This window comes from Bos mutus, chromosome 3 (assembly GCF_027580195.1).
Source record: "Bos mutus isolate GX-2022 chromosome 3, NWIPB_WYAK_1.1, whole genome shotgun sequence".
Classification (NCBI taxonomy): domain Eukaryota; kingdom Metazoa; phylum Chordata; class Mammalia; order Artiodactyla; family Bovidae; genus Bos; species Bos mutus.
The window spans coordinates 15295390-15367478 of record NC_091619.1 but is presented as its reverse complement, the minus strand read 5'-3'; the positions used below and the strand labels follow the sequence as shown (position 1 = coordinate 15367478).

The 72089-nt window shown below is 45.2% G+C and overlaps 1 protein-coding gene across 1 annotated transcript; it reads right to left on the bottom strand.

Moving 5' to 3' along the window:
* Positions 1 to 29202: 29202 nt before the first annotated feature.
* On the bottom strand, positions 29203 to 33077 carry CRNN (cornulin). Its single transcript, XM_070363413.1, is given in 4 exon segments — positions 29203 to 29761; positions 29763 to 30625; positions 31162 to 31825; positions 32940 to 33077. Coding segments are annotated over 4 exon segments (1968 nt in total). The 3' UTR covers positions 29203 to 29458.
* Positions 33078 to 72089: the final 39012 nt, after the last annotated feature.

Here is a 72089-nt window from a genome sequence, read left to right as displayed (position 1 = left end):
CAATTAAAATAAATAAATTAATTTAAAAAAGAAAATACTAAAAAAAATAAAATAAAAAGGAGGATTTAGAGGAGTCTAGAAAGAAATACCGAGTCCTATTCTAATATGCTAGTAGTGCATGGGACAAAATGTCTTTCAGTTCAGTTCAGTTCAGTTCATTCACTCAGTCGTGTCTGACTCTTTGCAACCCCATGAATCGCAGCACGCCAGGCCTCCCTGTTCATCACCAACTCCCGGAGTTCACATCCATCGAGTCAGTGATGCCATCCAGCCATCTCATCCTCTGTCATCCCCTTCTCCTCCTGCCCACAATCCCTCCCAGCATCAGCATCTTTTCCAATGAGTCAACTCTTCGCATGAGGTGGTCAAAGTACTGAAGTTTCAGCTTTAGCATCATTCCTTCCAAAGAAATACCAGGGCTGATCTCTTTCAGAATGGACTGGTTGGATCTCCTTGCAGTCCAAGGGACTCTCAAGAGTCTTCTCCAACACCACAGTTCGATAGCATCAATTCTTCGGCGCTCAGCTTTCTTCACAGTCCAACTCTCACATCCATACATGACCACAGGAAAAACCATAGCCTTGACTACATGGGCCTTCTTTATCCCCAGTGATATATGTAGGCAGAGAAAGTTGATTAGAAATGGAAGTGGGGAGATACAGACAATTAATAAATGAATAAATATATGACAGATGGTGATAAGTACTGTGGAGAAGATAAAGGAGGATTGGGAGTTGAGGGTGTGGGGTGCATTTTATATATGGTGTTGAGAGAAGGCCAAACTGAAAAGTGACATTTGTACAAAGGCGAGAAGGTAGTGAGGTCTCAAGGTCCCTGTGCTCCCAGGGAAAAAGTTTTCTAGGGAGAAATATAAGGGTAAACGTCCTGTAGTAGGAGCTGTTTGGTGCATTTAAGGGAGAGCAAGAAAGTGTGGCTGGAGTAAAGTGAGCAAGGGAGAGAGGGATAGATGAGATTAGAAATGTGGTGGAGGCAAGATCTTATGCCATGAAACAGTTGCTGAATAGGAAAGTTTGGGTGTAAGCTAGGCCAAGCTGTAAGCGTGACCAGGCACAAATAAAAAAGCTATTTGGTGGTTGTCAGAGGGGAGTAGAGTGGGATTGGGTAAAATGGGCGAAGGAGATCAAGAGGTATAAACTTCCGGTTATCAAATAAGTAAGTCATGGGGTATATGGTAGAGCATGGTGGCTATAGTCAATACGATTGTATTCAAACTTGAAAGATGCTAAGAAAGTAAATCTTAATAATTCTCATCTCAAGAAATAATAAATTTTGTAATGTGGTATAGTGTCAGATGGTAACTAGACTTATCATTTCATGATATATACAAATCATTATGTTGTACACCTGAAGCTAGTATAATGTGTTAATTACACTTCAGAAATACATATATTTCATAGTATGTATTGTATATCAGGTGGAAGGAAAATAGAGAGTATGCCTGGCAAACTTAGGTGAACATATCTTTATTTGCCCTGTATTTATGGTAAAATAGATGGAATGGTACCAAGAGAACAACTAGGAATAGGAATCAGATTTTAGTGCAGAGCCAGTAAATATATTGTTCAGTTCAGTTTAGTCGCTCAGTCATGTACGACTCTTTGCGACCCCATGAATCGCAGCACTCCAGGCCTCCCTGTCCATCACCAACTCCCGGAGTTCACTCAGGCTCACGTCCATCGAGTCAGTGATGCCATCCAGCCATCTCATCCTCTGTCGTCCCCTTCTCCTCCTGCCCCCAATCCCTCCCAGTATCAGTCTTTTCCAATGAGTCAACTCTTCGCATGAGGTGGCCAAAGTACTGGAGTTTCAGCTTTAGCATCATTCCTTCCAAAGAAATCCCAGGGCTGATCTCCTTCAGAATGGACTGGTTGGATCTCCTTGCAGTCCAAGATATTGTTACCATATGCTTATTATGTGCCAGGAATATATTGAGCACTTTAACTGCAGTATTTCTTTAATCCTTACTATTATTAGCCCTGTTTTATAGGTGAGTTATGGAGAGCTTAAGCAACTTTCTCAAAGTTAAACCAGGATTTAACTCAGGCAGTCTGGCTTCCTAGGTGGCACAGTGGTGAAGAATCCTCCTGCCAATGTAGGAGACACAAGAGACGCAGGTTTGATCCCTGGGTCAGGATAATCCCCCTGGAGGAGGAAATGGTAACCTGATCCAGTATTCTTGCAGGGAAAATCCCATGGACAGATGAATCTGGCTGGCTGTTGTCCACGGGGCAGCAAAGAGTTGGACACACCTGAGGGTGAGCATAAATGAATGAACAAAGTCTACACTATGGATTACAAAAGCAGGCAGCCTCTGTATTTGAAATAAGAGAAAGACAACTGGCTGTCAAAGAGGATTAAAAAACCAAGCTTCCTCATGCCTTGAATAAATTAGGCCCTCATTGTGTTTAAACTCTGTTACATCCTAGTAATTAGCTAAACCCTATATATTCAGTTGGCTTTGGAGCCTGCACTACCTGAGGCATGATATTTCCAAGAACCATCTTGTTCTCTAAACAACTAGCTGGGTATAATCATGATGAATCACTACTTAGGAAGATGTTGAAGAGGATCCAGTGTCAGCCCCACAATGTGCGCAAATCCCATACCCATGGCCTGGTTCTTTATTGATGAGACGGCCAAGAACGCATGGCTTTTTTCTAAGATGACAGCATCCAATTATGCAAGAGTATTGTGGAAGTAATGGCACCCAAGAAGAAGTCTACTGTCAAAAATGCAGGAAGCATGTTAGGTTGACAGGTGCCAAGAATCCACAGGAATTGTGTCGGCAGTGTGCCCAGCTTTTTCCAGATGATATTGCCAAGGCAGAGTTGAGTGGTAGTAGCAGTGTTAGTCGCTCAGTCGTGTCTGACTCTTTGCGACCCCAAGGACTGTAGCCTGCCAGGCTCCTCTGTCTATGGGATTCTCCAGGCAAGAACACTGGAGTGGGTTGCCATTCCCTTCTCCAGAGGATCTTCCTAACCCAGAAATTGAACCTGGGTCTCCTTCTTTAACATCTAAGCTACAGGAAAGTCCCTTGAGCTGAGTGGAGGTTGGAATAATTAGATTTGGGTTCTTTTTTCCTTTCAAATAAAGGTCAGGACACTTGTGTCAGTACTAGACCTGGTATACCCATCTTGTTTTGATTAGGAAAAGGGAGCCAATATGAGTAATATGGGAATAAGAGGTTTAATGTAGGAATCAGAGATTATGCGAATGTGGGAGGAACTGAGAAAGTGAAGGTCTCCAGAGGACTCGAGAAAAAGACATGTGTGGGGAAGTTCTAGAAACTGGCCACCTTTACCTCCTTGGAATAAGGGCTTCCTCTTTGCTCCTACCATCCATATTTCACACACGTTTCTTTCCTTGAAAATGAAAGTGAAGTCGCTCAGTCATGTCCGACTCTTTGAGACCCCATGGACTGTAGCCTACCACGCTCCTCTGTCCATGGGATTTTCCAGGCAAGAGTACTGGAGTGGTGTGCCATTTCCTTCTCCAGAGGATCTTCCCAACCCAGAGATCGAACCTGGGTCTCCTGACTTGTACCAGATGCTTTATCGTCTGAGCCACGAGCAAATTCTTTCATTGACAAACTGTAATTTCAAATTATATAGGAAGGAGTTCTGGGAAATGTAGTTCTCAGACTTGAAAAGGCATGGTGTTGGAGATGGTGTGAAGTTTGTAGCAGACAATGTGGCGAACCTGGGATAAAATCTCTAAGAATGCATGAATCAAGTGATGGAGAGAGGAAACATACGAACTGCTTTCACCAAAATCCTCTACTTTTGGCCTTCATCCTTATACTACACATCCTGCTCAGAATCCTTATTTTGGACCAACAAACACATGATTGTCCCAGCATTCACAGTCTTAACAAAGGGTGAGAAACTTGCAGGATCAAGCTAATTAAGGAAGCTTCTCACCAATGCTAAGATTTCAGTGTCTTCACAGTGTTACCACATTTTGTTGTGATCCACACAGTCAAAGGCTTTGGCATAGTCATTAAAGCAGAAGTAGATGTTTTTCTGGAACTCTCTTGCTTTTTTGATGATTCAGAAAATGCTGGCAATTTGATCTCTGGCTCCTCTGCCTTTTCTAAATCCAGCTTGAACATCTGGAATTTCACAGTTCATGTACTGTTAAAGCCTGGCTTGGAAAATGTTGAGCATTACTTTGCTAGTGTGTGGGATGAGTACAATTGTGTGGTTGTTTGAATATTCTTTGGCATTGCCTTTCTTTGGAATTGGAATGAAAACTGACCTTTTCCAGTCCTGTGGCCACTGCTGAGTTTTCCAGATTTGCTGGCATGTTGAGTGCAGCACTTTCACAGCATCATCTTTTAAGATTTGAAATATCTCAACTGAAATTCCATCACCTCCACTAGCTTTGTTTGTAGTGATGCTTCCTAAGGCCCACTTGACTTCACATTCCAGGATGTCTGGCTCTAGGTGAGTGATCACACCATTGTGATTATCTGGGTCATGAAGATCATTTCTGTATAGTTCTTTTGTGTATTCTTGCCACCTCTTCTTAGTATCTTCTACTTCTTTTAGGTCCATACCATTTATATCCTTTATTGTGCCCATCTTTGAATTAAATGTTCCCTTGGTATCTCTAATTTTCTTGAAGAGATTGCTAGTCTTTCCCATTCTGTTGTTTTCCTCTATTTCTTTGCATTGATCTCTGAGGAAGGCTTTCTTATCTCTCCTTGCTATTCTTTGGAACTCTGCATTCAAATGGGTATATCTTTCCCTTTCCCCTTTGCCTTTAGCTTCTTTTCTTTTCTCAGCTATTTGTAAGGCCTCCTCAGACAACCATTTTGCCTTTTTGCATTTCTTTTTCTTCGGGATGGTCTTGATCCCTGTCTCCTGTACAATGTCACAAACCTCTGTCCATTGTTCTTCAGGCACTCTGTCTATCAGATCTAATCCCTCAAATCTATTTGTCAAACTTTGGAAAATTCTTAAAGAGATGGGAATACCAGACCATTTGACCTGCCTCCTGAGAAACCTGTATGCAGGTCAAGAAGCAACAGTTAGAACTGGACATGGAACAACAGACTGGTTTGAAATTGGGAAAGGAGTACATCAAGGCTGTATATTTTCACCCTGCTTATTTAATTTCTATGCAGAGTACAACATGAGAAATGCTGGGCTGGAGGAAGCCCAAGGTGGAATCAAGATTGCCAGGAGAAATATTAATAACCTCAGATATGCAAATGGCATGACCCTTATGGCAGAAAGTGAAGAAGAATTAAAGAGCCTCTTGATGAAAGTGGAAGAGGAGAGTGAAAAGTTGGCTTAAAACTCCACACTCAGAAAACTAAGATCATGGCATCTGGTCCCATCACTTCATGGCAAATAGTTGGGGAAACAATAGAAACAGTGACAGATTTTATTTTGGGGGGCTCCAAAATCATTGCAGATGGTGAAATTAAATTCATGGCTGCAATGAAATTAAAAGACTGTTGCTCCTTGGAAGAAAAACTGTTACCAACCTAGACAGCCTATTAAAAAGCAGAGACATTACTTTGCCAACAAAGGTCCATCTAGTCAAGGCTATGGTTTTTCCGGTAGTCATGTATGCATGTGAGAGTTGGGCTATAAAGAAAGATGAGCACTGAAGACTTGATGCTTTTGAACTATGGTGTTGGAGAAGACTCTTGAGAGTCCCTTGAACTGCAAGGAGATCCATCCCGTCCATCCTAAATGAAAATTTTCCTGAATATTCATTGGAAGGACTGATGCTGAAGCTGAAACTCCAATCCGTTGGCCACCTGATACGAAGAACTGACTTATTGGAGAAGAACCTGATGCTGGGAAAGATTGAAGGCAGGAGGAGAAGGGGACGACAGAGGATGAGATGGTTGGATGGCATCACTGACGCAATGGACATGAGTTTGAGCAAGCTCCAGGAGTTAGTGATGGACAGGGAAGCCTGGTGTGCTGCAGCCCATGGGGTCACAAACAGTCAGACATGACTGAGTGACTAAACTGAAGTTGCTGTAATAAAATAGCTAAATATTTAATAGCTTAATGAGCAATTAGTTTATTATTCTATAAGTAAACAACCTAAGGTTAGGGTTCTAAGATCAGGAGACATCTCTGATACACACAGGGTTCTAGGCTAATTGTTGCTCTGTCATCTTCAACCTGTGACTTCCTAGGTCATTCTAGTAATTACCATTCCAATTAGTAGAAGAAGGAAAAGGCAGATATCCAAGGACAAGAATTGCTTCTTAAGCAAATGAGAAAGAAGTTCCGTATTTACTCCTGGCCCAGCCTCATCCTAGATAATATTTATGTGGAAAAAAGGAGAAAATGGAATCCAGTAGACAGTTAACGATCTAATCCACAAATGGAAACACTTACTAAATGGACTTCACAATTGACCCCAATTTCAATTTTCTCTTCTTTCTATAATCCTTGTGCATCACAATCTACCCCATTGCCTGTACTAGAAACACAAGAATCATCCTAAAGTTCAGTCTTTCTTACTTCCCAAAGTGAGAACATTCCCATATGTGGGGAGAGAGAAAATCAGCCAAGATGGCATGTTCAGACTCTCTCGCACCACGTTTTGTGAATAATTATATAACAGCTGAGATCCTTTATAGCACTGTGTGCATCATGAGGTACTTGCTTGGTCATGGCTTACTTTGTGCAGTAGGGATGTACGAGCTCCTCCCCAAAAAGTGGTGGTGTTACTTCTGTGTCTCGGCTGTGTCTGTTGCGTCAGCCATGAGAGGAGAGAATACAGCGTGTTCTGCTGCTGTGACTGCTGCACCAGCCAGGAGAGAATAAACGCATCTGCGGCTCCTTGAGTTTTCTTCTAGCTTCCCTGCCTGCCCCTTGTCTACCGTGCGTTCAAGGAACAGTGTGCACAGTGAGATACAGCGAGACAATTGACATCATAAACAGGATCAGCAGTACACCATCAAAAAAGAAATCTGACCAAATGCTGCCAATTCTAGTGTCTGCATACTTCCTTGAACCTTGTCCCTGGATTTCTGAAATGGCTTCCCAAGTGATCTCTACTCTTGCCACCATCTAAATAATCTACTGCCCAACCTCCAGCCTGAACTTTCTAGAATATGAACTGAATCATAGGACTTTCAAATCCTTCAGTAGGTACTCAATACTGTTTAGATAAAATCCAGACTTAGCATGGATTAGGAAGCCCTTCATGAGTAGGTACTCAATAAATATTTAAGAATGGATACTGATTTGGCTCTTGCCTACCTCTCTGGTCTTGTCAGCTGCTACTCCCCCACATCTACCTGTGTGCAAACATATGGAAGTTCTCAGGGGTCTCTGTATCCGCCATGTCATTTCCTGGCCCCTGCATTCACAAGAGCTGCTCCATCTGCCTTCAGTGTCCTTCCTATATTCTCTTTCTCGCATAAGGCTCAATTAATTCAAGTTTTATTAGTTCAAATATGCCTTGTCTCCTGAAAACTGTGTATATACAGTATAGCACTTGTCATACGTGCTTTAAATCAGTCTTTGTGTGTATGATTCAACAAATTTATTAAGTGTTTATGATATGCCAGGCATAATCCCTGATGCCCTTATAGAGCATTAGTCAGTTCAGTTCAATCACTCAGTCATGTCCGATTCTTTGCGACCCCATGAATCGCAGCACGCCAGGCCTCCCTGTCCATCACCATCTCCTGGAGTTCACTCAAACTCACGTCCATTGAGTCGGTAATGCCATCCAGCCATCTCATCCTCTGTCATCCCCTTCTCCTCCTGCCCCCAATCCCTCCCAGCATCAGGGTCTTTTCCAATGAGTCAACTCTTCACATGAGGTGGCCAAAGTATTGGAGTTTCAGCTTCAACATCAGTCCTTCCAATGAACACCCAGAACTGATCTCCTTTAGGATGGACTGGTTGGATCTCCTTGCAGTCCAAGGGACTCTCAAGAATCTTCTCCAACACCACAGTTCAAAAGCATCAATTCTTCGGCACTCAGCTTTCTTCACAGTCCAACTCTCACATCCATACATGACCACTGGAAAAACCATAGCCTTGACCAGATGGACCTTTGTTGGCAAACTAATGTCTCTGCTTTTCAATATGCTTTCTAGGTTGGTCATAACTTTTCTTCCAAGGAGTAAGCATCTTTTAATTTTATGGCTGCAGTCACCATCTGCAGTGATTTTGGAGCCCCCAAAATAAAGTCTTCCCTGTTTCCACTGTTTCCCCATCTATTTCCCATGAAGTGGTGGGACCAGATGCCATGATCTTCATTTTCTGAATGCTGAGCTTTAAGCCAACTTTTTCATTCTCCTCTTTTACTTTCATCTAGAGGCTTTTGAGTTCCTCTTCACTTTCTGCCATAAGGGTGGTGTCATCTGCATATCTGAGGTTATTGATATTTCTCCCGGCAATCTTGATTCCAGCTTGTGCTTCTTCTAGCCCAGCATTTCTCATGATGTACTCTGCATATAAGTTAAATAAGCAGGGTGACAATATACAGCCTTGACATACTCCTTTTCCTATTTGGAACCAGTCTGTTGTTCCATGTCTAGTTCTACCTGTTGCTTCCTGACCTGCATATAGGTTTCTCAAAAGGCAGGTCATTAGGAGCCAGTATAATATGGAAACTTAATTAGATTGGGGTCAGGGGCCAAAGAAAACTTCTCTAAAGAAGTTACATTTAAGCAGAAACCTAGACTATAAATTTGGTATTTTTGCTGTCATCACTTTCTTATCTCCCATTTACTTCTTAACCCACTGTTTTAATCCCTGCCCTAGGGATTCAAGTATGTATTTTTCCCTTTACCTCAGATGACCTGCTCTGCTGGTTGTAAAGTCCTTCGCATTATGTTTAAGATTCAGTTTCAGCCATTCCCTTCTGTGAAAACTTTCCTGACTCTCCCAGGCAAAATTAGTTCCTTCTTCCCCATTTTAAATCTGTCTCTGTACACTCATCATCTAGTATGACCTACATTCATCATCCCCATGACCTCCTAGAGATGAGAATCTATCCTATACGTTTTGCATCATACTCCTTCCTGTTCTGTTCCCTTAGATCCTTTGGGATGTCATGTGTGATCTAAAAATCCCTGAGTCCTTCAAACATTCTCTTATGACATGGTTCATACTCCTAATGATTTCCTGTTTAAATACATTTCAGCTTACCAATATCTATCCTAAAATGTGTCACCCTTAGCTGAATTCAACTCCAAAGATGTGATCTAGCTGCATAAGATAGAGGAAGCCTTTTGCCTCCCTTATTCTGAAGCTAGACATCTAAGACATCCTAAGATTATATTGATTTGGGGGACAATTATATAACAATATGGAATCACTGAGTTGACTGTTCAAGAGTGACTCCTGCTAAACCAATTCAGTCTTATCCTACAGTTGTGCTGCTACCTTATTAGACTCAAAGAAAGAATTTTACATTTGCCCCCTTTAAACTTCTTGTTTTATTCAGCATCAATACAACCTGCTAATATATATATATATATATATATATATACATATATATATATACACACACACATACATATATCTGTACATATATGCATATATACATGTATACATGTATATATGTACATATGTATGTGTGAGTGAGTGAGTGAATGAAGTCGCTCAGTCGTGTCCGACTCTTTGCGACCCCATGGACTGTAGCCTACCAGGCTCCTCCGTCCGTGGGATTCTCCAGGCAAAAATACTGGAGTGGGTTGCCATTTCCTTCTCCAGGAGATCTCCCCAACCCAGGAATCAAACCTGGGTCTCCCGCATTGCAGGAAGATGCTTTATCGTCTGAGCCACCAGGGAAGTCAGAATATATGTGTGTGTGTGTGTGTGTGTGTGTATATGTGTGTATATATATATATATATATATATATATGAAAACCATTTCTGACTTGAAGATGTTTATTAACCATCCCAGCTTTCTGTCATCTGTAAATTTGAGTCATCAGTTTTAGAAATCAACATTCTAATGATTAATAAAAATGTTAAATAGAATAAGATGTGGATAGAATGTTGGCATGATACTTTACATTTTCTTAATAAATATTTTATTTCATTAGTCATCACCTTTAGTTTTAGTAAAATATAATCATCCAATATATTCAAGATTCCTCTAACTTTTCATACGAATAATATAAAAGATCTTGCCCTGTTGAAGTTCAATGACATACATTTTCAGCATAATAGAATAATAATGATATACATTTAAATTAAGAATGCAAATACCTTTATGGAGCTAAAATGGAATGAACAATCAACATGGCTTTTATGCAGAGAAGCACCAAGGGAGTAGCACCAGGACTTTTAGTAGACAAAGTTGGAAGTAGAGAAACTGGGAAAAACAGGCAGCAATATGGGACCATCAGAAGACATTTCAAACTGAGACTTACAGAACATCATAGGAACAAATTAAAAGAAGAGACTCAAACAGTTATATTATACATCTTCCTTACTTGGCATTTTATTAACCTTACGAAAGAAACATTAAAGCCTTAACTGAAGACTCACAGCCAGAGGTGGATCTGTCAATTTAACCCAGATCTCTCTGGCTCTAGAAGACTAGAAGATTTTTTTTTTTTTTACTATACTAGACGGCTCAGTTTAAGGAGGCGGTTTTAGGGGAATCTAGAAGGCTAATTACAAGTCAATCCTAAAGGAAATCAATCCTGAATATTCATTGGAAGCCCTGCTGCTAAAGCTGAAGCTCCAATAATTTGGCCACCTGATGCAAAAAGCCGATTCATTGGAATAGACCCTGATGCTGGGAAAGATTGAGGGCAGGAGGAGAAGCGGTCAACAGAGAATGAGATGGTTGGATCCATTGCTGACTCAATGATATGAGTTTGAGCAAACTCGGGTAGATGGTGATGGACAGGGAAGCCTGGTGTGCTGTAGTCTGTGGGGTTGCAGTCACACATGACCTAGCGACTAAACACATGGAAGGCTAATATGGGCTTCCCTGGTGGCTGAGATGGTAAAGCGTCTGCCTGCAATATGGGACACCTGAGTTTGATCACTGGGTCAGGAAGATCCCTTAAACAAGGAACTGGCAACCCATTCCAGTGTTCTTGCCTGAAAAATCCCATAGACGGAGGAGCCTGGTAGGCTCTAGTCCATGGGGTTGCAAAGAGTTGGGCATGACTGAGTGACTTCACTCGCTTGCGGGTTCACAGGAGTGGATTCTAGACTCAGAGTGAAGAGGCTTTTCTTCGATAAATAAGAAAGCTAAGCCTAAAATAATGTTAACTTAACCTTTTAAGCACAAGTCAACCTGGAAATAGCAAAGAGAGGCTGAGTCACATTCTAGGTCCAAGACTAAAAGAATGATCCTTCCAGCCAGGGGAAAAGCCCAAATAATAAACTGGTGACTGGAGTTGAGGCTTGGGCTTGAAACAGATGGATCTTCACACTAATTTAAGGATGATGAGAAAGCAGACGGTACCGGCACCAGACCTGAAAGCATATTCGGTAGACAGTTCCTGGGGACCAAGCTGCCTGCGGAAGTGATTGATGTTATTGTTCAGTCACTAAGTCATGTTTGACTCTGTGACCGCATGGACTGCAGCATACCAGGCTTCCCTGTCCTTCACTATCTCCCAGAGTTTTCTCAAACTCATGTCCACTGAGTCAGTGATGCTATCTAACCATCTCATCCTCTGTTGTCCCATTTTCCTCCCTCCTTCAATCTTTCCCAGCATCAGGATCTTTCCCAATGAGTCTTTGCTCTTCGCATCAGGTGGCCAAAGTTTTGGAGCTTCAGCTTTAGTATCAGTCATTCCAATGAATATTCAAGATTGGTTTCCTTTAGGATTGACTGGTCTGAACTCCTTGCAGTCCAAGGGACTCTCAAGAATTTTCTCCAGCACCACAATTCCAAAGCATCAATTCTTGGCGCTTAGCCTTCTTTATGGTCCAACTCTTACATCCATATGTGATTACTGGAAAACCCATAGCTTTGATTACATGGACCTTTGTTGGCAAAGTGATGTCTCTGCTTTTTAATACACAGTCTAGGTGATTACTAGGTAGATATACTTATTGTCACTCATTTATGGATGAGGGAACTGAGGGCCAGATACATTAAGCAACTTGCCCAAGCTTACATATCCAGTGTGTGGCAGAAGTGGGATGTGAGCCCAGGTTGTCTGGCTTCAGAGCTAACTCTGTCTACTGGCTGCATTGCCTCTTTGGATGGTACCTCCTCTATGAAGCCCTCTCAGTCTCCCCATCTGAGTTCCCAGAGAGCCAAGTTATATTTTCACGAGTATTCACATGGATACTTTAATTACCTGTACCTTTAATTACCTTGCATTTTTTCTCTCTCTCTCTCTTTTTTTATTTGTACAGATGTGAGCTCCTCATGAACAGAACTGAGGCCTTGTATTCCCTCTACATCAGCACAGGTGCCTGAAACTCAGTGACATTCACTGGAGGCTTGCTAGATAAATGTCTTATAAGACGAGATTATTTGTTTAAGCAGTAGTCATCAACTCTAGCTCACTTAGGCAGAATAGCATTTCATAGGAAGGCTATCTACAGGTTTATAGACTCAACTGGAGGGTAAAGAACTATGCTAAGAAAATAGGCAGAAAACTAATGGAGTGAAGCAGCAGAGATTTGTTCAGGATTTGACTGTGTGGGAAAAGGATGAATTATTACAGGCAAGGTACTCAGAACATTATTAGTCATGTTGTAAGAGACTGGCAATGTTTGCTGTTATCATGCATGTTGGGTCTTGAGTATTTCATTCTCCGGCTGGAGGAAGAAGGACCAGCATATAACAAATCCTCTGCCTAACAGGGTGTGGTGTGTTAGGGAATTTCTGGAAGCTTGATGTAGCCAAGCAGTAAAAGATGCCAAGAGGGCAGAGCAGGGGTAAAGCAAAAGCTGAGTCTGTAAAGGAAGACAGAAAGCAGAGCAGATAGCGCCTTGTGACTATGTATAAGAATAACGTCCTCGTTTGGAATTTGTTCTACAGGCAAACCAGAACCAACGGTGGCTTTTAAATAGGGCAATTGAAGTGCTCAGCACACACACAGGGTCTGTTTATGAGTTGCCTGAGGCCCATTTAATCGCATATGAATGAGTTTCCCTGCTAGGGATAGAAGGGCAAGCAGGACTGGAAGACTTCTGACCTTGACTCCTGGACTCCTGAACACTGGTGAAAATCGCTTAAGAACTTACATATAAATCTTGACCACATCTTGATAGTGAAGCATGTGAAGCCATGACTGCTCAGGTGACCCTAAGAGTCTGGAGGACTTCATCAGGGAATTGTCCTGGGGCCAGCAAATCCTGAGCTGGCTTTGAGGGAGGGGTCTTGGTTTGCCTCATCTTAGCTATGAAGGAGGGAGCTTCTCTGGTGGTTCAGACAATAAAGAATCTGCCTGCAATTCAGGAGACCTGGGTCCTATTCCTGGGTCAGGAAGATACCCTGGAGAGGAGAATGGCAACCCACGCCAGTATTCTTGCCTGGAGAATTCCATGGACAGAGGAGCCTGGTGGGCTACATACAGTCCATAAATCACAGAGTCAGATATGACTGAGTGATTGACACTTTTCACTTTCTTCCTCAATGAAGGAAGGCAGAGCCAGAGACAGGTCTACCTGGCCTATGGTCACATTGCAGAATTCCATAGCTGACTCGACTGTGGCCCTTCTCCCGCTGTATTGTGCTGCTGCCACAGGCAGCCTCGACAGGACTCTTGGCTGCAAGTCAGGTGGAATAGTTCCCAGCATAGCTTCTGGGGCCACTGGGAGGAATCCCTCAAGAAACAGCCATAAATTCATCTACAAGATTCAAAGAGAACCTCGTAAATGCTCTCCAGCAGTGTCTGTGTGTGGGTGAGAGACTCTTTACGAGCTCTGCAAGCCTGAAACCACCTTGTAAAGGCAGAGCGCAGGGCTGAGAGGAAGCACTCCTGGGGTGGAGCGCACACGCATCTACCTGCAGGGCCGCCTCCTCCTCGGCCAAAGCTGAGAGCCTATTTAAGGAAACTCAAGTGGATTTAAAGGAACACAATTATTTTTCCCTGAAAAAAGTAATATGTGTTCATGATGGAAAAATTGCAAAATGCAGAAAAATACAAAGAAGAAAGTAAAAATCTCATAATTTCACAATTCAGAATTCACTGCTGACATTTGACTTGTAGCTGTTTAGTATTTCATTTACACATGCAATCTGTATGTATTGCTGCTGCTGCTGCTGCTGCTGCTGCTAAGTCGCTTCAGTTGTGTCCAACTCTGTGCGACCCCAGAGACGGCAGCCCACCAGGCTCCCCCGTCCCTGGCATTCTCCAGCCAAGAACACTGGAGTGGGTTGCCATTTCCTCCTCCAACGCATCAAAGTAAAAAGTGGAAGTGAAGTTGCTCAGTCATGTCCGACTCTTCGTGACCCCACAGACTGCAGCCCACCAGGCTCCTCCATCCATGGTATTTTCCAGGCAAGAGTACTGGAGTGGGGTGCCATTGCCTTCTCTGTATGTATTGGTATTGTATAAATGTATATGTGTTTGTGTATACATATATATATATATATATATATATATATATTTTTATTACAGTAAATTAAATACAATTTACCATTTTATTACTTTTAAGTGTTCAGTTCTATGGCATTAAGTACATTTGCACTGTTATGCAATTCTCTCCACTATCTCCAGAAAATTTTCACCTTCCCAAATTGAAACTCTGTACCCACGGAACACTAACTCCCCAATTACTCCCTCTCCCATCCCTGGCACCCACCATTTTATTTTCTGTCTCAAAGCCTGACTACTTTAGGTACCACATGTAAGTGGAATCATGCACTATTTGTCTTTTTGTGACTGACCTTTTACACCTACCATCATGCCCTAAAGATTCTTTCATGTTGTCGCGTGTGTCAGAGTTTCATTCATTTGCTTGAATGGAATGTCATTATATTTCACTGTGTGTGTACAGACCACATTGCGTTTATCTATTTGTCCACTGATAGACACTTGAGCTAATTCCACCTTTTGACTATTGTGAATAATGTGGCTGTGAGCATGAGTTTACAAACATGTTTTGAGTCCCTGCTTTCATTCTTTTTGGGTGTATACCCAGAAGTGAAATTGCTGGATCATATAGTAATACTGAGCTTCCCTGGTGGCTCAGATGGTAAAGAATTTGCCTGCAATGCAGAAGACCCGGGTTCGATCCCTGGGTCAGGAAGATCCCCTGGAGAAGGGAATGGCAACCCACTCCAGTATTCTTGCCTGGAGAATCCCATGGACAGAGGAGCCTGGTGGGCTATAGTCCATAGGGTTGCAAAGAGTTGGACACAACTGAGCAACTAATACTTTCACTTTCACAGTAATACTATGTTTTATATATTTTAAAAATTGATAATATACTCACAATTTTATATCAAATTGTGAGCATTTTCAATGTCATTATAAACTCCTTTAAAACCTAGTTTTTAATGACAACCTAATATTTATTGGAGAAGGTAATGGCACCCCACTCCAGTACTCTTGCCTGGAAAACCCCATGGATGGAGGAGCCTGGTGGGCTGCAGTCCATGGGGTCGTGAGAGTCAGACACAACTGAGCGACTTCACTTTCACTTTTCACTTTCATGCATTGGAAAAGGAAATGGCAACTCACTCCAGTGTTCTTGTCTGGAGAATCCCAGGGACGAGGGAGCCTGGTGGGCTGCTGTCTATGGGGTCACACAGAGTCGGACACGACTGAAGTGACTTAGCAGCAGCAGCAGTATTTATTATCTTGGCATCCTAATCTTAGATATTTTTATTATTTCTAATTTTTCACTAGTACAATACTATAACAAACATCCTATACACAAATATTTGAATATATCTGATTATTTCCTTAACATGATAAACTCTTAGAGGTAAAAGCATTGTCAAAAGATAACATTTTTAAAGCTTTTGATGTATATTTATACATTTTTCCTGTAAAATTTTCTCCAATTTTATACACTTCAGTGATGTTTTACCCACTTTACTCTAACATTTATTAAAAATAATTCATTCTTTTTGCAATCTGACCCACCACCAACAACACATTTCTGGTCCTGGCTTCTTAAGAACCTTATCAGGCTAAGGTTGTGGGTATACAAATTAGAAAGGAGACTTTGGAAGTATTATTATAATTATCATTATTAGAGAAGAAGAAGAGAAACTGGCAGTTTATTGTATGAAAAAAAGAGAGGAAGATTGGTGAAGCGGTAGGGCTAAGTGCAGATAGGTAGGGAGAGGGGAGAGCCCAGGGCACTGATGTGTGTTAAGCATCTGTGCATGCTTTACATATGGTATTACTCTGTCAACAGCTCTATAAGTTATAAGCTATGGTTTTTCCAGTAGTCATGTACTAATGTGAGAGCTGGACCATAAAGAAGGCTGAGAGTCAAAGAACTGATGCTTTCGAATTGTGGTGCTGGAGAAGACTCTTTTTTTTAAATATAAATTTATTTATTTTAATTGGAGGTTAATTACTTTACAATATTGTGTTGGTTTTGCCGTACATCAACATGAATCCACCACATGTATACACGTGTTCCCCATCCTGAACCCCTGTCCCTTCTCCCTCCCTGTACCATCCCTCTGGGTTGTCCCAGTGCTATCATATATGAAACAAATCGCCAGTCCAGGTTTGATGCATGATGCTGGAGAAGACTCTTGAGAGTCCCTTGGACTGCAAGGAGATCATGCCAGTCAATCCTAAAGGAAATCAACCCTGAATATTCATTGGAAGGACTGCTGCTGAAGCTGAAGCTCCAATACTTTGGCCACCTGATGAGAAGAGCTGATTCACTGGAAAAAACCCTAGTGCTGGGAAAGATTGAGGGCAAAAGGAGAAGTGGGTGGCAGAGGATGAGATGGTTAGATAGTATCACTGACTCAATGGACATGAGTTTGAGCAAGCTCAGGGAGATAGTGAAGGACAGGGAAGCTTGGCATGCTGCAGTCCATGGGGTTGCAAAGTATCATACACTACTTAGCAACTGAACAAGGATGACAAGGAACATATGATGACCTTTATTTTCCAGTGAGGAAACTGAAGCTCGGAAAGAGCCGTGGTTATAAACTTACATAGATGGTAGGTGGCAGAGCCAATTCAGCTAACACAGATACTCTGACCCCCAGGACTGGCACTGATCTCTTTCTTCACTATGATGCTCTCAGGAGAAAACCAGAGCCTTATGATATAGGACCAAGAAGATGTGTGCAAGGTCAAAAGGAAAAAGCTTGGTACAGACAAATTTTGTTGTTAGTTCCTAGATCCAGGGATAGGTATGGGCTGTAATTCTGTGTAAGGGGATGAAAGTTGCCTCCATGTGGTAGATGGTCAAACTCCCCTGCAAAAGTGTGTGGATTTAGCCCTTGTGGCATGCCATGGAACTAAGTAATCTGATTGACTCAACAGATCTCACAAAACACAGCGGAGCCACCTGCAGGCCCCACGTCTTCCTAGATGAGGTCCTTATGGAAATGTGTGTAGCAGAGTCATCAGTAGCTTATCCTGATGGCAAAACTCAAACGGGGAGGCAGATGGCCAAAACCAGCTAAGTGAGAAAGATCAGGTTATGGGTAGAAAATCAAATCTGTGGTTAACCTCAGATTTCTGCATTGCTGCCTAAGTGGGGATAAATTATACCCTATGTTATGTTAAGGTGTGACTTAATCTTTCATTGTTTGTGGGTGTAATTAAGTTTTCCAACACCCTTTCATAAGACAAACACTTCAACAATACATATGGTCACTGATCTTATCATAAAATAGACGCTCTAATTAGAGCAGTGAGTTCCTGGCTAGTGTGTCATGGAAAACTGAAGTGGATTTTAGTCCTCTGTTTTATTAGGATTACTATGTGTTTGTTGTGAATGGTAGGTAGTGGAAAAAATCCTCGATGAAATGCCAGAGTGTTTTTGGTGGAGAGGGTGTTACAGTTATTGTGAGTAGAGTTACAAAACATCTTTCTTTGCACTGGAGAATAAGTGCAGATAACCATTTTCAAGACTGACAGTGGTCATAATGGAGCCACCTGGAATCATACCAAAGCTAAGATTAGTTTGGGGGGCCTATAGGCAGACAACATGGGCATTTGCTCTCTGAGTGCAGATTCTTTGGTTGTTTCAATATACTTTCCATTCAGTTCAGTTCAGTTCAGTTCAGTTGCTCAGTCATGTCCGACTCTTTACTTTCCATTACATCTATTAATTTCATTTAAGTTCCTTGACAAAGAGACTAGGTCTGGTTCCTTTTATAAAATGCCAAGCATAAAATTGTTGTTGTTGTTGTTCAGACGCTCATTTGTGTCCAACTCTTTGCGACCTCCATGGACAGGAGCACACCAGGCTTCCCAGTGCTTCATTGTCTACCAGAGTTTGCTCAAAAATGATAGTCCATTGAGTCGATGATGCCATCTGACCGTCTGATCCTCGGTTGCCCTCTTTCCCTCCTGCCTTCAATCTTTCCCAGCATCAGGGTCTTTTCTAATGAGGCAGCTCTTCACATCAGATTGCCAAGGTATTGGAGCTTCAGCTTCAGCATCAGTCCTTTCAGTGAATATTCAGGGTTGATTTCCTTTAGGATTGACTGGTTTGATCTCCTTGTACTCCAAGGGACTTTCAAGAGTCTTCTCCAACACCACAGTTTAAAAGCATCAATTCTTTGGTGCTCAGCTTTCTTTATGGCCCAACTCTCACATCCATACATGACCACTGGAAAAACCATAGCCTTGACTAGACGGACCTTTGTCAGCAGAGTGATGTACCTGCTTTTTAATATGCTGTCTAGGTTGTTCATAACTTTTCTTCCAAAGAGCAAGCGTCTTTTAATTTTATGCCTGCAGTCACCATCTGCAGTGATTTTAGAGCCCAAGAAAATAAAGTCTATCACTGTTTCCATTGTTTCCCCATCTATTTGCCATGAAGAAGTGATAGGACCAGATGCTGTGATCTTAGTTTTTGAATGTTGAGTTTTAAGCCAGCTTTTTCACTCTTCTCTTTCACTTTCATCAAGAGGCTCTTTAGTTCCTCTTCGTTTTCTGCTGTAAGGGTGGTGTCATCTGCATATCTGAGGTTATTGATACTTCTCCCAGCAATCTTGATTCCAGCTTGAGCTTCATTCAGCCTGGCATTTCACATAATGAATAAAGTTGGTATTTGGTAAATGCATAGTAATATACAAATAAGCATGCAGCATAGCCTTGCATTTTTATTATTTGTGATTATTTATATTTGAGATTAGGATTAAAAGACTACAGTCCATGGGGTGCCAAAGAGTTGGACACAACTCAGCAACTGAATACCAGCAAATTATAAAACAAGGTAGATTTCAGCCTGTGTATGGGAATTTTCCTCTGTGGATGGTAACTTTCCCTTGGAAGAAAAAAGTAGAACCCAAATGATGAGTATATGAGGATAGGTAATGAAATGTCTCATGAAACGAGATGGATTTTTCTGGTCAGTGTAGCCCAGCTTGTTCTAGTTTGCTAAATATACCTCTCAAATTTAGACGGAAAAGTTGGGGCCCTGATAGGTGACTCTGGTTTCCCCAACCACACACACCCTCTGTTCTGCTTCCTGAATCTTGTGAAAAAATAAGCCAATTAGAGATCCACTCCCTACCCTCTTCTTAGGTCACAGCCTAGTAATCCTGAGAGGGAGATCGATGGTGGTAAGAAAACGATTTTACCTGGTGAACAGAACAGGGGTTTGAGAGAGAAGGGAGGAGGGCTGCTGTTGCATGGGTACATTTAGAATAATTCTCTGACATTCAGCCCTGATCCTCAGATTTTCTTTGATATGCAAATCTCCACAATTGTGACATGGTCAAGATCAGCTGCTAAAAGCCTTAATTATCCTTATAAGAAAGAAAGCCCAACCTGTGAGAAGCCTCTATATCGGATCAAGGTCAAGCCAATTAGGACCATTTGTAACTTATCCTCCTTCTTCAAACATCCCTTGCTTTATAAATAGCTAGAAGCTATTCTGCAATCATTTACCTTTGTATAATGTATATAAGCATATACATATAGTTTTCATAAGATTACCATTTTATATGTTTTACATAGAGATACATAACTTACAAATATAATTTACATAGTCATCTGCACATGTAATAATAGATGTACATTTTCATATAGATATTTATCTGGCAATTTGCATTAAGAGGAGGGTATGGAAGGAATTTATTGTTGGTTTTTTTTGTATTCATCTCTTTGCTTGCTTATTTTATGATTTCTCTATGATAAATATCAAATTTTCTCAGTTTAAAAAAGGATTTCGGGAATTCCCTGGCAATCCAGTGGTTAGGACTACACAACTTTCACTGCCAAGGGTCTGGGTTCAATCCCTGACTGGGGAACTAAGATCCCAGAAGCTGCACGTCACCCAACCCCGGCCAAAAAAAAAAAAAGATTTGTTTTTCTTTATTTAAGATATTTCCTTGGAGAAATATCTTAAATACTCCAGTATTCTTGTCTGGGAAATCCCATGGACAGAGGAGCCTGGTGGGCTATAGTCCATGGAGTTGCAAAGAGTCGGACATGACCTAGCAACTAAACAACAACATTTAGGATACTTAAACACATGCACTGAGTTCCCACCTGCTCAGTACAGGGTGACCCAAAGTCCAAGTAGAACCTGGGGTCTGGAACAGCAACAGGCTATCTCATTACCACAAAAGGTTTTACATTTTAATTTTTCTGAGAGAGTTCAGTTCAGTTCAGTTCAGTCGCTCAGTTGTGTCCGACTCTTTGCGACCCCATGAATTGCAGCACGCCAGGCCTCCCTGTCCATCACCAACTCCCGGAGTTCACCCAAACTCATCGAGTCCGTGATGCCATCCAGCCATCTCATCCTCTGTCGTCCCCTTCTCCTCCTGCCCCCAATCCCTCCCAGCATCAGAGTCTGAGAGAGTAGAGGCTTCCAATGGCATCATTACTATATTGGCTCCCAGGAATCCAACAAGCATTCCTATTAGAGCTGACTTCATTTTATCTCTGGTGATGTCATTTGTTTTTCAGAGAATCCTTAGATAAACTAGAACAATTATTCTTCCACATTTCACCCAGAGCCATGAGCCTCAAAACTGCCTCAGCTGCTGTGGTAGCACCAGTGAATGGGAGTCTCTTCCCCTAGAGATCCATTTAGTGCTGTAAGAGGAAGGCTCAGGAGCCCCTCTCAGCCTTGATGGGTAGAAGGCCATACATACTGCCTTGAGAGATTAGCTGTGTCTGTGTCTGGACAGGCCCCAGTCCAGCTCCTCAGACCCTCCACAATCACTGGCCTTGTGGATTTCAAAGTTTCTCACCATTCAGGCTGGAGAAGGCAATGGCAACCCACTCCAGTACTCTTGCCTGGAAAATCCCATGGACGGAGGAGCCTGGTAGGCTGCCGTCTATGGGGTTGCAGAGAGTCAGACACAACTGAAGGGACTTAGCAGCAGCAGCATCACCATTCAGGCAACAATAGAGGCAAAACCATTTGGCTTTTTTTTCCCTTAGTTTTTTCTCTTTGTTAAATGGAAATACATAAGGATAGAATTGTGCCCACTCCATCCCAAACCTTGACCACTTTTTGCAAATGGGTAGAAAGGAATCACCGTTTATTGCCTGTAGTTCACATATAACTGGGGAGCACTCAGGACACTCCACACAGAGTTAAGGGGCCTACATCAGCTCTGGGATGACTCTAGAGTGGTCCTGTGAGTGGCTAAGACAAGGGTGAGCCACAGCCATGGTCTGAAGGGCCCTGGGAGAAGTGCATAGACTGCTGTCTTCTGCTTTGAGGCAGGAGAGACAAGGGGTGTATACCTCACTGCCCCTCCGCATGGACTGTTCCAGGTGTTAATTTCTCACGTGAGATAATCAGGTCCCCATAAGGCCATCCCTGCCCAGTGGAGCTACAGGCCTGACAAGAGGTCTAGCTCCACAGATGAAGCAGGGCCTGTCCCATACCAGGTGCGAGGAGCCCATCTGTCAGTGGGAGCAGCTCTGTGAAGGACACCTCCCAAAAAACAAACACATAAACAAAAACAAACATGCCCACTGTCAGTTCTGCAGCTCAGAGCAGCCTGGGGTGAGTCACTGCTGAGATTTCAGGGTCACTTCCTCCAGAGGCTGCTGTGCCTGATGCCACGCTACTGAGCCTGTCCTGGTTTCTGATACCATGTTCCATTCCAGCATAAACCAATTTGTTGCAGCAGTTCCTTTCAGTTCAGTTCAGTTGCTCAGTCGTGTCCGACTCTTTGCAACCCCATGAATCACAGCACACCAGGCCTCCCTGTCTATCACCAACTCCTGGAGTTCACTCAGACTCACGGCCATAGAGTCAGTGATGCCATCCAGCCATCTCCTCCTCTGTCGTCCCCTTTCCTTTAGAGGCATAATTCCTCTCCACCACCAGGGGGCAGCAGCGAGGTACACCTACTCCTAGTGAACCAAAGGTCAGTTCAGTTCAGTCGCTCAGTCGTGTCCGACTCTTTGGGACCCCATGAATTGCAGCACGACAGGCCTCCCTGTCCATCACCAACTCCCAGAGTTCACTCAGACTCACGTCCATCGAGTCACTGATGACATCCAGCCATCTCATCCTCTGTCGTCCCCTTCTCCTCCTGCCCCCAATCCCTCCCAGCATCAGAGTCTTTTCCAATGAGTCAACTCTTCGCATGAGTTGGCCAAAGTATTGGAGTTTCAGAACCAAAGGTACCTGATGGGAAAAGTTTGTGGGGCTTTTGCAGTGGGGCTTTAGCCCCGAGTATTCCCGAGGATGGGGCCACTTTTCATGCTACAAACCATGGATCTGGGGGCTTATGAGCTTTGCAAAGGCCAACAAGATGTTTGAGTAAAAAATAAATAGATGCCATTCTATATACAGGGGCTTCCCAAGTGGCTCAATAGGTAAAGAATCATCTGCCAATTCAGGAGAAACAAGAGACACGGGTTTGATCTCTAATTCAGGAAGATCCCCTGGAGAAGGAAACGGCAACACACTGCAGTATTCTTGCCTGGAAAATTCCATGGACATTCCTGGTGGGCTATAGTCCATGGGGTCATAAAGAGTCTGACATGACTGAGCACAGCACAGCATTCAAAATTTAAAAAATATGCTTACATATATATGTATATATATATATATGTGTGTGTGTGTGTGTATATATATATATATATATAATGGAACATTACTCACCATTAATGAGAATGAAATAATGCCATTTGCCACAACATCCATGGACCTAGAGACTGTCATGCTGAGTGAAGTAAGTCAGACAGAGAAGGAGAAATATTGTATGACATCCCTTAGCAAATGCCCTGGTTCAAAGGGGTTAGGGCACACACACAGGTTCCCAGGTTATGACTCTGAGAGGAGAGCCTGCTTGTGTGGCAGACTCACAGCTGCCAAGCCCAGAGCCTAGGACTGACCTTCATGATTTTGGTTCATTGATTTACAACAAGAAACATGAATGTTGAGTTCATGAACTCTGTTGAAAGAACACTAGTCACTCACGTCCCTGGACAGTGCTTTCGCCCACAGGGACCCATATCATGAACGGTCACAGAAGCAGAGAAGGAGAGTTCATTTCCTGATGTGGAGGTTAATGGCATCCAATCAGCCATTCACCTGATGGATTTCACAGATACATAGACCTTGCCAATGGGAGGTGGTCTTCTTGCCTAGACACAGACTGCTTATATGGATTCTGCCTCATTGACTCTATAACTCCTCTTTTCTGTATTTGGCTGAATAAACCCCCACCATCTTCTGAAAGGTGAGTGCCTTAAATTAAAGTTGAGTCAGATTCTGTTGACTTGGATTCAATTCTTTCTTTTTAAGGTTCACCATGAATATGTCTCTGATTTGATCCATTCCAATGGTTAACATTTATAAGAAATCTATATTCATTTATACCTAAAACTTGGAGGAAGGGGGACTTTCACGGTAGCTTCCAGATCCATCCAGCAAGGCACAGGGAGGACTAGAGGGGACAGGCTGCCAGGTTTCACCTCTCCATGTCTCATGGTTGCTTGACTTCTCTTTCAGAACCACTTAAGCTTTCATATGTCCCTGGACTGTCCCAGGGCAGCTCCCTTCCTCCTCCTGGAAGCTCCCTGAGAACAGAGATCCTGAGGGCAGCATCTATCCCAAGGTGTCAGTGGGCTCCATGCTTTCATGGCCAGAATCTCCTTTTGGGGCTGGAAGGGCCACTCTGGAAGAACATCCTCCCAACCCCTTTGGGTAGATCCTCACACACTCCCATGCCCTTTTTTCTCTGTGAGGTATGATCAGTGACTGAGTTTATACACAAAAAGTCTGAGTTTAGTTTTACTGTTGCCATTTTCTAATTTCTAACTGGGACTTTGACAGCACTAAAGAAAATCCATTTTCTTATTAGATAAGACTTGATTATAGTTGCCTTTCCATATTCACAAGTCTGCATAGAGATTATACAAACTTTAATGTATTATTTTTTTTAACAGAAAATTATTGAATGCTACTATCTGTCAAGATCTGTTTCAGAGAAACAGCAAGAACAAAACGGGCAGATTTATTAATGATGAATTTTGTCAAATTCTCTCCAATGAGGCTGTATCATTTCTCACTCTCATCAGAAAAATGTGGGGGGTACCTCTTCTTTACACCTTCATCAGCAAAGTCTATTCTCAGGAAGTCTTCTCAAGTCTATTGTCTTTTAGAGTTTTGCCAAACTGATGTTGAGAAGTGGTATCTAGATGGAGTTTTGTGTTTCTCTTAGTACAAAAACTAAGATCATGGCATCAGGTCCCATCACTTCATGGCAAATAGATGGGGAAACAATGGAAGCAGTGACAGACTTTATTATCTTGGGCTCCAAAATCACTGCAGTGGTGACTTCAGCTATGAAATTAAAAAGCACTTGCTCCTTGGAAGAAAAGCTATGACCAACCTAGATAGCATATTAAAAAGCAAATACATTACTTTGTCCACAAAGGTCTGTTTAGTCAAAGCTATGGTTTTTCCAGTAGTCATGTATGGATGTGAGAGTTGGACTATAAAGAAAGCTGAGCGCCAAAGAATTGATGCTTTTGAACTGTGGTGTTGGAGAAGACTCTTGAGAGTCCCTTGGACTGCAAGAAGATCAAACTAGTCAGTCCTAAAGGAAATCAATCCTGAAAATTCATTGGAAGGACTGATGCTGAAACTGAAGTTCCAATCCTTTGGCCACCTAATGTGAAAAGCTGACTCCTTAGAAAAGACCCCGATAATGGGAAAGATTGAAGACAGGAGGAGAAGGGGATGACAGAGGATGAGATGGTTGGATGGCATCACTGACTCAATGGACATGAGTTTGAGTAAGCTCTGGGAGTTGGTGATGGACAGAAAAGCCTGGAGTATTGCAGTCCATGGGGTTGCAAAGTTGGATACAACTGAGTGACTGAACTGACTGATTTTTCATACATATTCTCCTTCCTCTGTTTTTGTTAGTTGTATTATATTTATATTTAGAGGACATAATGTAAAATGTTATTCTGTCAGCTTTTCCTCCCTTTTTAGTCTTCAGTTCGGTTCAGTTGCTCAGTCGTGTATGACTCCTTGCAACCCCATGAGTCGCAGCACGCCAGGCCTCCCTGTCCATCATCAACTCCCAGAGTTCACTCAGACTCACATCCATCGAGTCAGTGATGCCATCCAGCCATCTCATTCTCTGTCATTCCCTCTTCATCCTGCCCCCAATCCAGCCCAGCATCAGAGTCTTTTCCAGTGAGTCAACTCTTCACATGAGGTGGCCAAAGTACTGGAGTTTCAGCTTTAGCATCATTCCTTCCAAAGAACACCCAGGGCTGATCTCCTTTAGAATGGACTGGTTGGATCTCCTTGCAGTCCAAGGGACTCTCAAGAGTCTTCTCCAACACCACAGTTCAAAAGCATCAATTCTTCGGTGCTCAGCTTTCTTCATAGTCCAACTCTCACATCCATACATGACCACTGGAAAAACCATAGCCTTGACTGGATGGACCTTTGTTGGCAAAGTAATATTTCTGCTTTTCAATATGCTATCTAGGTTGGTCATAACTTTCCTTCCAAGGAGCAAGCATCTTTTAATTTTGTGGCTGCAGTCACCATCTGCAGTGATTTTGGAGCCCCCCAAAATAAAGTCTGCCCTGTTTCCACTGTTTCCCCATCTATTTCCCATGAAGTGGGATGCCATGATCTTCATTTTCTGAATGTTGAACTTTAAGCCAAGTTTTTCACTCTCCTCTTTCACTTTCATCAAGAGGCTTTTTAGTTCCTTTTCATTTTCTGCCATAAGGATGGTGTCACCTGCATATCTGAGGTTACTGATATTTCTGCTGGCAATCTTGATTCCAGCTTGTGCTTCTTCCAGCCCATCGTTTCTCATGATGTACCCTGCATATAAGTTAAATAAGCAGGGTGACGATATACAGCCTTGACATACTCCTTTTCCTATTTGGAACCAGTCTGTTGTTCCATGTCCAGTTCTGTTGCCTCCTGTTGCCTCATGTCCATTGAGTCAGTGATGCCACCCAACCATCTCATCCTCTGTCATCCCCTTCTCCTCCTGCCTTCAATCTTTCCCAGCATCAGGGTCTTTTCAAATGAGTCAGCTCTTTGAATCAGGTGGCCAAATTATTGGAGTTTTAGCTTCAACATTAGTCCTTCCAATGAACACTCAGGACTGATCTCCTTTAGGATGGACTGATTGGATCTCCTTGCAGTCCAAGGGACTCTCAAGAGTCTTCTCCAACACCACGGTTCAAAAGCATCAATTCTTCAGCACTCAGCTTTCTTTATAGTAGGGACAGATACAAAATCACTTTGTCCTCAGAAGAGCAGCCTGACCTTTTACACATGCTTCCTCCTTACTCTTCCGGCTCTAGTTCTGAGTTTTTGTTTTGGGTTTTAGTTTTCTATTGCTCTGTAACAAATTACCAGAAACTTAATGGCTTAAAACAATTTAAAAAGTTATTCCCTTGCATCCTTGGAAAACAGAAGTTTAAAATCAAGGTGCTGGAAAGGCAACTAGAGGCGCTAGGGAATTCTATTTCCTTACATTTTTTAGCTTCTGGAAGTCACCTGAATTCCTTGGCTTATGATACATCACTACAACTCCAATCCTTTTACTGATTTTGGTCCTCTTGCCTCACCTTTATGAGGACCTTTGTGATTACACAGGGCCCACCTGGATAACCCACTCCAGTACTCTTGCCTGGCAAATCCCATGGACAGAGGAGCCTGGTAGGCTGCAGTCCATGGGGTCGCTAGGAGTCGGACACAACTGAGCGACTTCACTTTCATTTTTCACTTTCATGTATTGGAGAAGGAAATGGCAACCCACTCCAGTGTTCTTGCCTGAAGAATCCCAGGGACAGGGGAGCCTGGTGGGCTGCCGTCTCTGGGGTCACACACAGTTGGACACAACTGAAGCGACTTAGCAGCAACAGCAGCACCTGGATAATCCAGAACAATATCCTCATCTCAAGACTCTTAATTCAATCACATCTACTAAATCCCATTTGCTATATAAGGTAATATATTCACAGATTCCTTGGATCAGGACATGGACATTTTGGGAGATTATTATTCAGCCTAACACATTTTGTTTGCTCCTGGGAGATTTCCCTTTTTCCCCGTAACCTAACAATGTAATGAAAAAAATGTGTTTTATGCAGAATCTACTTGCTTTCTTGTGGGAGGCCCTTCAGAGTATCTAGTCTGCCACTCTATCAGAAGCCAAATTTCCCTTAAGAAGTTCCTAAACACTTTGCATAGGCTCTGCTCCAAACTTTGGGACTCAGCATCTCTAGGGTTAGGTTTATAAACCTGTATTTTAAAACCTACTTCCAAGGCGATTCTCACAATAAACCAGAATGGAGAGGTTCTACCCCATAACCTGTTCATATCCAATGAGTGAGACATCATGAACGATCAGAGCTGACATGGGTGAGAGAGTGGGAAAGGGGAGCCCAGGCTCTTGGCTCAGTTCCTGGGAACATTATGCCTTTTCCTTCCTTTACACAGTCCCTGGAGGCCTTCCATTTATTGATACCCTTAGGTCAGCCTTCCTTTATGACCTTACAAGGTAAACAGAGACTTTGCCCTGTAGAATTAGAGATTGTGAGATTATCTTTTAGAGACTGAGATTACCTTTGCCTACCTAAGTCCTGCTTGTCCTTTAAGAGCATTTACCAAAAAAAGCCTCTTCTGATTGCAACTTTCCTGATCCATTTCTGCCAAATATAAAAGTATGGTATCTCTTCTCTTTGACTCTGACAACCCTTGAAATCTTTTTTTTAAAGGTATAGTTGATTTACAATATTGTGTTAGTTTCAGATGTATGACAAAGTGATTTAGTTATATATTTTGTAAATGTATATATTGTCTTTTTTCAATGATTTTCTATTATAGTTTATTATAAGATATTGAAAATATTCTCTGTGCTATACAGTAAAACCTTGTTACTTAAATCTATTTTATTTATGGTATTATGCATCTGTATTCCATTCTCCCTTCCCCTTTGATAACTGTAAGCTTGTTTTCTATGTCTCGGAGTCTGTTTCTGTCTTATAAATAAGTTCACTTGTACTGTTTTTTAGATTTTACAAATAAATGATATCATATATTTTTCTTTGTCTGACTTACCTCACTTAGTATGATAATCTCTAGGTCCACTCATGTTGTTGCAAATGGCATTATTTCACTCTTTTTTATGACTAAGTAGTATTCCATTGTGTATTTATGTGACACATCTTCTTTATCCATTCATCTGTTGATGGACATATACACTGCTTCCATGACCTGGCTATTATACAGAGTGCTGCTATGAACATTGTAGTGCTTGTATCTTTTCAAAGTAGAGCTTTCGTCTTTTCCAGGATACATGCCCAGGAGTGGAATTGCTGGATTATATGGTAAATCTATTTTTAGTTTTTTAAAGGAATCTCCATACTCTTTTCCATAGTGGCTGCATAACTTGTGGAATCTTGCACAGTGTTTTCTCAACCAGATATTCTACAAGGGTAGGGACCACGTCCAGTTTATCACCAAAGTCCTGTCATCAAGGCTCTGTAGTCTTTAGCCCATCACGTTAATAGTGATTGAATGGAACATGAAGCCCAGTTGCTTAGGAAGCTTTTATTGATGTGTTAGGATAGACGAGGCAATGGACAGACAGCAGAATCTATAAAAGTAACTGAAACCCCCCACAAGCTAAGGAAAACGTGGCACAAAGGGATGAGTTGTTGCATGTCTTCTTGCCCCTGCTCAGCAAAGGAGGTAAGAGAGAAAAATTAAGGATAGCAATCACCTTGCAGAAATGGCCTCACTGAGAAAGAGCTAAGAGCGAAGTACCACCATGAAGAGCTAATGTTCAGGGACTTGCTAACCGGACTGGCCAGGGCACAGCAAGCCAACTGCCCTCTGCTCTTCTCTGTGCTGGGCACTGGAGTCCAGGGCTGGGGCACTCATGGCTTGCTGCTTTTGAAGTAGGAATACAGTCCCCTGGCTGTGAGTCCTCGCTTCCCATCTGGCGGGGCTGCCTCCCGGCCTTGTGCTGAAGGGACACTAGCGTGTAGGCTGCCCTGGTCCTGCCTTCGGATCACTGTCTCCCTCGTGTGGTCATCAACCCACTCCTGATGAACCACAGTGGGATCTCTTTCTCCCTGGCCTCCTGTCGCACTGGACAGTGGGTGAGTACTGCTTCTGTCCTGCCTGCCCATCACAGTGCTTGCCCCAGTCTGGGCCTGCCCTCCCAGCACTGTCTCTCCCTGCCTCGCAGTTGCTCACCTGTGTCTGTCTTTGACTACTGCCTGACTGCCTCTGGGGCTGGCCCTGTTCTCCTGCCCCGGTGTGCCTTGTAATCTGGCCCCTGTCCTGTTCCATGGCCTGGGGGGCACCTCCCTGTGTCTGAATGTGTCCTCCTGTCACAACCTGCCTTGTTTGATACCTGTCTTGACTGTGAGTCTCAGTCCCTCTGGTGGACTCCTGTGGTTGCGTGCTGACACTTCCTGTCTGATGGCTCCTGTCCTGCTCCGTGGTATGAATGTGTGTCTGGGTTTGTGGCCTTGTCTCTGCCTGAATGTGTCCTCCTGTCACCACTTGGCTTGTCTGGTTCCTGTCTTGACTGTGGGTCTCAGTCCCTCTGGTGGACTCCCGTGGCTGGGTGCTGGTGCTTCCAGTCTGCTGGCTCCTATTTTGTTCCACTGTCTGGGTTTGTGACCTTGTCTGTGTCTGAATGTGTCCTCCTGTCACCACTTGGCTTGTCTGCCTCCCACCCTGACTGTGGGCCTCAGTCCCTCTGGTGGACTCCTGTGGCTGGGTGCTGGTGCTTCCTGTCTGATGGCTCCTGTCCTGCTCCAAGGTATGAGTGTGTATCTGGGTTTGTGACCTTGTCTCTGCCTGAATATGTCCTCCTGTCACCACTTGGCTTGTCTGTCTCCCATCTTGACTGTGGGCCTCAGTCCCTCTGGTGGACTCCCGTGGCTGGGTGCTGGCGCTTCCTGTCTGATGACTCCTGTCCTGCTCCGTGGTATGAGTGTGTGTCTGGGTTTGTGACCTTGTCTCTGCCTGAATGTGTCCTCCTGTCACCACTTGGCTTGTCTGTCTCCTGTCTTGACTGTGGGCCTCAGTCCCTCTGGTGGACTCCCGTGGCTGGGTGCTGGCACTTCCTGTCTGATGACTCCTGTCCTGCTCCGTGGTATGAGCGTGTATCTGGGTTTTTGGCCTTGTCTCTGCCTGAACGTGTCCTCCTGTCACCACTTGGCTTGTCTGACTGTGGGCCTCAGTCCCTTGACTCCCGTGGCCTGCTGTCCCTGTCTGATGGCTCTGTCCTGCTCCGTGGTATGCTGGGTTTGTGGCCTTGTCTCTGTCTGATGACTCCTGTCCTGCTCCGTCTGACTGTGGGCCTGTCCCTCTGGTGGACTCCCGTGGCTGGGTTTGTGACCTGTGATCTCTGCCTGCTCCGTGGTATGAGTGTGTCTCTGGGTTTGTGGCCTTGTCTCTGCCTGAACGTGTCCTCCTGTCACCACTTGGCTTGTCTGACTGTGGGCCTCAGTCCCTCTGGTGGACTCCCGTGGCTGGGTGCTGGTGCTTCCTGTCTGATGGCTCCTGTCCTGCTCCGTGGTATGAGTGTGTATCTGGGTTTGTGGCCTTGTCTCTGCTGTCTGACTGTGGGTCTCAGTCCCTCTGGTGGACTCCTGTGGCTGGGTGCTGGCGCTTCCTGTCTGATGGCTCCTGTCCTGCTCCACTGCCTGAGTGGCACTTGTCTGGGTCTGAGTTATGGTTCCAGTGATGGTCTCACTTGTCTGGTGGGCTCTGTCCTGGTTGCTGGCCTGCAGCTGTCTCTCTGTCCCCCTCTCTCTGGTCTGAGAACTCTTGTCTTCTTGCATTCTCTGGGCCTGCTCCACGTGGCCCCTTGCTTGTGTAGACTGGCTCACTCCCTCCTGTCTCTGGGACTCAGACTGCCTGTCTTGGTGACTGACCTGAGCAGAGCTGATGTCCTGACCCTGGGTCTGAGGCCCAGGCCCTCCTGGCCCCCTGGAAGCCTGCTCACTCTGTGGGTCGCTGCTCCCTGCCGGGCCTTGTCTGTTCCCAGCCCTTCCCACTGCAGTGCTGCTTCTCTGTCCTGCCCCTGGCTCTTGGGTGGCTGCAGGGGCACCACGGCCAGACTCCTGAGATCCACATGCTCCCTCAGGACCCTCACTCAGTGTCTCGAAACAGGCCTGGGCGACTTTGAACACTAAGACCAAGAATTCCTTGAATTCCACTGTCCCTGTGTCATCTTCGTCCAGCAGGCGCAGGACTTCATCCACAGTGGCCGGATCATGGGGTTTCTGTGGAGAAGATGAGGCTACGTCAGTACCCCTCCTTTGAGGAGGACAAGGTCAGGCCAGTCAGCTAAGCTTCCAGGCATCCGACCTCTGGGCCTAAGGGCCCAACTGCTTGGCACCCCAACACTGCACACACACACGCACACACACACACACACACACACACACACACACCCTGCTACCACAGAAGCACTAACATAAAATCACTGTCATTGAGTCCAGCTCCCTCAAGGGCAGGAAGCATGCTTTGTGTTGTATCCTGTGTGTTGGGCCCAGTTTCCGGTCTACAGGAGAACTGGATAAAGATGTCATGAAGAATGGCTAAATGACTGAGCTTGTAGATTCTTCAGGCTGCCCTCAGGCCCTGGACCCTGGCATGGAGGTGTTTTTTTTCTCCAGCGAGCACACCACCAAGAAAAGCTCAGCAGGAAGATGGCCCTGTGGGAATTCTGTGAGGTCCTCACTGAGGAGCTCAGGTGTTTTCCCAAGTTGGGGCACCTGGTGGGTTGCCCTCAGTGTGCAGAAGCAGCACCCTGCTGTGCCCACACCTTCCTGCCCCCAGGACTTTCACCATCCCGGTTGCTTTAGCTGTACACCAAAGGCAGGGAGAGTGAGGGAAGTGCATCAGGGCTCTGGGGCTGTCTTGCAGGAAGGGGCTCCCAGAGTCTCCCCTAGCTGCTACACCTCACTTCTGATGCCACCTCTCAGCTAATGTATTGGAGCAACTGCTTCCAGCCAAGCACAAAGCCGTACTTCTTGTGAATGCTCGTTACTGATGATCACACTTCCGGTAGACGTAGACGTGGCCGCCATATCAGATTTAAGAAGCAGCAGAAAGTAACGATTGCCATTTCTAGAATAGTCAAAGGCTCCGTTCCTTTCTGAGCTGTCCCTTTAGTGTCCTCTTACTCTGTCTCCAAATTAGAATTAATTGAAGTCAAGATATTTCTTTAAGGACCAGGCCCGTGACCATCCCTGCTCCCTCTCCTGCTCTTTCTCTGCTGCGCAGCCTCCATTAGGACTGGCGGGCCTGGGTGTAGCGGCTTAGAATCCCAAGCAAATATGGCCATTCTCTCTTCCCTCCTGCTCCCCACACCCCGACCCGTGCGTCTCTTACCACGATGACATCAGCGAACTCTTTCTCCAGGAGCCTTTTGAGCTCCCCTCTTTCCAGCACTGCGCAATCGCCCTCCATCCTGGCATAGCGCCTGAAGGCTTCGATAATCCCATTAATGTTTCGAAGTAACTGCGGCATCTTTGAGTCCTGCTGAGGAAAGAGGAAAAGCCCCAGCTTGGGGGATCCATAATCAACCTAGCTGTTTCCTAGAGAGCACTTTTGCTTCTAAGTCCTTTCTTTGCCTATTCAGCTCTGCTTTGGGCCCCTCTGCTGTGTCTTCCTTGGTATTGCCTACGTAACGCGTTTTACCAACGGGAAGGAGGAGCAGGTGTGGTTGCAGGCAGGGTCTAGATGCGGCCCCACCGCCTCCCTGTCAGGTGAACTGGGGTGGGCTGCTTTGCCTCTCCATGCCTCAGTTTACTCACTGCGAAATGAAGGCAGTATTATTATTTATTTTATACAATTATTGTGAAGATTTAAAGAGATTTTTCATATAAAACACTTGGCAGATGCTGGTAAGACTAAGTGCTAGCTATTAAATATCACTAGCAGGTTATTATACCCACATATAATTTGTGCATATCTATGTACACTCTTCTGATCACCAGGCACTTTCAGAGGCATCATCTCCTGTAATCCTGATTATCTTGGATTATTAGCTCAGAGAAGCTAGATAATTTGCCCAAGGCCACACAGCTTATAAGGAACCAAGAAATCCTAGACGCCAAATGCAGTGAGCTTTTTAGACTGTACCCCATGGATAGGGCAATGCTGTTGCTATCACAGGTATCAGGGTCCTGCCAGGAACACCCACAGGCAATAAGTACATACGTGGGTCAACTCCTGCCTCTGATGGGGGCCAAGGAGGAACCCCAGGGCTCAACTCTGCCCTTTCTGGTTTCCTTTTCGGAATGTGTTCATGGAGAAGCCAGGCTGCCAGCTGCCGGGAATACTGTGGAGCTGGTGCCTTTCTGGATGGGAGGCCTTCCAATTCTGAGAGTCCATGTTTCTCTGAATGTGACCTCTGTCCTCAGTGCTGGGACCTGGGAGAAAGTCAGCTGCCCATAGCTGTGTGGCTCCTCCACGGCCCTGGTGGCCTGTGAGGAACTGAAGGGAGAGTTTCCCTGGTTTCTGGATTTGGTGGATGAGCAAGAGGCAAAGAAACCTGGACATGCATTGAGCATAAGCCTTGGAGAGCCCAAAAGAGATGACCATCACACATGGTGAGCTTCAGACGCAAGTGGGGGTTTTGAGGAATGGAAAGCTACAGAAGCTGGAAAGCCAGGGGGGAAAGTGCCATGGAGAAGGGAAGAAGAAGGCTGTGGGGGAGAGAAAGGCATGATTAGAGAGTGAAGTGAGGAGAGAAGGGAAGGCGACTCAGTACTGGAGGAAGCAGATTATGTGGAAAGTTACAGACCCCAGGGGAGCTCTTCAAGGGGTGCCCTTGCTACCATTTAGTAGCCAAAAATCACAGGCAGACCTTGCTTCCTTGTGTAGGTCAAAACTTAGACTATTGCACCTCAAGAGAGAAGTGAAAAGATCTTTAAAAAAAAAAAAATCCTTGTGGAAAACAGAGGCCACTGACCTTTAAACTGTACAGATAATAAGATAAAAAGATAACCTTTTAGTCACATTTCAAATCCCTTAGAATAAATGTGCAGACTCATGACTTTCCTGGTGGCCCAGTGGTTAAGACTCCATGTTCCCATTGCAGGGGTCCCAGGTTCGATCCCTGGTCAGAAAACTAGATCCCACATGCTGCAACTAAGTTTGCCTGCTGCAGCTAAGACCTGGTACAGCCAAATAAATAAATAAATAATATTAAAAATGAAGTCTCAAAAAAAAAAATTCACGAACTCCTCTTGCCTATATATGGCCCTGGGGGGGAGGGCTGCCATGTAAGTCTCTCCCTCCGTGAGAAGTCTCAACCCCATTGTTGGGTTTGGCAGAAGTTGCTTGGTGGCACAGACCCTGAGCACTCTGGTGAGGCTTCCAGAACCTTAAAAACCAGAGACCCTTAGCTGATCTAGGAAGGCACATGGGTGGCTCCGTCAATCTTGCCAACACAGCCTCGCAGTGAGAGGAGCTGCTGCCAGGGCAGCTGCAGGGGAGGAGGAGAGAGTGTACCTGCTTTGGGAAAACACCTGGTTTTCCCAGGGCCCATCAGAGCAGATGCTTTCTGCCCACAGCCACCACTGATAGCCCTACAGCCACCATTGATAGCCCTACAAGACCCTATCTGATAGCCTGATTTTATGAACTCAGATCAGCAAGACACTGATAGTGAGAAAGAGGTTCCTCAAGAGGGGACTTACCTAATGCACAGGTAAGAGTGAGAAAAAGGTTCCTCAGGAGGGAACTTACCTAATGCACAGGCAGGATGAAGCAAGTGGCTGTTATGTGGTCTGTGGAGTACCAGGTGAGTGGGATGGCAACCTTTTATAAGGGATTTAAACAAGGTTAGTGTTTTAGACAGGATGTCCCCGCCTCATGGGAAGGCTTGATTCATCCAAGCTCACCCAACCCAGCCTCACCTCCCTTCTTGTCTGTTTAACCTACTGGTCTAATTAGCAGGCCCCTCCTACCACATTTGGTGTCCTTTGTCCAGCTCTTGTCTCTTCCTGGGTCTATCTCCTCATGACAGGGCATCACCTTTCCAATGTGATGGTCTTGGCACAGGTAGGGGTTCCTGGTAAGCATTCTTCCTCTTGGTGTGACTGCCCAGTCATGGACTTCCCCCTCCTTTTTTTAAATACAAACATTCATGAACATAGCCATCTACTAAGGGTTATCCTTTTCAAAGTGGTCACTTTGTGAGGCTACACATGTTTTTCTGATGATGTTGCCATTCCTTAGAACATTCTCGGGATTTTTCTTGTGGAAATTGTCTTTCATACCAAATTTATGAGACATGAAAAAACTCCTGTCTCGTGCCTTGGTGGTTAGCCTCATTTTTTTTTTTATCAAAACAAAGAAGGCTAATACCTCTTAGCCCACAAACCCATCCTATACATGGGTAGCTTCTTACAGCTGGTGAGAGAAGGGGCTTAAGATGACTGTGTGTAACCCCTTCATTGAAAAGACAGGGAACTCAGCTGATCAACTGATCAGCAGATATTTATGGAGAGCCATTCAGACACAGATCTATGAGGCCTGAGGACTCAGTGTTGACCAACAGGTAGGTTATGTCAGCAGGCTGATGTCTCAGGGAGTTTTCAGCCGGCAGTCGCATGAGAAAGTCCCCAAGAAGGTAACAGTAATGGCAATCACGCTTTGATTTGACTTCATTCTCATCGCTATCTCATTTCCTTGGATCTTCATGACAGGGGCCCTTTTGACTTGACAGGGCCAAGCCCCTTTTATAAATGAGGATACTGAAAATTCTGAGAAGTGGCCACTCCATGTGGAAAGGACAGGGCTGCAGAGAGCCTCTCTGCTTTGGGCTGTGGTCCCTCCATCCTAGGACACTGCCACTAATTTTTTTCTCCATGACTTTTGACATTTTCCCACACATCAAATTTGTTCTCCATGGATGAAGAACAACCATCCTTGAGGATGCTGAGAAGGAAGAATTCTTTGCTCTGAAGCAAGCCCAAAGGAGCTCCAAAGCCACACTTTGCAGAAAGTACTAGTAACTCTTCAAGTGCCTCTGGGTGGGGAAAAGCACCTTTGCCATCCTCACTTACATGCCAGAGTGTGCATACAGGAAAGGCAGTGACATGATGGGCAGGTGCAGGAAGGGCCTTGGTTGCAGCATTTGGCATAGCAGACGCAGCCCCGCGGTCGTGGCAGGAGCCTCCACACAGGACAAAGAGCAGGGGTGACATGCAGACAGCAGGAGGGGCTGCAGCAGGCTTTGGGGTTGGAGAGGTCTATCTACCGGGGGGTTGGGATGGGGGCAGAGGTTGCTATGGTTATGGGTCAGAATTAGGAGAAGGCTAGTATGAGAGTGAAGTTGGTGAGCAGGAGGAGGTTCAGCGAATTAGAGCTTCCTGCTTTGAGTGATGTGCTAAGTCTCATCAGAAAGGGCTTAGAACTTCCAGAAAGACTTGGAAACTAAAGGAAAGTAAACTAGGAAGGGGATAAGCCAGGTGCTTTATCTATGGGGTAACTTTGAGGTAGGTGTCATACATCCAATTCACAGATGAGGAAGCTGAGGTATAGAGAGGTTACGTAACCTATTCAAGGCCTCATATTTAGAAAGTGGCACACCTGGGTTTGAACTTGGGTCTACCTGCCTCTGAAGCCTGTATCTTCCCATGTGCCTGGAACAGGGCTAAGCCTGGGAGTGTGAAGAGCTGAGGATCCACAGAAGTAGAGATAAATGAGGTGTATGTATATATGGGTGGAGGGAGGTTGGCTGGAATCGGGGGCGGGGCTGGGGGAGATGAGGAGGTCGCAAAGCTGGGGACCCACACTCTGAGTATGTAAATTTATTAGTTGGTAAATTTGTGAAGAGTTGTTGCAAATGAGTGACTTTACTGTATACTCACATCTCCTGGGCATTCTGGGGGTGGGGCAGAGGTAGGCCAGGCACCCTAGCAGGAATGGAGTGAAACTCATCCTCTACCCGCTCTGCCTTGGAATAAAGAAAAATCTCAAAGAAATCAGTTCATTTTTTCCCTTTGATGTCTTCTCACACACTGACTTAGAAATTCACTGCTGACCTCCGCCTGGTTGATTTCTACAAGCGTCTGACAACTGGTACTTGCTGCATAGCAGTGGGCTACAAATAGAGAATAAGATCCTGCTTCCCTGGAAGTAAGTCTAATTGGGAGAACAGACCATGCACACCGCAAATAATTACTTAATAATGGAAGACAAAGTTTTGTAAAATGTTAAATAAAGGAGCCTGCTCGCCAGACACCTTCACCTCTACCCAGGAGCACAGAATGGTGACATGGGACAGGGGCCTGGCCACTGAGAGTGCTTAGAGAGTGGCCATTCAAGTCTCCTTCCCAAAATAGCAGAAGATGGGAAATTCTGTAATCCTGGGCTTCATCCTGAGAAAAGAGCAAAAGCAAGTCTAAAAGCCAGAGAGCTGTTGCCTAAAGTTACTTGGGGATTGAGAGAATTTTCCTGTCCTTTCAAAGCCCACACAGCCTGACTGCAGGACAGGGTGATGGGCATGGTTCTTAGAGGGAAAATGAACAGTGGACAGTTCTGAGCCTCCTTATTCTCTCTCTGCCCCAACTGGAGCCTCTTCTCTCCAAACCAGCCTACCTGGGCTCTGATCAGAACATCCGGAAGCCCTAATACTCAAGTTCAGCCCCAGAAATACCAGGGAGGATTAGGCAGGTACCAGATATGTTCCTGTTGACACAGTTTCCAGTGACTTGTGAATTAGACATTCTGAGCTGAATCCCTGACCTGACAGGTTGTATTGGCCCTGTGGTTTCTCTGAGTCCTGATTTAGGCAGGGAGCACGTGGCTGACACTGTCGTTGGCATCCTTGGTTTGGCCAGGAAAGCTGGAAAATGCCATTTGAAAGAGAATTCAAATGTCCCAGATCTAAGCATCCAACGCATAGGCAGAGCTCCTGGAATCCGCAAACTGGAAGATTGCAACCTTCTTCTTCCCACTAGGAAAAAGAAGAAATATTGTGGAAGGAGGAGGAATTCTTCCTTTTCTTGCTTCACCAGGGCTCAGATCTCTACAAAGTCCCAGTGGTACCAAAGGTTTGTTGACTTAAATGTAATGGTAACAGGCATTTCCCACTATGCCCTTATTTCTGTCGTAGCCACTGGTCTAAAGCATGGACCTGTCAATTCCCACAAAAGCCCAACTTGTGAGCCCTCTTTCTGCCTTAGATGCATTCCTCTCTGTCTCCGCCATGCAGATGGCTCGCATCATTCAGAACAACCCAACCACCACTGATTCTATAATCTAACTCCAGATGATCCCAACCAGATCTCTCTCTCTCTCTCTTTTTAGAGTTTTTAAAATTTATTTGGCCGTTCTGGGTCTTTGTTGCTGTGCGGGCTTTTCTCTGGTTGCGCTGAATGAGCTTCTCATTGCGGTGGCTTCTCTTGTTGCAGAGCACAGGCTCTCGTTGCTGTACGTTGACTCAATAGTTGCAGCTCCCAGGCTGCAGAGCACAGGCTCAGTAGTTATGGTGCACAGGCTTTGCTGCCCCTTGGTATGTGGGATCTTCCCAGACCAGAGATCAAACTTGTGTCTCCTGCATTGGCAGGCAGATTCTTTACCACTGAGCCACCAGGAAAGTCCCAGATGAGATCTCTCTTAAACATCTTAGCTTGCCTTCAGTAATTTTATAGTCTTATTTTTGGGGGTATATCTTTTACAGAATTCATTTTACTCTATTGTCATTATCATTGCTTGTCTCTTTGCTTAATCATCCTTTATTTATTGACCCTGCTTGTATGGACAAGGCTGTTTTGCAGTGTGTGATGACTTGATCTGGAAGACCTATCCGTTCTTCAGGAAAACATGGCTTTTCCCTGAGACTGTGAAGGCTGGGCAGTGTGTCCTTATACCGTGCCTGGTCCCATATTCCATCCCACTTGAGCTTCAAGGCTTCATTCCTGGGTCCTCTGGGATACAGTAGGATGGCACAGCATCCAAGGCTAAGGGATCCCAGGACCAAATGAAGGAAAGTTCCACTGCAGCTCTCATCAGGATGGACTGGGTTTGTGCCAGTCTCCCCACAAACCGTACAAACCTGCCTGAGTGGGTTTCCACTAGGGTTGGTCAGCTTTCAGCTATTTCCTCCTTCATCCATTAAAGCACCCATCCCTCCCAGTGAGCCAGGATTAAGAGGTGATGACAGGGTGTTCTGAGCACACCGAATGACAAAGGAACACTGAGGGTGTGCAAAGGTGAAAGCCAAGAAGTAGGGAGGTACTTCTGGGGCTTGGAACGCAATCCCTGTTTAACAGGAAGAGGGTGAGGGCCAGGGCTGTGGGCCACTGAGGTCATTGTAGGGGTTACTGGCTATTGGCGAATGTGCACATTCCCTGTCTTCAGATCACCTTGATGGGAAGAGTCCAAGAAAGCATGTGGCATGACTTTTATCCCCAGGAGTGGAAACAGACCAACGCAGGCTCCATGGCTTGAGGACGTCCCTTGTTTATGCCCAATAGTTATTATGAGGTTAAAAATTAGTGTGTCTGAAAGAGCATGATAAACTGGTAAAGACTAAAACCTGCATGTGTGTGTTAGTTGCTCAGTCATGTCCGACTCTTTGTGACCCCATGGACTGTAGCTTGCCAGGCTCCTCTGTCCATGGGATTTCCCCAGGCAAGTGTACTGGAGTAGGTTGCCATTCTCTTCTCCAGGGGATATTCCCTATCCCTGGAATCAAACTGCGTCTCCTGCATTGCAGGCAGATTCTTTACCATTTGAGCTACCAGGGAAGACCTAAAATATGCATAGGAAATTGTTATTTAAATAATTTAAGTATTATTTAAATAACAATTATGTTGTTATTTAAATTAGTAGTGGCAAGTAGTCCTTTTGAATACAGAGACGAGGAATGCGCGTACACAAAATTAATTTCACATGAATCCCTCATTCCACCTTTTAAGAAGCACTGATCTAAAATCATAAAAGCAGACACACCTTGGAAAATCAAAAAATAGAAATTTAAAGAAAACAGTGGGTGATTGTTCACGAATAAAGGTATGTTTATTCTCCCACAAAAGGGTGTACCACAGACTTCCTTAAATTACCTTCATATGAGTTTATACAACGTTAACTATTTTAGAACAAATAGCTAATGTTAAGAGCCTTTATTTGCAGATCATTCCAAAGTGAAACGATAGTTATCTATGTAGCAGAAAGAGGTAATGTTCAACTTTCACAACTTCTGTGGTCCAGAAAGCTAGACACAGCCTGGCAGTGGGCCTGCCTCTGGTCACCCGTGTGCAGAGCTGCTGGGTGATTCTCTGGGGCTGCAGCTGAGGGTCTGGCTGTGCAGGGCTCCCCTCTGAGGGCTGAGAATCTGCTTCCACTGCCTGGTTCCCAAATCGATGGCTTCTGATATTTGGTGGCCTTTGCAATTCCTGTCAGGGTTCCCTGAGTCCATGTACCTGACAACCATTGCTGCCTAAGGAGTATACATCTGGACCCTGTGTGTGCCATCGTTTTTCACATACATGCTGGTGAAGTGGCAACAGTGGCCAAGGCAGATGTCACCTCCTCCAGGCACACCAGCGTGGGCCTGACCACTGAGTCGGAGTCCCAGACCGAGTGGGGCGGGCTGGTCATGAGCAAGCCTGGAAGGCTGCATGGTAACAGAGGCCAGTGCCAGGGATCAGTCACAGAAGCCAAGTTTCTTCACTCAGACTATGGAGTAAATTCAGGTGCAATAGCTGCTCTGACCTCGGACACTGGCCAACACTGCCAAGGAGGTGGCGATGGGTCCACTGGGGTCAGGAGAGACCCTGTTAGTGCAGTGCACTTAGCTCCATCACTGAGGCCAGTGCCTGTGGACTGTGTGCTGACCACATGCCAGCCACCGTGCCAAGGTGACTTCACACACCCTGGGATCTTAGCCTCTCACAACACCCTGAAATGTTCTTCTTATTCCATGTTTCACAGGAGGGACCTGAGTTCCAAAGGGGTGAAATGACATATCCAGAGCCACGTGGACTGGGGTGGAGATGGGACCGGAGCTACCTTTTTTATTCCGGGGTCTGCCTCTTGCTTACGCGTTGGCCTCCATGGTGGGTTTTGGGGACGGGAGAGGCGTGAGGAGCAGGAGTGGCCACGAGAGGCAGGTAGGGCGTGTTTTGTGAGCATGCAGCCCTCTGTCACAGCCCCCTGAGCTGGGTAGAAGCAGAGATTGAGGCGGAAGTTCCCACTGAGGAATCCTGGCATATGTCAGGTGGCAGATTCTCAAAAGGCTTTATGAGGCCTGGGTGTGGAAGCCTGAAGCATCATCTGAGGTCACCATCTGAGGTCAGATGGTTTTAGCCTCTTCCTTTGCTGTCACCAGCTAAGGACTTGGGGCTTCCTTCCCTGCTTCTGAGTCTTTCTTTTTAGCCTGTCTTCAGGCAGGCATGACTTTTCTTTTCTATTGGTCAAAATGGAAACTGAGGGCCTCACAGGCCAACCAGTCCCAGGGTGTAGCCTGGCTCTATCACTTGCAAGCTCAGTGACTAAGAAGACTTAGCTTCTCTGAACCGTGGTCTCTTCTCTAAAAATGGCGTTTATCTAATGCCTCTTCCTTCATGGATGGTGTGTTGCTGCTGCTAAGTCACTTCAGTCGTGTCCGACTCTGTGCGACCCCATAGACGGCAGCCCACCAGGCTCCCCCGTCCCTGGGATTCTCCAGGCAAGAACACTGGAGTGGGTCACCATTTCCTTCTCCAATGCATGAAAGTGAAAAGTCAAAGTGAAGTTGCTCAGTTGTATCCGACTCTTAGCGACCCCATGGACTGCAGCCTACCAGGCTCCTCCGTCCATGGGATTTTCCAGGCAAGAGCACTGGAGTGGGGTGCCATTGCCTTCTCCAATGGATGGTGTGTAGATTAAGTACAATAATGAGTCACTTGTGGTTTTCCTGGTGACTGTTCAAAGCAGACTCTCAATAGATGTTTGATGTCAATTATGAAAATGATCAATAACATTCTTAAATTTGAAATTAATTAAAGCCAAGGGAAAGGGAAAAAAAAAAAGAATACTGAAGATAACAACATTAGCTGCTCGGCACTGGGCTTAAAGTCCTACCACATGAAGCACAAGAAGACTTGGTGTGATTAAACAGAAAAACCAGATTTCTCCTATGGTGTGAGGGGGTCTGTAATAGTCTCTAGAATGTAACACAGTCGAATTATGATCGTTGCATGTGTGTTCATCTGCAGAGGACATATCTCCTTAAGTTGCAACATGTATTTCTCTATCCAGTACCAAATAGGGCCAGACGTAGTTTGAATTACAGTTGATGAAAAATCTGAACTTGAGCAACGGTGAATAGAAAGCCAGAAATTATCTGTGATTTCTATAACAGCTCCTGGCACAAGGATGTGAATATTTAGAGGTTTGTTGACAAAGAGGTTTGGCGGGTGACGCAGATCCAGAATAGCACAAGAAGGAAATCCGAGAGGATCACACCTGGGAGGTCCATCCATTCCTCAGTGAGGAGGGGCTCTGCCTAACCCCAGAAGTGCTCTGAAAAGTGTTGGGTAATTTGAGAATGCAGTTTTCCTTAATATTTTTTTTCATCAAACTTCACATCATTTACACAAGTAGGTTTCAGCATATTGAAGCCTCTTTGCTGTCCATTCCTAAGCTCCGAGTTGAAAGAAGCCCTGCAGATGTTGCTAAGGCTAGAGTTCTGAGCAGTGGGGGAGGCACCCCAGCTGCATCCTTCTAGGTCCCCGGCCCAGACCTGGCGCTCTAGCCTGTGTCCTGCCCAGGGCTTGCTTCTCTCTGGTCTTGCTGCATGTTTCATGGGAGCTCCTCTTAAAATGAGACTTCTTCTTGGCTCAGTTCTCTTTGATGCCACTGCTGCTACGTGTATAAAACCTATTCTAGAACATGCAGGATGTGAGGTGGTCCCATCTGGGGCAGGACCACATCTGTTCCACCATGAAAGGGTTTGTGTTTTTCTTTTCTTTCTTAAAAGAAGAAGGCTTTTACATATTTCCAGCACTAACGGTCAGTCCTCTTTTTTTAAACATGATAAAAACTGCCCCTACAGGAGGTGAAGAGGATATAGACTGATAATTACAGGCTGGCTCACCACCCTTAGGGAGGCTGTCGAGATGGAGCATTGTGTTGGAAGCATGCTCACGGCTTCTTCGTATGGTCCCATATATTATGGTTCTCCAGAGAAACAGAACCAATGCAGAGTTTATTTTAAGGAAATGGCCCTCGTGCCTGGTTGGACTTGGCAAGTCTGAAATTCACAGAGCAGGTCAGCAGGCTGGAAATACTGGGGAGAGTTGATGTTACAGTCTTGAGGCCAAAGGCAGGCTGGAGGGAAAATTCTCTGTCTTCCTGGTATCTCAATATTTTTCTCATAAGGCCTTCAACTGATAAGATGAGGCCCCCCAAATTAAGGAATGTAATCTGCTATACTCAAAGTTGACTGATTTAAATGTCAATCATATCTAAACTACAGCAACATCTAGACTGATGTTTGAGCTCCACAGCCTAGCCGAGTTGGCAAATTAACTATCACAGTCTGGATACAGTTCTGGTTTTCTCAGTCCTGGCTTTTCATACTTTAGGGATCTCCCCAATCCCTGCCCTGATTTCTTAGTAAGTCATCAATGCCTTGTACCTTGATCTGGACTTTTATTCCTTGTCTTTTTCCCTAAGAAGTTTGTCCCAGATTTCTTTATAGTAAAGCAATTCTTTTCTTATTAAAAGCACTATATGTACATGAAAGAAAATTTAGAAAAATTGAGAAAGCAAAAGAATAAACATTACTGTAATATCACTCATCAGAAATAACCCTAAATTGTTTATTCTTGCACTCATTTTTCCATGCATAAGCCATGACAATAATAGCTAATACATAGAACTTACTCTGTTCCAGTTATTAACTCATTCAGTGTTCCAAGCATCAGTGAAGTAGGTACCATTATTATTTCTATAACAAATGAGTTTAAAAAGGCACAGTGCAGTTAAGTGACCTGCCCAAGGTCACACAGCTTATAAATGGCAGTCTCAGACTGAGACCCAACCACTCTGGCTCTGGAGTCTGGGCTTTTAATCACTTTGTTATAGTGTCCCTGTATACACAGATTTTTCTGTAATATGGGGATTAGTCTATATACAGTATATGGTTTATTTTTGCTTGCTTTTCATAATTTTTTTTTTTTGGCTGTACCAGGTAGCATGTGGGATCCCAGTTCCCCCACCAGATAGCGAACCTGTGCCCCATACAGTGGAAGCCCAGAGTCTTCTATGGAACTGCTAGAGAAGTCCCACAGTTAACATTTTTAAGGCTGTTAAATAATCTTCACTTTTTCCACGTCATGTTTAGTGGCAAAGAATTCCACTGGATGGAGGAGCTGTTACTTATTTAATCATTCCTCTCTTCAGCTTTTTAGGTTGCTGCGTTTTTTCCCTTTTGTGAAACACACCACATGAATTTTCTTAAACATACTTTATACATTTTTTCTTAATAAATGAAAAATTTCATTTCATTTATAAATGAAAAATTTCATTTCATTTATAAATGAAAAATTTCTCATTTATAAATGAAAAATTTCATCTCATTTATAAATGAAAATTTTCATTTCATTTACAAATGAAATCATGAGGGCAAAGAGCACAAATAATGTTAAGCCTGTCCACATTGTTCAGTTGCTATGTTGTGTTTGACTCTTTGCTACCCTATGGACTGAGGCGTGGCTGCATGCCAGACTCCCCTGTCCTCCACTATCTCCTGGAGCCACAGACTAAATTACTCTCTCAAAATGTGGTTCAATTTATACTTCCATCAAAGTTCAGCCCGGGGAACTGCCTAACCCCGCCCTGACCCTGATATCTATTATTTTAAAAGTTCCCACTTTAATTGGTGGTGTCTTAGTGTTATGTTTTGAATTCTTCTCATAGATTATGAGAACATTCTATTGGTCATTTGTATTTTATGTATAAATTTTTGGTTCAATTCTTTTGTCCATATTTTAGAGACGGAAAATATAGACTTCCAGACAAAACCCTTTTGACGATGGATGCTCATCAGATTAGAAGTAGACATGCTTCATGAAAAATCCTTGTAGGGACTTCTCTAGTGGTCGGGTGGCTAAGACTTTGCATTCCCATGCAGGGGCCAGGGTTCGATCCCTGGTCAGGGAACTAGATCCTACATACCGCAGCTAAGGATACTGCATGCCGCAACCAAGACCTGGTGTAGCTAAATAAATAAATATTTTTTTAGAAATGCTTGTACATCATTACTTTTTGTACATTCAAACTCTTTTATTTTAAAAATGACTTCTAAACACTTCTTTATTGTTTGGTGATGGGTTTCTTTTTCTGTCATCTCTAGATCCCGGGGCCTTAGTTGTTGTTTTGTAAACTCATTGACCTTGATGGAATGACCTGGGCTCCCAGCAGCCATGCTGGGCCCTGGGCAGAGACTAGGGTGGATTCGTCTGGAGGATGAGTTGATCGGGACATGAGGAAGACAAGGGAGTGGGGCTGTGGCCAGCTGCCTGATGCCCTGTGGCCCAGCCTCTGGGCTGGAGGCTGCTTGGGCCTGGTGGAGGCTCTTGGACCAGAACCAAGGAGCCTGTTTCTCCAAGTCTCACTGCCTCTCCAGGCCTCATGAATTTGTTTGAAAAGCAGGGGCAGTGATGGTTCTCTCATAGGAGTGTAGTGAGGATCCAGTGTGAAAGCACTTAGCAGATGGTTATGAATTATAACGAAAGCAAAGTTATGATTGTAGTTCTGCTTCTTCAGGGGAAGAGTTGGATGGTTGGGGGTAAGCAGGTCCAAGCTTGTCATGTTTGGAAGGTTTGACATTTTGGGGTAGGATATCCCAGATGGTGGTAGTGGTAAACGATTGGCCTGCCATGGCAGGAGACATGAGACATGGGTTTGATCCGGGGGTAGGGAAGGTCCCCTGGAGGAGGGTGTGGCAGTCCACTCTAGCATTCTTGCCTGGAGAATCCCATGGCCAGAGGAGCCTGGCAGGCTACAGTACAGAGAGAGGGTCACACAGAGTTGGACACGACTGAAGTGACTGCATGCATGCATGCTACTGATGGGGACCTCCCGAGTGGCGCTAGTGGTAAAGAACCCATCTCCCAATGCAGGAGACACAAGAGACTCGGGTCTGATCCTTGGTGTGGAGGGTAGGGGTGGCACTGGAGTGGCAACCCTCTCCAGTTTCCCATGGACAGAGGAATCTGGCAGGCTACAGTCCATAGCATCACAGAGTCAGGCACGACTGAAGCAATGTAGCACGCATGCACACAAGCCAATGATCTCCCCACCCCAGGTTCTCTGAGTCTCAGTGTCCTCACCTGCAATGTGAGGATAATTATAGTATTAACCTCATTGGGCTATGTGAGGATTAAATGAGTTAATCTATATAAAGCATTGAGATTAGCTGTTGGCACCTCGTAAGAGTTTTTCATGAATTAATTCATTAAATCATCACGTAATCCAGTGAGTTAGATACTACTTGACCCACACTTTAAGGGAGGAAGAAACTGAGACCAGATGGGTGGCCAGGCCAAGGTCACACAGCTATTAATTGGCTAAGCTAGGATATATATCCAGGCAGTCTGTCTTGACAGTCTGCATTTCTAACCACTATACATACTGCCACTATTCTATACTGGGAAGGAGGGAAAGGGTGGGTGAGGAAGGAGAGAAACCTGGCCTTTGCCTCCCAAAACTTAACAGGTTTTGGTCATGATTCTCAGCCCCAGCTGGCACAGCTTCCTCCAGCCACACCTCCTCCTGGAAGTCTTCTCAGATAAGCCCTACCCATATGATCACTTCTCTTTTTTCCATATGCTTTGAACTTATGAACCTAGTTGTCTGCATGGTGCCTTGTAAAATTGCATGGTGTAATGCTTTGATAATTTTCATTCAATTTAATGCACATTTATCACATGCCTAGAACACAGGGCTAGAACCATGGGAAATGTAGACATGGCTAAAACAGTTCCTCCTTGCCAGGCATTTATGATCTTGTCAAGAACATAATCAAAGACAGTCACAGGAAATACCAATGAAAGAGAAATTGAGATTAATGTCATAAAAGAAATAGGGCTTCCCATGTGGTGTTAGTGATAAAGAATCTGCCTGCCAATACAGGAGACACCAGAGATGTGGATTCTATCCCTGGGTCAGGAAGATCCCCTGAGAAGGAAATAGCAACCCACTCCAGTATTCTTACCTGAGCAATCCTATGGACAGAGGAGCCTGGCGGGCTGCAGTCCATGGGGCCACAAAGAGCAGGACACGACTGAGCGACTGAGTATTATAGAAGTAAGGGGGAGATAAGGCTTAATTCAGGCTCAGGGTCGGGGGGCTCTGAGAAAGCCTCACAGATCATGCATTTGCACTGGGTTTTGAGGGATGGCTAAGACTTTAAGAGACAGTGTGGTGGGAGAGCAATCAGAGAAAAGAGCAGGAACGAAGACCCAGCCTACGAAGTGTGTTCTGAAATGTAAGACATCATTGACAGTTGCTACCGTGGCCTGCTGCGGTCAGTATTAGTAGGAACAGGCACTTGGGCTTCTATTTCCCGGCACCTGTCCAAGTTCCAGACCCTCAGGTTTTAGTCAGTGGGCTCTGCCTTTGAGAGAGAGAGGCTGAGGGTTGAGAAATGAATCAAGTTTTTCCCCCCTCTTTGGTATTTTATTCACTTTTCTGGAAGCTATTTCAGGGAAGCCAAACAAGCCTGGGGGCCACATTAAAAAAAAAAAGTCTTTGTCCTTAAGACTTGTTCTTGTGTTTGCATCTCATTTTTAAAATTTTTATTTATATTTTTATTTTATTAAAATAAAAATATTTATTTATAGTATTTTATTAATACAATTTTATTAAAATATTAAATATTTTTATTTTTTAACTTCTTGTTTTACCCTGAGGTATAGTTGATTAACAATGTTGTGTTAGTTTCAGATGTACAACAAAATGATTCAGTTATACATATGTGCTAAGTCACTTTGCAACCCTGTTGATTGTAGCCTGCCAGGCTCCTCTGTCCATGGGATTCTCCAGGCAAGAATACTGGAGTGGGTTGTCATTCCCTTCAGGATGGGGATCTTCCCAACCCAGGGATTGAACCCATGTCTCTTATGTCTTCTTCATTGGCAGGTGGGTTCTTTACCACTAGTACCACCTGGGAACATATATCTATTCTTTTACAAATTCCTTTCCCAATTAGACTATTACAGAATATTGAGCAGAGTGCTATACAGTAGGTCCTTGTTGGTTATCCATTTTAAATACAGCAGTGTATACATGTTAATCTCAAACTCACTAACTATTCCTCTCCTCTACGCTTTCCTCCTGGTAACCATGAATTCGTTCTCAAAGTCTGTGAATCTGTTTCTGTTTTATAAATAAGTTCATTTGTATCATTTTTTTCATTCCAATATCAGTTCGGTTCAGTCGCTCAGTCATGATTCCAGTATAAGTGATATCATATGATCTTGCTTTCTCCGTTTGACTTACTTCGTTCAATGTGTCAATCTCTAGGTCCAGTCATGTCGCTACAGATGGCCCTATTTCATTCTTTTTAATGGCTGAGTAATATTCCAGTGTGTGTATCCCCAGACGGGTGCATTGCTCAGGGCTCCCTTTTTCTGCAGCAGACAAACTGTAGAGAGGTTGGCTTTGTCTTCTGGTCAAGTGCTTAACTGTCTTGCTCCCCTTCCCCTGGTTTGACAAGGCATCCCTCTGGGCCAAAGTGAGAGCAGAGTTGGAGCCCTGCTTTGGCTGCATGCTACCCAGTGCCTAAACTTTCTGCCAGGAACCTAGAGAAGGTGTTCCTATCCCCCTGGTCCCAAGGAAAGCACTCTGATGTGTTGCTTTGGATCCTTCTGAGGTCCGCCTTCACGTAACAGGTGCCAGACTCTTGGGGTTAAGGTGAGAAATCTGAAAGCCAGACCACCTCTGAATAATCAGGAAACTTTTCCTGAACAATAATTTTTAATTTCCCATCCATCCATCTACCCATCAATCAAATATTTGTTTTACTCCTTCTCTATGTCAAGTGATGAACTAGGTGCCGGGGACCCAAAGACCAGAAAAAGAATATTTCTTGTCCTCGAGTTTAGAGTGTAGTGAGGTGTGATCACACAATTGCAATAGTGAGTACTTTAATCAAGGAAGCTCAGGCAAGGTGTCCCTAGTACAGCACTGGGGTTAGGGAATTAGAAATTCTAAGCAGAGTCCCAGTGGACAACAAGGAGGTATGAGAGGAAGAACAGACAGAAGAGACACTAGAAGGCAAGGGTGTGGCATGTCCAAGGGCAGTTTTGCTGCAATCGAGAGTTGAGGGTGGAGGCCGCCAAGCTGTGTGGCTGGAGAAAGCAGACAGACCCAGGTCATAAAAGTTCTTGTGAGCCACGCAATAATATTTAGATGCTACCCTTGGGGCACTGAAGACTACTGAGCATTGAAACTACCCGTTTAGCTCTGCATTTTATAGAGAACGCTGACTCAGGGAGGAGATGCAGTGGTAGTGGTGGAGGGCGGTGGAATGAGAGCAGAGAGGCCAATTTGGAGCCTGCTGCAGTCGTTGCCGGAAGGAGAGGAGGACCTGTCTGGGCATGGGAGGGACTGTGATGGGGAGATAGCTGAGAGGTACTAAGGGGGCAGAATGGATAGGACGTGGTTATCAAGTGGATGTATCGGGGGCGGTCAGGGAAGGGCAGCGATGACTTGCAATGGTCTGGCTTTGGTCACTGCTGTGGTTGCTGGGGATGCTCTTGCCTGAGACAGAGACGGGAGGAGGAACATGTACATCGGGCCTAGGGTGGAGAGAGCAGCTCAGTCTCGGGAGTGTTAAAACAGCTGGAGACAGGGCACTGGAGGCGAGGGATGCTAGGTTCTAAGGCAGAGGTTCGAAAATCTTTGGGATATAAGTGCTGATTAAAAAAAATGAGAGTATTAAGTTTGAGGAGAGTGTATGAAATAGATCAAGAACATTTTAAAGTGAGGTGAAGAGAATTGTATCAAGGAGGGGGCATTTGTGTGTGCATATGTGCTAAGTTGCTTCAGTCATGTCTGACCCTTTGCAACCCTATGGATTGTAGCCACCAGGCACCTCTGTCTAAGGGATTCTCCAGGAAAGAATGTTGGAGTGGGTTGCCATGCCCTTCTCCAGGTATCAAACTCACGTCTCTTATGTCTCCTGCATTGGCAGGCGAGTTCTTTACCACTAGCACCGCCTGGGAAGCCCCAGGGAGGGGTCATACGTGTGGTCTAAGAGATGCAGCACAATGAAGACTGAAAGGGGCCCTAGAGTTGGCAATATAGGAGCAGGGCCGGCACCAGAGACACAGATTTTGAAAGACAGAGGAGGAGAAAACGGAATCCAGTGGGCTGAGGTATAAGTGGGAGGCAGTGAGAGGGGAGAGAGTGAAGAAAGCTTTTCAATCAGTTTGACTAAGAAGGGAGAGACCAGATGAAGAGAACTGTTTTTAGAATGGAAACACCTAATGCACCTCAGTGTTCAATGCAGCACTGTTTACAACAGCCAGGACGTGGAAGCAATCTAAATGCCCCTTGACAGAGGAATGGATAAAGAAGGTGTGGTACATATACACAACACAACCGAATGTTACTTAGCTGTAAAAAGAGAGGAAACTGTGTCATTTGCAGAGACACGGATGAACCTAGAGTCTGTCACATAGAGTGAAATGTCACAGAGAGAAAAACAAACACCATATATCAATGCATGTATGTGAAATCTAGAAAAATGGTGTCAATGAAGGATCTTATTTGCGAAGCAGAGAAAAAAAAAACAAAACACAGAAACAGCGACACAGACATAGAGGACATGTATGGATGCCAAGGGGGAAAGGAGGTGGTGGGATGAATTGGGAGATTGGGATGGACACAAACACCCTATTGAAACTATGTATAAAATAGATGACTTGAAAACCTACTGTATAGCACAGGGAACTCTCCTTGGCACTCTGTAGTGACCTAAATGGGAAGGAAATCCAAGAGGGGATGTATGTATACTGATTTACTTTGCTGTACAGTAGAAATCAACACAGCAGTGTAAAGCAGCTATGTGTGTGCTAAGTCACTTCAACTGTGTCTGACTCTGTGCGACACTCTGGACTATAGCCTGCCGGGCTCCTCTGTCCATGGGATTTTCCAGGCAAGAATACTGGAGTGCGTTGCCATTCCCTAGTCCAGGGGATCTTCCAGACCCAGGGACTGTACCTGCATCTCTCCTGTGCCCTGCATTGGCGGGCAGGTTCTTTACCACTAGCACAACCTAGGAAGCCCCAAAGCAACTAATCTCCAATGGGAAAAAAATATGTAACAACAGCAACAACAAAAAAACCCCGAACTCTTAAAGAGCAAAAGATAACATACAAAATAAAATTGACCTAAAATGAAGTCTATTTTAAAAAGAGAAAAAAAAAAACAACCCCAGAAAACAGCTTGAGTTACCTCATTTCTATCATCGTATGTCACCACTTGGAATTTTCATTTATTTAAATTTAAATTTCAAATTAAATTTAAATACATTTTAAAGTTTAATTTCAAATAAATTTATTTAAATTGGCTTAAAAAAAAAAAAAAAAATGGAACTTCGTGACCATGCCCATCTTGAGGGGAGGAAGTCAGTGGGGAGAAAGTTTGAACATTGAAAGCTGGTGTCCCCAGGCTCAGTGGGAACCCAGTGGGGCCTCTGGGTTACTGGGAACTCCAAGCCCTGAAAGTAGAAAGGCTGCCAGGCCACGCCCCTCTGCAGGCACCCAGGCCTCAGCTCCCTCTAGCTCCTCCAAGGGCTGTGTTGGATGTTTGTTCTACAAAGGTAGCCCCAGCTGGCAGAAGAGCTGACTTGCGACCTGACCCAAGCCGCGTCTTGTTTCCCTGGCTTCAGCCTGAATGTAGCAGTAGGAAGCTTTCTTTGAGTCTGTGCTACTAACAGCCGCAGTTATGGGATAGGGCAAATCCTGAGACGTGCCTGATAACATGGGTAACTCTGTGGAAGCCTCAGGCCTGGGTTCTATGTCAAGTCAGGAGGCGAGGCTCATCCAGCAAGAGCCTGTGGTTAGGCTGCCACCTAGTGTTGAGCTGGGCGTACAGCAGAAAGGCCTCTACAGGGCACCCAACCTGAGTGGCTGACAGGCAAGAAAGAGGGAAAACCAGAAAACCTGCAAAGAAGCCAGGCTCCTGAGGGGCCCCAACCACCCCAGACCAGACGGAAAATGCATGTAGGGCAAAGACAAACGATGAAGTCAGCCTGCAGCCGGAGCCAAGAAAACTAAAAGCGCACTTTTACAGGTAACAAGACACTTTTTCCTATGCTGCCTCTCATTGGATTCTTTGCGTTAGTTATGGTCACTTTACCTATTTTACAGATGTGGCTTATCCCTGGACGTTTCAAAAGATTTGTCCACGTCAGCTGTCTGTTAAATGGCAGAGCTGGGATTTGAGAAGGGGTTTTCAGACTTTGAGAAATGGGATGGGCAATGAAGGGCGCTGAGTTTCATTTCAGGAGCTATGGGAACAGTCCAGGCAGATGGAAGCAAGACACGCGGAGCATCTGGGCAGAACGGAACCATACGGACTTGTGCCTGGTTGCTCTGAAGGTGAAGAGTGAGGCCAGGAGGTGAGGAGCCTCATCACGGGCCAGATGTGTGCAAATGGCCGTTGGGACTGAAGTCTGCAGTGAGAGAAGCTCCAGCGAGTCTGAGCAGGAGCCGGGGAGGGGGCTGCGCTAGGCTCTGGGGCTTGGAGAGGCGGGACTAAGGGGTGATTGACAGGACGGCCAGCGAGAGGCCCAAGGAGCATTTGGGCTGCTATTGGCAAGGGGGACAGAAGACCCAAGCTTAGAGAAATGCACCAGCGAGTAGATGGGGCCCTGAGAACAGGCAACAGGGGGTATCTGAGCTGGGGCCTCTCTTGATAAGATTACAGGAGAAGAGAAAAACTCTGCCAGCTCACGTGCTGATAGGTACCAGCTAGGGAGGGAGACCAAGGGGCCCCAGGGGATGCTATTTGCCGTGGGTGGGCAGAACTGTCTTCAGTTCAGAGACCCCTGGTGAGAAATAGCAAAATGTTTTCTTCTAAAAAAATGTTTTCCTCTCATCTGCCTGGACCATGTCAGTAAGGCATGGGGCAGCTCCTGGGAGAGCAGGCAGCAAATCACTGGTGAGCTGGAAGACAGAGTCCTGGGTTGTCCACTGTGCAGATTCAATGCTGCAGATAAGGAGTGTGTGCCTGGTATAGCTGTCCACGTCTGCTGCTGCTGCTGCTGCTGAGTCGCTTCAGTCCTGTCCGACTCTGTGCGACCCCAGAGACAGCAGCCCACCAGGTTCCCCGTCCCTGGGATTCTCCAGGCAAGAACACTGGAGTGGGTTGCCATTTCCTTCTCCAATGCATGAAAGTGAAAAGTCAAAGTGAAGTCGCTCAGTCGAGTCCGACTCTTAGCGACCCCATGGACTGAGGCCCACCAGGGTCCTCCATCCATGGGATTTTCCAGGCAAGAGTACTGGAGTGGGGTGCCATTGTCCACATCTACGACTTCTAAATACTCTTGCTTTGCTTTCCTCCTGGTTTGACAAATGAAGTTCCTTAAAAAAAAAAAAATATATATTATACACACACACACACACAGACACCCCTCTCCTCTATTTTTTTTCCTAAGCAAGAAGGCAGAGTCATTGGTTCCCATACAGGGCAGCCTAACTAAAGGGACAGAACTGCTCTAGGGCCTCAGGCCTTAGGGTTCTAGTTGGAAAGGAGGTGAGCTGAGGTAGAAGGCAATTTGGGAAGAAGCCTGGCAACAATGGGTCTGTCTTGCTCATGATATCAATGCCCTGACAACGCCCCTCGAGGCTTCTGTAGTCCTGCTCCCTCCACCCTCCCATTGCCCCCACCAGCTTCACTTCTTTCCACACACACTCAGTACCTCCCTGCCTTCCCATTCACAGCTAGTGACTAACTAGGTGGATAGCAAATTGAAGCCTATTGGCAATCTATCAATTAATATTAATCAGCAATTGTGTTCCTGAAATTGTTACCACTCCCACTCAGATTGTCTCAAAATCTTTTTAATAAAAATCTAGCTGTATAAGTAAGACGGGCCCACTATGGGAAGGTCAGGAAATATATAATATACATCATATGGTCTTTTCAATGAATTAAAAAGAAATGAGCTTAATCTCCTCTTTGATGACTGGTAAGCTCTTCCCGCTTCTCTTCCTAGCTGCTGACTGGTCTTGGTGCTCTGATGCCTTGTATGCATCACCGATGGGTAGCTGATTGTTGACTGGTGCCCAGTGTTCACCAAGTTTCGTATAAATATTAGAAACTCTGGTGTGTGTTGGAGATGGCAGCTGGCCTGTGGCATGCTGGCAGGGGAACTGGCTGGATTCCATGCAGACTTGTTTTTCCCAAGTTAACCAATGGCTTCCTGCCATGACAACAAGCTTAGCCTTGCAGGATGTGGGTCTGGGTGGTGCTTCTGGATTACCTGAGTGTGAGTCCATTCTGGGAGGGGTTAGCCTCCTGACAATCAGATGTTGAGGACCTACTGTGTGCCAGGCACTGTGTGGGCTACTAGGCAGATAAGGAAGCAGGATTTGAAAACTCACTGGAGTGCAGCTTGGTAAATATGGTCCCCCACTGAGGGAGCAGAAGGGGATGGCTCTGGGGCTGAGTCACTCCAGGAAGGCTTCTCAGAGAAGGTGGCCTGAGAGTTAGAACTTGAAGTGTGAGTAGAGTATGAGCAGACTAGGGATCATTGGTAGAGAATAGAGAAGCTACTAGTAACCTGGGGGTATAAGAGCCTTAAGTGTGTTCCGGGAACACCAGGAGGAGCTTCTGTGGCTTACATTTTCAAATGTGAGCTGAATGTCTCAGAGGCCCTGTGTGAGGCCCTCTCCCTTGCTTTTCCATGGGCTGATTTATCAGGAAACAGCCATGTCTTCTTGTGCTGTCCAGGCCCAGTTCTAATGTCCCCTTCTTAAACCTCGGGGATTATCTAGACACATGTGGCTGCTCCCACCTGCATTCTCATCCACTCTGTGATGGCTCTGTACACACTTGTCACTGTCTTGTGTGTGTGTGTGTGTGTTTGTGTGCATTAGTTGCTCAGTCATGTCAGACTCTTTGTGATCCCATGAACTGTAGCTCACGAGGCTCCTTTGTCCATGGAATTCTCCAGGCAAGAATACTGGAGTGGGTAGCCATTCCCTTCTCCAGCGACTGAACCTGGGTCTCCCACATTGCAGACAGATTCTTTACCATCTGAGCTACTGTCTAAGGGTCTGTTTTCTTCCCTAGACTGCATGCTTACATGCAGGAACTGTGCTAGGATCATCCTTGCACACCTAGCACCCGGCAATGGACCTCACATCGGACACACATTGCACACATGTTTAATTCTTTAGTTTTTCTGTGAACACATCCCGGTCACTCAGCGGACCCTGGCTCAGTTTCCCCCTCTAACCTCATTAGGGATGAAGGTAGGACTCTAAGGAGTCTGATGCAGGGTGACAAGGTCCAGGGCACATTGTCCTCATCAGCCCCAATTAGAGCTTGATTGAGAAGGTCACAATCTTGGCTTATGTTATGAGAGTCCATTGTTTAATTGATTAAAACAAGTTTTCAGTTGGCAGCTTGGCAAGTGCATACCGTACTGCCTCTCCCACTTTACCCGCAGGGCAAGAATGTGGCAGACTGAGCCAGCAAATGCTCGGAATGCCTTGAAGATCCTGTTCCAGCAGGCCAACTGGGACAGGGAGGACCCCAGTGAAAAATGTGACCTGATTACTGGAAACCTTTGTTCCCAGGATGGGCCTTGGGAACCTGCCCAGTTGTGGACCCAGCTGTCAATCAGCCCACCAGGGACCAAGGGAAGATGAGAAGCACTGGGCCCTGCCCTGTTGCAGCATTGACCCCATTCAGGAACGTGGACCTAGCCCTTTCATACCTGATTTTTCAGCTGAAGAATAAGGACATTTTTATAAGTCCTGTAAGGGAGTTTCATGATGATGTCCTTCCAAGGAAGAGTCGATGGGTAAATGGCAGAGGGATGAGAATATGGATGGACAGATAGTGAATCCTAAAATGGTTAGACAAGTAGATGGCAGAGGAAGTGGATGGATAGACGGGAATTCAGCCTGCACTGATGGCCTTCCCAGAGACACAGAGCCCTCCAGTTGTTGATATTGGTGCTGGCAGGTGCTGCTGTAACAGTACCTTGGGTACTGAAGGCTTGCTATGCACAGTTGAAGAGCTAAATATAAAAGGGGTAGCTGAGATGGTTGGATGGTATCACCGATTCAATGGACATGAACTTGGGCAAACACTGGGAGATGGTGAAGGACAGGGAGGCCTGGCACGCTGGAGTCCATGGGGTCGCAAAAAGTTGGACACGACTTGGCGACTGAACAACAACAACATATCTTCCATTTGTTTTTCAGGAAACAGCAATGAATTGAGGGCAGCTGTATGGATGTGAGAGTTGGACTGTGAAGAAGGCTGAGCGCTGAAGAATTGATGCTTTTGAACTGTGGTGTTGGAGAAGACTCTTGAGAGTCCCTTGGACTGCAAGGAGATCCAACCAGTCCATTCTGAAGGAGATCAGCCCTGGGATTTCTTTGGAAGGAATGATGCTAAAGCTGAAACTCCAGTACTTTGGCCACCTCATGCGAAGAGTTGACTCATTGGAAAAGACTCTGAGGCTGGGAGGATTGGGGGCAGGAGGAGAAGGGGACGACAGAGGATGAGATGGCTGGATGGCATCACTGACTCGATGGACGTGAGTCTGAGTGAACTCCGGGAGCTGGTGATGGACAGGGAGGCCTGGTGTACCGTGATTCATGGGGTCGCAAAGAGTCAGACACGACTGAGCAACTGATCTGATCTGATCTGATCTGATGCCTCTTCAAAGATTTGCTACTTTTTGAGACTTTCAAGCATGAAAATGGTTTATCCTCCCCTCTCATAATTGATGGGGAGGCCAAATAGGACAGAGTGACATAACCAGCAAACAGAGCACCTTAAGACAACACACCCGTTAAAGTAACGTAACGATCAAGGAAACAAGACTGCAAGCAGCTTGGGAAATGGAGAGCAAAAGAATTAGCTTCATCAAGCCATCGTTCTAGAGCAGGCTTGTTGTTTGGTGTGGCTGTGTTTTTGTGTAGGAATTGTACATAGCTGCAAGTGTAATCCACATGCCCACACTCTAACCTCCTTTCTCCACCTAACATGATGTCATGAGCATTTTTCTGTGTTGCTACATAGTCTGTATAATTACTCTAAATGACTGTACAATATTCCACTCATTATACTACTGCTGATTATTTAGGTTGCTTATATTTTTTTCCTTTGCTCAATTTTCATGAATTAACAAATGTAAGGTGTTTCCACCCAGAAGCTTGCAAAACGTAGACACAGAGTAGATGCTTTTTGTCTTTTCCATCTCTCTCCTTCCTGTGTATCTTTGTCCCTGGGCTTTTCCTTGAGATAAGTGTTCCTTAGGGTTCAGGGGTATGACTCTCCACACATACTGCTACCATATTGTTCCATTAATTACAATGACAATTTGAGAAAGCAGAGGTCTGCAAGTTTAACTAATCTGCCCAGGGTCCCTGTCTGTTCTGTTTTCTTCTTTTCCCCCCAAGGTCTGCTCCAGTGTCTGGTGCATAGAACGACTTCAATAAACATTTGCTGAATGAAGTTTGTAAGTGGGAGCATCCTGATTCCAACCCAGATCTGTTTCACTACAAAGGCTATGCTTTTTACCTTAAACCTTGCTGATAGCTCTTGATGTTCATTTGGGTGAGGGGTAGAGATGGGAGTGTTGCCAAACCTTTGAACTCAGGCTTAGTGTAACACCCATTCAGGCTGTGATGTGCTGTGGGTGGGAGTTTTGGACCCTAATAATAGTTACCCAGAGCTGTACCTTGCTTGACTTTTTCCTGAGATCGCCTATGCAGCAGACCTATTAGATAGCTCTAGAAATGATGCCACATTGTATTCGGAGGGTTTGCTGTTGTCTTGGGTCTTTGTGACCTCATTATGCATTTACAAAAACGCTGACCTCATTGGAATCACTAGCTAAAATCCAACTTCATGAGCTGAGGTGGCAGAGTGACCCCTGGACTGAATTTTCCTTGGCCCTATCCTTCCTAGTTTCATCCCAAAGAGAAACAGCCCCAGGAATCTTGAGTCTTTCCTGAGGTCATGTCATAAAAACACATACTGGCATAAAGCTGAAATCTGTCCCATTTCTGTTGCATAGGATGTATGTGTTGAGTGTCAGGATGGTTCTTCAAAGATCCTCTAAAAAATAAGGTCTGTCCACTGAGGCTACCTGGCCAGGCAGAAGGCTGGAGAGGTCAGTGACAGGTGGGCCTCAAGACTAAGGAGGAGATCCAACATGACAGGACTTCCTATGTGCTGGGAGTTGAGGAGCTGCTTTAAACTCTGACATTCTATGGAAAAGAGTGCAAAAAATCAGGTTTGATGGGAGGAACTTGGGAAATTTCATATTTAGGAGTCAGCAGAGGGGACAAAGACAGTCCAAGAGCTAAGAGATCATGTAATAAAGGGCTTCCCAAGCAGTTCCACTCACATGTACTGAGCACCAACCATGTTTATGTGCCCTGGTAAGTCTTGGGAATATGATAATGGAAAGACAGATTCTTGTCTTCAAGAAGTTGCCATGCTCCGACTGGGAGTGTGCGTGTGTGCTAAATCACTCGAGTTGTGTCTGACTCTGTACGACCCTATGGACCATAGCCTGCCAGGCACTTCTGTCCATGAGATTCTCCAGGCAAGAATACTAGAGTGGGTGGCCATGCATGCTCTCCTCTTTGGGATCTTCCTGACCCAGGGATTGAGTCTGCATTCTCTTATGCCTCTGCATTGGCAGGCAGGTTTTTTAGCACTAGCACCACCTGGGAAGTCCGTCCACCTGGGCGACAGAAGCATAAAATAGCAACAGCAACAACACAATAAAATGCAGCATGATAAAGGTTCTATTAGTGATGTAATCTGTTGACACCTAAAGGAAGGGATGAGATATCAGGAATCTGCACACACTTCAAATTCATGTTTGAACCTCACATTGAAGAATGGATGAGGGTTCAACTGTATTGGAGGAGCATATTGATCAGAGGAAAAAGCAAAGTCCCAAAGGCTGGTAAGGACGTGAAGGCCTTGTGAGAAACGAGGTGGAATGCAAGGGGGATGTCAAAGGTGCAAAGGCTTGTAAGCGGCCCAGCAGATGAAAAAGTTGCAACCAGGGGCAATGGATACAAGATTGGTAAGATGTGAATAGGTAGAGGTCCCCTGTATCCATTCTTTCAAAAGAATATTCATTGAGCACAAACCACACGTGAGCCATACACAGCAGGGATATGAATGAAAGAGACAATGACATCTACCCGACGGGGCTTCCACTAGTGGGAGAGGCAGACCACACACTGAAAAAAGTAATTATAGAGGATGCAGGAGTAGGAAGGAAGTAAACGCAACAGCGTGGTGCAGAACAGGTGTATCTGAAGGGGCACACCTTCAGGTAGCCGGGTCCCCAAGGTCTCCCCAGGCAGGTAACATCTGAGCAGGATGAGAGAGCATCCTGGGAAGAGGGAAACTTCAAAACTAATGGGAAGAACTTGACGTACAGATGATTCCTGGCTTACAAAGTTTCAACGTGATTTTTTGACTTTGTGATAGTGCAAAAGAGAAAGGCATTCAGCAGAAACCAAAGTTCAAAATTTGGATTTGGGTCTTTCCCCAGGCTTGCATTGTGTGGTGTGATGCTCCTTCTTGATGCTGGGCAGTGGCAGCTCCCAGGCAGCCACGTGATCACCAGGGTACATGATCGACACACTTAGAGCTGTTCTGGACCCTTACAACTATTGTGTTTTCAGTTTCAGTACTATATTCAATCATTCAACACTTTATTATAAAACAGGTTTGTGTTAGATGATTTTGCCTGACTGTAGGCTAATGTCAATCTTAAAGGAAATCAACCCCGAACATTCAGTGGATGGATTGATACTGAAGCTGAAGCTCCAATGCTTTGGCCACCTGATGGGAAGAGCTGACTCACTGGAAAAGAGCCTGATGCTGGAAAAGACTGAGGGCAGGAGGAGAACAGGGCAGCAGAGGATGAGATGGTTGGATAGTATCACTGATTCAGTGGATGTGAGTTTGAGCAACACTATCTGTGAGATAGTGGAAGACAGAGAAGCCTGGCAGGCTGCCGTCCATGAGGTTGCGAAGAATCGGACGTGACTTAGTGACTGAACGACAACAGGCTAATTACAGTGTTCAGAACACATGTACGGTAGGCTAGGCTAAACTATGATGCTTGGTAGGCTAGGTGTATTAAAGGCATTTTTGACTTACAGTGTTGTCAACTTATTGTGAGTTTGGGGGATGTAACTCCACTGTAAGTCAAAGAAGATCTGTATTTGAAAAAGACAGAAGAGGCCACTGGGGCTTGAGTGTAGCGAGTGAGGAACAAGGAGATAGGACATAAGGGTGAGTGAATTGGGATTTTATCTGAGAACAAAGAAAAACTTGAAGAGCTTAAAAAACTGAAGGATTTTAAGCAGAGAAAAGACAGTCTTGTTTTATGTTTTAACATAAGCACGCTGGATGCTGCACAAGCTTGAACTGGGAAGCTCAGTGGAAGAGCAGAGAGACCAGCCAGGAGGCCACTAGAGTGGTCCAGGCAGAGAAGAGGTGGCTTGGACTAAGGTAGTGGGAAAGGAGACAGAGACAAACTGGGCAGTTTTGGAATGTATCTGGTGATTAAAGGACGATAACTCAATGTGGGGGCATGAGAGAAAGGGAAGAAAAAAGCCAACGGAGAGTAGGCTCTTTTCCAGCAGCTTGGGTCCTGGATTCTGGGCATCTCTCCAGCTGAGGGAAGTGTGGCCTATGGCCCAGGAGCCGTGCGCTTCCTCTTTGGTCCTGGAAGATCAGAGAGATGTCTGCCCAAGTCTTTGAGAATGGCTGAGGGTCTGGAGAGCCAGCTCCTTCTGGGGTGTTGGCTCATGCGCATCTTGCCAGGGAGAAATGGAGCCCATTTCAATTTATTCAACATCTATTTATGATGCACTTGCTGTGTGTCAAACTCTATTCTGGGTGTTGGGGGCAGAGGGGGTGAACAAAACATACAAAGTCCTTGCCCTCCGATTATAGTTGGTTAGACTAACAACAGTGCAAGAGTTAGTCGTTCAGTCGTGTCCAGCTGTTTGTGACACCATGGACTGTAGCCCACCAGATTCCTCTCTCCATGGAATTCTCCAGGCAAGTATATTGGAGTGGGTTGCCATTTCCTTCTTCAGGGGATCTTCCCAACCCAGGGCTTGAATCCAGGTGTGCTGCATTGCAGGCGGATTCTTCACCATCTGAGCTACCAGGGAAGACTAACAACAGCAAAATGCTAAATAAAACATAATCAAAGAGTTTTGAGAGCTACAGAGAAAAGGCAGGCGTGCTGGAAGTAGGTGGCTGAACTGGTTGAGGATCGGTGCGGTATACACCCTGGGCGGCAGAATGTGCCTGGGGTGGTCCAGGAAGTGGCCCTTCCAGGTCTCCTGTGGCTACGGGGGCCCCACCCCGCCCCCTGCTGTCAGTCTCTACTCATCATCCTATTTGTTTTCTTCTTAGTGCTTATCACACTCTGTAATGAGCTTGTTTATTTATTTGCTTATTTCTTCTTCAAATAATTCAGATGAATTCTGATGTCATTCCAAAGGGTGTGGGTTTGGGGAGGAGATGAAAATGGGGGTTGGATTGCGAAAGCCAAGACATGACCCCAAGTGCTGAGTTCAAGCTGGAAAGGTTCTAGGCTTGGATATCAGGCTCAGAGCTAGACAGTCCTGGAAATCCTTCAGACTGGGGACAAGGGAATTACACTACTGTGAGAGGTGTTTGGAGAAAGAGTTTGGGATGGAGACCCTGAGGACTGGGTGAGCTGGATGGTTCTCTCTGTTTGGTCTGGCAGGACACAGAAGGGTAGGATTTCTAAACAAGGCGTTTGTTTAGAAGCTGGCTCATTTCTGTTCTAGTCCTAAGATGCTAGAAGAGCTCAGATAGGAGAGACCCCTGCCCCTCCACTGACCTCATTCCCACATCCCATCTCTAGTAGGTTGACAAACTTCCCCACAGAAGCTTTGGCTGGGGAGCTGTGCCCTGAATCAGCAACTGAAACTCCAAGCAGGTGTTAATTAGGTCCCGGCAGGTGACAGGTGATGGTATCTTTCCTTCATTAAAAAAGAGGAGCATGCAAGGGGCCCCTTGCTGCTCCCTGGCTTCCCTCAGGGAGAAGGCTCAGGGGTTGGGGTGGGGCCTGGAGAGGTTGAACAGAAACCCTGCTCTGTCACATGGGCACAGGGAAGTGGCCCAGCTTGGACCAGGGGAGGAGGCAAGCAGGGGAGGACCCCTGGGAAGCCCCAGGCTCTGTGAGTTGATCTCAGCAGGAAAGAAAGGGTCCTTCTTGCTGATGGCGCCCTTTGCCACTGCTCCATCCAGCTGATGTCAATCTGAGCATTTTTTATTGTCATTTTCTTCTCATCATAAACATGGTAAACACACACACACACACATACTCATACACCCATTATGCATCACAGGCTTTGGAGGTAAACAGTGACTTAGAAGAAAAAAGGTGTCACAGAAAGGCACGAGATCGAATTGGAACTGGGGGAACAAGCTTACAGACAATTTTAGTTGACACTTGGTTATGTGATCTTAACTGAATTACTTAAACTGTGCTGAAATATCCACTATATCTATAAAGTGAGCACTTTTAAAAATTCATTTTTATTATGAACATTTGGGGCTTCCCTGGTGGCTCAGACAGTAAGGAATCTGCCTGCAATGCAGGAGGCCTGAGTTCAATCTAGGGGTCAGGAAGATCCCCTAGAGAAGGGAATGGCAACCCACTCCAGTATTCTTGCCTGGAGAATTCCATGGACAGAGGAGCCTGGTGGGCTACAGCCCACGGGGTCACAAAGAGTCGGACACGACTGAGCGACTGGCACTTTCACTAGAGCTACAAACATTTTCACGATGTTCCTTTCACTGTGAACATTTACCTTTGGTGTGAAGAACCAAGAAAATAGGCACTTAGGTGTAAACTGTAAGGGTCTGTCCCAGGATATGGGGTAGAACTATTCTTAAGCCACATTCTTATTAAAGCGGACTTTCATAGGCAGAGAACTGGTCAGGTGTAAGAGGGTCTAAACATTTAAAAACTCTGTTGAGAGTACAAACTATTAGGTATAAAATAAGTCACAAGGGTATATTGTACAACACAGGGAATATAGAGATGACATTTTACAATGATATAAATGGTAAAAACTGTGAATCATTATAGTATACATCTGTAATATATTTTACATCAACTATATTCCAGTTAAGAAGTATAAACATAAATAAACATAAACCCCTTTTGGACACGCCTCTTCGGCACAGTGAAGAAGTGCATGGAGGACCACAAGAGCCCTTCCAGGTTAGAGTGATTCTGAGGAGCAGAATCAGACAGAAACATTTCTCAGGAGGCTTAGGGCAAAGCCCACGGTGATCAGGAGAGGAGCCTGTGTTAACGCCTGGCCTTTGGCTCAAACGCCAGCCCCACCTCTTATTAGCTATTTTTAAAGTAAGTTTCTTAACATCTTTGGGTCTCAGCTTCTTCATCTGTAAAACTGGGACAATTATTTCTATCTCCCTTGCTTTGGGGGGGTTGGAATGTTGAATTAAATGGAAGAATTATATTAAGTACTTTGCCCCCACGGTTGCACGTGGGAAGTAGGGGTGGCTGACAGGAACAGGGAATACTGGAGCTGGATTTTCAGGTTCTGATTTCTTCTCTGTTAACCCTTCCCTGGAGGGGAGGGCTGCGCTTCTCTTCACCCCTGGAGGTGCCACCAGGGCAGAAGCAGAGGGCCCATCCTAAGCAGGACCAAGGAATGACAAGAATGTGGAGATGGAGTGTCTTTACATCTGCTGGTCTCACCCCTCACTTTACAAATGAGGGAGCCCATGAGAGGTCGGTGTCCAAATGGAGTTACACAGCAAATGAATGGGGAAGCCTGGATTAGGACGCATTAGGTTTGTTAGTTTACCCTTGAGGGATCCCACCTTGTCGCTGTTGGAGAGCCCTCTCCTTATCCGGCCCAGGGAGTTTGTCTTCATGAAGGTTCTGCCCGCCGGGTGGCGGCATCCTTTCCAAAGTCCACGGGCTCCCTCTGCTGGCCGAGAGCTGAGGGCGCCGCCTTCAGGCTCCCTGGCGCCTCGAAGGAGGGCTGTCACTGTGGGAGGCTGAGTGCCCTGACCAGCCATCACCATGTGTTTTTAGAGATTCACTATTCCATTGTTTAAAAAAGATTTTAATAACAAAAAGCGCATTTACACTGACGCACGTGATTACCATTGCAGGAGCTCTTCCCTCCTTTGTGTTGCTCAGATGCCCTCTAACATCACCTTTCTCCTGCCTCTCCAGGACTTCCTAGAACATTCCTTGTACCTCAGCTTTGCTGGGGATGGATTCTTTCAGTCTTTAAATGTCTTAAAAATTCCTTAATTCTTCATTTTTTAAAAACTGAGTATAAAGATCTAAGTGTTAGTTGCTCAGTCATGTCTGACTTTTTGCAACCCCATGGACTGTAGCCTACCTGGCTCCTGTGTCCATGGAATTCTCAAGGCAAGAATACTGGAGTGGTAGACATTCCCTTCTCCAGGGGATCTTCCTGATCCAGGGATCAAATCCTGGCCTCCCACATTTAAGGCAGATTATTTACTGTCTGAGCCGCCAGGGAAGCCCATAAATTTCTGGGTTGAAAGTTATTCTTTTAGTAATTTAAAGACCTTGCTTCACTGCCTTCTGCTGCTGCTGCTGCCAAGTCACTTCAGTCGTGTTGGACTCTGTGCGACCCCATGGACTGCAGCCTACCAGTCTAAAGAGCCTTCTAGCTTGGCTTATTTCTGATGAGATGCCTCCAATCACTCTTTCTTCTTCTGTAAATAACGTATTCCCCCTCCCACCCCTGCCCCCATCTACTTTTATGACTTTTCCCCCTTCATCACTGGTTTTAAGCAATTTGGTTATGACGTACCTTGGTGTAGTTTTCTTTACGTTTCTTATGCTCGAGTTTCTTTGAAATTCTTGGTTAGATGTACAGTTTTTAAAAAATCAAATTTGGAAAAAATTTGTCATTATTTCTTCAAGTATCCCCCCCCACCCCGCACCGCACCGCATTCTCCAGTGGACACCAATTACACTTGTGCTAGGCCGTATAAAGTTGTTCCAGGTGGAGCAACATCTGCGGAGAAAGAGCAGAAGTTAATGGCAACTCTGTTCCTTTTTGAAATAGAATATGAATATTTTTATTACTCAGGATAAAAGTGGACGTATATTGTGTTACAGATCTGGTGTCACAGAGACACTCTCTGGCTGTGTGGAAGGGCTGAGCCCAGGGTCCTGGAAGGATGGGGGAAGCCAGTGAGGCAGGACTCGGTCTCCATGGGACAAGATGGTGAACTGTGGGGATGCAACAGAAAACAGGATTTTCAGGAGAGGTGGTGGGACAGTAAGGTTGCTTTGAGGGGCTCAGTTTCGTACATGGTGCCTGGGGTCCTGAGAGGGGAACCGTGACGTGCAGTGACTGTCATCTCCCAGGCCTCGTGCTAGGTTTTTACAAGGTAGAAGTGTGATGGGAAATTCTAAATGAATAAAGAGATAAATTAATAGCTAGAATTTGTAGTGAAATTGAGAAGAGGTAAAGGGGTGAAGTATGAATTTGGATCATATGAAATTGTTGTTAAGAAATGGAGTATGAGCAACTTTATCTGTTTAATCTACTATATGGAGAAGGCAATGGTACCCCACTCCAGTACTCTTGCCTGGAAAATCCCATGGACGGAGGAGCCTGGTACGCTGTAGTCTGTGGGGTCACGGAGAGTCAGACACGACTGAGCGACTTCACTTTCACTTTTCACTTTCATGCATTGGAGAAGGAAACCCACTCCAGTGTTCTTGCCTGGAGAATCCCAGGGACGGGGGAGCTTGGTGGGCTGTGGTCTATGGGGCCGCACAGAGTTGGACACGACTGAAGCGACTTAGCAGCAGCAGCAGCAGCAATCTACTATAAGTTCACTGAGTGTAAGCACTAAATCTTCAAAGGTAGATCTGTCTAAATGAGCCGACTTGACTTTAGCATCTGGAATACCCACTTGTTCCCAAATATGTGTTCAGAAACCCTTGTTAGAATTCACATATGTTACCTGGGAAGAGCAAGTAATATCTAGCAATTTTCTGGCACTATTGGTATTATCAAACCCATTTGCCACTTACTCAGGACAGAGGTTATATCAAGTGACTGAAAAGAGCATTGGCATTTTGATTGGATGGCATCTGGGAAGGGAGAGTTGCTGGGCAGCCTTAGGCCAGCAGGCTGGCGCAGGAGGGAGCACTTGGATAGAGGGCCCAGAGAAGAGCAGTCCCAAGAGCTAGGGTCCCAGAGCACCTTGGTTGGCTTACCTTGCCCACAGCTGCTCTCTGCTGCCTGGTAGAGCTGGGAATCTAGGATTTCTTGGTGCTCTGGCACCCTCTGCAGGGCAAGTCCTGAATTGAACCGCTCTGTCCCAAAAATATAGCTCAAGATGGAAGCTGAAAGGAAATAGTTTCTATCAAACACCTACTGTGTGTAAGCAGTGTGCTGGCCACTCAAAATGCCCTAGAGCAGTGGCTTTTTACATCCTATTTGAAAGAGGAGTAAACTCAGGTTCAGAAAAATTATGTGACAAGTCCAAGGTCATAATTCAGTGGTGGAGAAATTGGGATCATACCTAGGTTTGCCCCTCTCTAAAAGACAAACGTTGACCGTGGGCACCTTCAGGGTGAAGAACTTCTATGGATTTCCAAGTTTCCATAGTATCAGTTCAGTTCAGTCGCTAAGTTGTGTCCAACTCTCTGTGACCCCATGAATTGCAGCACGTGAGGCCTCCCTGTCCATCACCAACTCCCGGAGTTCACCCAATACAGTGGTGGCCAATTAGTGCCACCCTCCAGAGACACAGAGCCCTGCTATGCTCCTACCCTTTGATGCCCCTCTCCAAATTGCAGCAAGTTTGAGTCCCTCTTCACAGGGAATGAAAATTGGGCCCAGGTATGTGTCTGGGCAGCCTTTCGCCTCTCCTGTTGAACTCTCTTAAAAGCCTCTTAGAAAACAGTCTGGCACAGTGCAGGGCTTCCCCTCTTCCTTTCCTTTCCTATAGGGGACCATGTTTCCTCTTAACATCAGCTCTCCCTCTTTGACAGATGTGGAGACTTGATTCCCAGAGATGGAAGGTCATTCATACCTTTAGTCATTCCTTCATGGAACCAGTAAGTATTTACTGAGCCTTTACTATGTCTCAGCGCATCTTTCTAGTCCTCAGGATACAACAGTGAACAGAACAGATTAAAAAAAAAATCAGGGGTGGAAAAGTGAGGGCAGGGTAGACAGTAATCAGATCAGATCAGATCAGCCACTCAGTCGTGTCTGACTCTTTGCGACCCCATGAATCGCAGCACGCCAGGCCTCCCTGTCCATCACCAACTCCCAGAGTTCACTCACACTCATGTCCATTGAGTCAGTGATGCCATCCAGCCATCTCATCCTCTGCCGTCCCCTTCTCCTCCTGCCCCCAATCCCTCCCAGCATCAGAGTCTTTTCCAATGAGTCAACTCTTTGCATGAGGTGGCCAAAGTACTGGAGTTTCAGCTTTAGCATCATTCCTTCCAAAGAAATCCCAGGGCTGATCTCCTTCAGAATGGACTGGTTGGATCTCCTTGCAGTCCAAGGGACTCTCAAGAGTCTTCTCCAACACCACAGTTCAAGAGCATCAATTCTTCGGCGCTCAGCCTTCTTCACAGTCCAACTCTCACATCCATACATGACCACAGGAAAAACCATAGCCTTGACTAGACTGACCTTTCTTGGCAAAGTAATGTCTCTGCTTTTCAATATGCTATCTAGGTTGGTCATAACTTTCCTTCCAAGCAGTAAGCGTCTTTTAATTTCATGGCTGCAGTCACCATCTGCAGTGATTTTGGAGCCCAGAAAAATAAAGTCTGACACTGTTTCCACTGTTTCCCCATCTATTTCCTGTGAAGTGATGGGACCGGATGCCATGATCTTCGTTTTCTGAATGTTGAGCTTTAAGCCAACTTTTTCACTCTCCTCTTTCACCTTCATCAAGAGGCTTTTGAGTTCCTCTTTACTTTCTGCCATAAGGGTGGTGTCATCTGCATATCTGAGGTTATTGATATTTAGTTCTAGAAAAATATCTATTTCTGCTTTATTGACTATGCCAAAGCCTTTGACTCTGTGGATCACAATAAACTGTGGAAAATTCTGAAAGAGATGGGAATACCAGACCACCTGATCTGCCTCTTGAGAAATTTGTGTGCAGGTCAGGAAGCAACAGTTAGAACTGGACATGGAACAACAGACTGGTTCCAAATAGGAAAAGGAGTACTTCAAGGCTGTATATTGTCACCCTGTTTATTAAACTTCTATGCAGAGTACATCATGAGAAACGTTGGACTGGAAGAAACACAAGCTGGAATCAAGATTGCCAGGAGAAATATCAATAACCTCAGATATGCAGATGACACCACCCTTATGGCAGAAAGTGAAGAGGAACTAAAAAGCCAGTAAACCTAATAAATAAGTAAATTATGTAAAATGTCGGAGGGTGATAATGGCTATTAAAATAGAATGAAATTAGGAGGATTGCGAGTGTGTGTATTTGGGACGGGGAGTGGATTGCAATTTAAATGGACTGGTCAGATCTGCTTTATTAAGAAGCCTACTTTTGCACCAATACTTGAATGAGGTCAAGGAATGAACCAAGGAGTTATTATGGATAAGAACATTCAGGCAGAGGAAACAGCCAGTGCACAGGCCCTGAGATCAGAGTGTGCCTGATGCATGCAAGATTCAGTGAGCAGGCCAGTGTGGTGGGGAAGGAGTGAGAGAAGAGAGTAATGGGCATCAGATGTCACTGATTATTGAGTGGCTGTTACACGCTGGGCATCATTGGGCACTTCTTGCCAGCTCTTCTGTGAGGGTGTTATGAACCCATTTATTAGTTGAGAAGTGGAGGTTCAATGAGAGTGGATGACTTGTCCATGGTTACAGGGCTAGGAAGTCAGGTGTTCTGGCTCCAGAGCCCCGTCCTCTCCTCAACACCCTATTGCCTTCCTTGTGGGTGTTTCTTTTGTGGGTGAGCAGCCCTTGCCTGCAACAGCTGTCATGTTCTGGGCCAGCCTTTCTGGGTGTGGGTGGGGTCGTGGAAGAGCCCTCGGGAGCCTCAGGCTTGGTTGCCCATCTTCTCTCCACTTCGAGGCTGCTTCCTTGTACTCCTAGTTTTAGGTCCAGCTTCCTCACCACTCTGAAATCCATGACCATTTCCAGTTCTCTCTTTTTGTGGCATTCAGTAGACAATTGGTATATTATTTCCTGAAAGAGAAAGCACAGAAGTTGCCTTCTTTTGTAAAACAAAAGCAGTTATGGTGCTTTAGTCACCACGGCTGTTTCCTATTTCTTCTCCTTTCTATGGGTAGTGGGTACAGACTAGCTCAGGGTATACAGTGTGTGTGTGTGTGTGTGTGCATGTGCGTGTGTGTGTGTGTGTGTGCTAGGTGGGAGTGGGGATGAGTTTGGTCCAGGCAGGCCAAACTTTGCGACCCCATGAATCGCAGCACACCAGGCCTCCCTGTCCATCACCAACTCCCAGAGTTCACTCACACTCACGTCCATTAAGTCAGTGATGCCATCCAGCCATCTCATCCTCTGTCGTCCCCTTCTCCTGCCCCCAATCCCTTCCAGCATCAGAGTCTTTTCCAATGAGTCAGCTCTTTGCATGAGGTGGCCAAAGTACTGGAGTTTCAGCTTTAGCATCATTCCCTCCAAAGAAATGCCAGGGCTGATCTCCTTCAGAATGGACTGGTTGGATCTCCTTGCAGTCCAAGGGACTCTCAAGAGTCTTCTCCAACACCACAGTTCAAAAGCATCAATTCTTCGGCGCTCAGCCTTCTTCACAGTCCAACTCTCACATCCATACATGACCACAGGAAAAACCATAGCCTTGACTAGACGGACCTTTGTTGGCAAAGTAATGTCTCTGCTTTTCAATATGCTATCTAGGTTGGTCATAACTTTCCTTCCAAGCAGTAAGCATCTTTTAATTTCATGGCTGCAGCCACCATCTGCAGTGATTTTGGAGCTCCCAAAAATAAAGTCTGCCACTGTTTCCACTGTTTCCCCATCTATTTCCCATGAAGTGATGGGACCGGATGCCATGATCTTCGTTTTCTGAATGTTGAGCTTTAAGCCAACTTTTTCACTCTCCTCTTTCATTTTCATCAAGAGGCTTTTGAGTTCCTCTTCACTTTCTGCCATAAGGGTGGTGTCATCTGCATATCTGAGGTTATTGATATTTCTCCCGGCAATCTTGATTCCAGCTTGTGTTTCTTCCAGTCCAGCATTTCTCATGATGTACTCTGCATAGAAGTTCAATAAGCAGGGTGACAATATACAGCCTTGAAGTACTCCTTTTCCTATTTGGAACCAGTCTGTTGTTCCATGTCCAGTTCTAACTGTTGCTTCCTGACCTGCATACAGATTTCTCAAGAGGCAGATCAGGTGGTCTGGTATTCCCATCTCTTTCAGAATTTTCCACAGTTTATTGTGATCCACAGAGTCAAAGTCTTTGGCATAGTCAATAAAGCAGAAATAGATGTTTTTCTGGAACTCTGTTGCTTTTTCCATGATCCAGTGGATGTTGGCAGTTTGCTTTATGTGTTAGGAATAGTATTTTCTACACCTAAAGCATCCCTCATCTCCTGTTAAGCTATCACAACTTCAAAAATCATCTATTCCCAGAGACCATCCTTTAAGCCACCTCCCTGCCTCCCAGTCCTCTCTGGCCCGTGGGCTACTCTATTTCAAACTGTGTGGTCAGCGTATCTGTCTCCCCAGTGTGTGAACAACCCAAGGGCAAGGAATTGGCATCCTTACCTTCTGACTGACAGGGCCTGGGACATGGTAAGGTGATCAGTAACTATTGAAAGAAGGAAAGAGTGAATAGTAACAGACTACAGTAAATAGGCGAGGTAAATAGATTACAGCAAGCAGGTGAAGCTGGGGAAGCCTGACGTGCTGCAGTCCATGGGGTCCCAGAGTTGGGCATGATTTAGCAACGGGACAGCAACAACAATAAATAGAAAACAGGCTGCACTTTGATCTTTAGAGATGTGTGAAGTTTATATAAATGACCCTCTGTTGGTAGGAGACTTCCAAAGAGTTATTGCAACTTAAAGTTTTTTTACACTAAATATTGATGCTGGCTACTCAAGAAGATCCTTCTTAAGACTTTTAGGGATCATAATTCACACAAACATTCCCAGATATTACAGTTTTGACCTTTTAAACAGAGACAAATGGCATGCATTTTAAGTATTGCTGAATCTTGCTCATCCTTTAA